Below are 72,089 nucleotides of genomic sequence, written 5' to 3'. Positions count from 1 at the left end.
CTGCTGCTACAGGTTAGGTTGGGTTAGTTGGGTCAGAGGGGATGGTTAATTTATGAACGGGTTGGGTGGTGGTTAGTTAATTTATGAACGGGTTGGTTTAGGTTAGTTGGTTAGTCTAGTTGGTTAGTTGGTTAGGTTAATTTATCCAGACCAAGTTAATTGCGATAGTCTATGCATTCAACTCGGTCTGAAATAAGGTAGTGGCCATGAGGCAGCACACTCACACCATTCTCGAGCACATAGACCTTTTCAGATATACATGACATTGCATTTTTTTCCACTCTCACAGTATAAATTCTATACTGTAGAGAGCGAATTGCAAGCACTTTTGCTCTCGGCACTAGGCTACTTTCTACACAGTCTCTGTACACGCTCATGTTGAAATTGCTCTTTACAAAGTGTGTAGGCACCCCTTTACACGCCTGTTTTTCATCCCCATTATGTGTTTTAACGCAATAAACTTTAGGACCCGGGAACACCCCCTGGATATCAAATTACTCCCCGTCTCTGATTTTAACATTAATAGATGGTTGGGAGCTTGACGTTTCACCAACTCGGGGTAGAGGGACGGATTCCAGTTGGTGAAATCCATCCGCGAGCTGATGTGTTCCCACTTTTCTAGATCACCCAATAAATCTTCAGTCCCATTTACCTTTAACAGCAGAGAATCTGTATCCCCATAGTAAACTTGAACCTCCCCCTCCCGTGGCCATCGCACCTTGCACACATTGTAGAAAAATGACAACTTGAGATTTTTGGAAATTTCTAGTACTGAACTACCTCCTGCTATATTCTTGTTCCGTACCACATTTTGCTTTTTCCTGTGTAGAAGAACCATGCTAGCCTCTATGATCGTGAACGATGTAAAATCGATAGATAATATTGATAGAGTAAACCAAATGCTAAGTGTGTTTTAAGCAATAATAGTCAAATTTTTTTTAAAATAGGGGGATTTGAACACTTTGAAAATAAGCTATTTTTCATTTATAGGTTGAACCATTGGTACCATATTCACCATCATCGGCTGGAGAAGGAGAGAAGCTCTCCAACAATTCACCATGGAGCGGCTCTGTACTGGAAATTCAAGTTAATATTGATGATTTTTTTGTTGATTTTTTAAATGTAGATTATAGCGCAGTTGGGCAGGGGGACTTGAGTCCAAACACTTTGCAACTTTTAAATGATTTCACAAATGAATTAATTTGGAACCCTCCCCCCACTGATAACCTAAAGAATCCACTTCAAACAAATGAAGTGGAGCATTCGCATACCCCAATTATGGAACAATGTGGGGGAGGGGGTGTTGATGATATACAAGAGGGGGAGGGGGGTAACAAGCAATTTACAACTTTTACAGACTTTCAGCTCTCAAACTCAATTTTAAATACAATAGCTGTCTACACTGCGACTTTTGGTGATCCTTTTAATTCACTTATGGAGGGAAATTTTGTGTTTGACCCCATAGAAATTGTGCATGACTATTTAGATAAAATTCGTGCACTGCTGGAGAACCAAATTCAGCTGTGGGGAGGTAGGGATTCAATTAAGGTTTCTATTGTTTTAAAGGTTTTCTATTTAAATGTGGGGAAAAGTGAAGTTTATTATCATTATATACATTCCGAGATGCGCGTGATTTATCCGAATTTAGAAAATTTTGAAAGTGTTTTTAGCGAGTGGGTAGGACAAATTATTGCGCATCGTGAGAACTATAATGAAAATGGGAGCGGGTCTGCAGTTTTATTTATTGAAAATTTAAGTGTGAATATTTGTAAATTAAAGAAAGATTTTATTTTAAGAGGTGGTGGGGAAAGGGCAATAGTTTTTAAAATATAATCCAGATCTAGAAAGTTGTAAAGGTGTCCAGCGGCTCTGTTTTGAAACAGATCCAAAATGTTTCAAGTATGCTTTCCTCATATCAGCATTCGAGCCTCTAGCACTTGACGCTACAAATACGAATTTAGATCACTGGGCTGTACATGGGAATGAAGGGTCTAATTTCCCTATTGTATATTTCTCTTGTTTAGAATGAAAATACCCAGTAACGCTAAGATCTATTGATATTTTTGAAAGAGCAAATGCCCATTTAAATATCGGCGTTACTGTGGTTCAGTATGAAACTGAATTTGAAGATGGGGTTCGTTCTAAAAAGAAGGGGGGTGGTTTTCCTTGTAAGAGGCCCGTCAATTGAATTGGTCAAACAGTGGTTTTGGTTGTTGTATACACCCCTATCTAGTGACCTTACCAATTAAATTGACCATTTCAATCCTATTACAAACATCAGTAGAGTTCCGGGGGAGGGTCAGAAAAGAGGGGTACGTTTCTGCTGTCCAACATGCCTATCTCGATTCCGTAGCGATATAAATCTACGGGATCACATGAAGCACTGTAGACGGCATGGCTATCAGATAGTGGAAACAGTATCAGGGGATAGGGCCATTTTACGTTTCAAAAATTTTCAAAACACCCTCCTCCAGTGCAACAAAATATCTTTAGACTGCGAAGCTAAGCTGGTGGAGGTGAACGATCCCCAATATCCAAACCGAATCAAAGAACATCAAGCTATTGCAGTGTCCTTTACCCATGCCCAAAGAGACAGTTTTAACACCATGCGGTTGTTAGAAATAGTAGAAACATTGGATGAGGAGGACGAATTCATAGTCAAGGCACTGACTAAACTAATTGGCACGGCTAATGGTGCTATTTCTCGTTTGAGTAATACCCATTATCCTATGGTGTTGTCTGCAGAGGATCGTCTCGCGATTAAAAATCAAAAAATATGTTGGGTTTGTAAGGAGGAGTTTGAAGAGAGGGATAAAGGGACTAAAGGGACTAGAGGGGGGAGGAGGAAAGTCAGAGACCATAATCACCAATGGCAGGAAATATCATCTGGGGGTATAATTTTAGAGGGGTAGCGCATCAATCGTGTAACTTAAATGTTAGCCAACAGTTTTTTATCCCTGTTTTTATCCACAATGCAAATTATGACTTAAAATTTATTTTACCAGCAATGGCACGTATGCATAGAGAGGGAGGAGGAGTAGATAGTCCATGGGTAAATAATTAATTTACCTATAACATTATTCCCAAATCAGCCGGAAAGTTGTTGCTTCTCAAACTGAAATGGCAGGTAGTGGATAATGGACATACGTGCTGGGATAAAATTAGGTTTTTAGATTCCTTTAGTTTTTTTTCCCAAGGCATTGAGTCATTTGATTCAAGTGCAGAAAAGCGACAATTTGTATAGCTTTCCTTTGCTCAAACAACGCTTTCCAGATAGTGAAATGTATGACTTGTTGACCAACAAAGACGTATACGCTTACGATCATTACTGTTCTGGCGCTCACTTAAGTGAGGTTAAACTACCGCCTATTTAATATTTTTACAATTCACTGACCAGCTGTGAATGCACAGCCGAGGAATATGAGTTTGCCAAGAAGGTGTGGTCTAAGGGGAATTGTAAAAATGGATGGGATTATTGTAGACTGTACTTGGCCAGTGACGTTTTAACTCTGTTGGATATAGTCTGTAAGAACACAGATCAAATTTATTCAGAGCTTGGGTTAGATATAGGATAATATTTTTCCACACCCCATTTAGTGATGGATTTGATTTTAAAAATTAGTAGGGAGGAATTAGGCCAAATCACAGACGTAGATCAGCACCTTTTTGTAGAGCGTTTAATGAGGATAGGGTATGTTTTTCATGGGGACCGCGTCTTGTCAACCGATCCGAGCGGACAAAGCACCGGTGCAATGTCAAATGCAGTGTTCTTGGACATGAGCTCATTTTACCCCTCGGCAATGTCCCACTGCTCTTTGCCGTGTGGGAACTATCAATGGCTTGAGAATCCTTGTGATTTCCCCGACAATACCACCGTCGAGGACAATGGGTCACAAGGATGGTTCTTTGAAATTGACGGGCATATTCCTCTGGCGCTTCACGACTCCGTCAAAGATTTTGTTTTTCCCTGTATCAATCGACCAGTGACCAGAGACTCGCTGAGCCCCTACAATTGATCATTGGTTCAGGATATGGGGATGAACTGGACCCCCTCTAAGCAAAAACTGATTGCTGATTTGGACCCTAAGGAGAATATCGTTGTTCACCATGTGCTTTTGCACTGGGTGGTGAACAATGGTTTCAAGATCACCAAAATACATAGGGTCCTGCAATTCAATCAGAAACCTTATTTGAAGACGTTTATCAATACTTTTGTCGATAAACACTCTAGGGAAAACTCCAAAGTAGAGAGGGAAATGTACAAACTCATCCTCAATTCAGCGTTTGGCAAAATGTGTGAAAACGTGGTTAATAGACCTTGCTGCGATGACGTGACTGACCCTCTAGAGTGTGCATAAATTATTGCCGATCCCAATTTTAATCGTTCACGAGCATAGAGGCTAGCATGGTTCTTCTACACAGGAAAAAGCGAAATGTGGTACTGAACAAGAATATAGCAGGAGGTAGTTCAGTACTAAAAATTTCCAAAAAACTCATGTTGTTATTTTTCTACAATGTGTGCAAGGTGCGATGGCCACGGGAGGGGGAGGTTCAAGTTTATTATGAGGATACAGATTCTCTGCTGTTAAAGGTAAATAGGACTGAAGATTTATTGGGTGATCTAGAAAAGGGGGAACACATCAGCTCACGGATGGATTTAACCAACTGGAATCTGTCCCTCTACCCCGAGTTGGTGAAACGTTAAGCTCCCAACCATCTATTAATGTTAAAATCAGAGACGGGGAGTAATTTGATATCCAGGGGGTATTCCCGGGTCCTAAAGTTTATTGCGTTAAAACACATAATGGGGATGAAAAGCAGGCGTGTAAAGGGGTGCCTACACACTTTGTAAAGAGCAATTTCAACATGAGCGTGTACAGAGACTGTGTAGAAAGTAGCCTAGTGCCGAGAGCAAAAGTGCTTGCAATTCGCTCTCTACAGTATAGAATTTATACTGTGAGAGTGGAAAAAAATGCAATGTCATGTATATCTGACAAAGTCTGTGTGCTCGAGAATGGTGTGAGTGTGCTGCCACATGGCCATTACCTTATTTCAGACCGGGTTGAATGCATAGACTATCGCAATCAACTTGGTCTGGATAAATTAACCTAACCAACTAACCAACTAGACTAACCAACTAACCTAAACCAACCCGTTCATAAATTAACTAACCACCACCCAACCCGTTCATAAATTAACAATCACCTCTGACCCAACTAACCCAACCTAACCTGTAGCAGCAGCAGTGACCGGACAACTATTGTACAATTTTTTTCCATCGCGGCTCCCGGGGTTGGGGGCCCTTCCCGCGGCCGGCCCGGGGGGGGGGGGTCCTGCCCGTGGCTGGCCTTCGGCCCCGCGGCCCCGGAGGGGGGGCCCCCATCTTTAAATTCATAATGTTCAACTGCGCTAGTTCATGTTCGAAGTGTTTTTTGTTGTTGTTGTTGTACAAAAAAGTGTTGATGTTGTTGTACAGAAAAGTGTTTAAAGACAATAAGTGTTCTTGCTGTTGATGGACAAAGGTGTTTTTATTTATATTGTACATAAAGTGTCATTTTTATCATTTTTCATGTTGAACAAATAGAGTTTTCATGTTGACCATGAAATTTTGTCAGGTTCTTGTTGAACAAGTTTTATTTTTACCGTTGTTGTTCATGTTGAACAAATAGAGTTTTCATGTTGCAAATAAATGACCATGAAATATCATGCTTGTTGTTCTTGTTAACGTAGATAGATCAATGGGAAAATTATAACTACTACTACTTATTCATTGGACACCTATGATTTACAGTTAGTCGTAGTCCGACTGCTGTCAACAGCATGTATCAATTTAAAACGCCCTTCAGATCGGTTCTGTGTGGACCGTCAATGTCGGGGAAAACAACACTTTTAGCTAAAATAGTTCAAAATTGTCAGAAAATGTTTTTGGAAAGACCGAAAAAATCTACTATTGCTATAGTATTTGGCAGGAGTCCTATGATTAAATATACAACCATACCAATACAAGTCATACAGAGAATCGATGTTTTCAATAGTATTGAACTGAACTCGTGGATGATTATCGATGATTTGGCTGAATCCATTGAACAGTTCGCACAGGAAATTCTACAACTGTTCACCGTTCGCTCCCACCATGAACACGTATCCATAACCCTCGTTCTACACAATCTGTTTCATCAGAGAAAATGCATGCGAACCCTTGCTTTGAATTGTATAATGTATATTATCCATTGAGACGTTCGTGATTCTACCTCGCTCATAACTCTCAATAAACTGATATACCCCGGCGCCCCAAACGGTCTGTTGTCAGCGTACACTCAGGCGACTAATAAACCCTATGGCTACATTTTTCTAGATCTTAATCAGAGCACGCCCGAGGATCTACGTGTAGTCACCGACATTTTCAACAAATATATTCCAGTATATCTTCCGGTGAACAGTAGAAAAGGCTATTAGTTGTCATTATGACACTGAAGAAACCACACGAACAACGGCATTTGTTTTCCGTTTTAAGCACTTCAACACCCTTGCTTAGGAAGGCCATACTCAAACATGGTGTTGACAATGATTTCATTAATCTAATATGTGAACTCTGTTTAAATTTAACTGAAGGCAATGTTCAACTTCCATATGGTTCTATACAACCTAAAACGAAACATCGTACCACTTTACCTGCCTGGGCTGTTAAAAAAAATGTAAAAATTTTAAAAAGAACACGGCTCCTTCAAGCGGGCGGTAGCTTTTTCACACTTTTACTGCCAATAATTGCAGGACTTGTAAACAGTTTTCTCTAGATGGCAAAACCCTATAAATTGACATCATTTGAACTTGTCCTCTCGCCCGTGGAGCATTTCGAAGACAATCTAAGCAAATTCATTAATGATGAGAATATTGCCGATGACAAAAAACTGCTTTTACTTCAAGATGCATTGCGACGTGTGGCCAAACATAGTCCTTATCGTGAGAGACCCATCGCCGCTGTTACTGATCCCTCTAAACAGGAATCATCTCCTCAAGATTCTGCACAATCAAAGGAGAAGGAATTGAATTCAATTTTATCAAAAATTGGAAACCTTTTGCCACTGACCTATCAAGAACAGTGTAAAAGAGTATTATCTAATCTCAAGCTGGAAGCTGGTGATGAGCATCAATTTCAAGTTGACAGAACCGGGAAACGAATTATAATTCAGGGAAAAAGTTATAATGTAGTTGATTTAATTTGTCATATGGTGACGACTCGTAAAGGACTTTTATCATTTGACAATAATCTATACATCTTTCTAACTGTATCGAACGTCCCCAGAAGTCTTATTGGCAATAAGCAAATTCTAAGGAAACTAAGAGAATATAGTCCTCCAACAACACCAGCGCCATTTAAAAAAGAAGAAGATTCAATATTTGAAAATACTAGCAGCAATGATTTTATAACACCTGTGGCTGCTAGTCAAAAGCGAAGACGAATTAATTCACCCTCCAGTCTGCAAAAGGGGAGTGGACATTACACTATGTGTTTGCGTTCAAAATGGATGAAATTATGAAAGGTGTCTGTGAAAATATTGGTGAAGCGGGAAGTTAAAGTTATCCCAAAACACTTTCTAAAGTTGTCTCTGGCACCTCATTGAAAAAGGCATAAGAGTAACTAGAAAATGAACTGAGTCACACATTGCACTGGAATCACAGGCTTCGTGGCAAACAATATCAACAAACTAAAGCCTTTTTTCCTCTGCATATAATGCAAACGGATCTTCTAACTCTAGATGCAATTCAACGACGTCACAATGCACCCTATAAATATATTCTGGTGGCAATCAGTGTCTTTAGTCGCTATGCCTATGCCATTCCATTACAGTCAAAGAGAGGTGTTGATGTTGCTTGGGCTATTGAAATTATTCTTGAACAGAATTCGTATAAAAAAATTCAATCGGATCGTAGTAGTGAATTTGTTAATCTCCATGTATAAGAGGTTCTATTGAAATATAATACAACACTTCATCATAGGCACAGTCCTATAAAGGCTGCATTGGCTGAAGGCTTAATAAGAACGATGCGTATATTAATTTCAAGATATTGTACACTGAAAAGTACATCTGCTTTTATTCATGATTTAGATAAAATCATGCAGATATACAACCATCGATATCATCGATCTCTATCCAACTCTAGCCCTCGGGATGTTCATTACAGTGAAAATACATTTGATGCTGTTCTAAAGCAATACTCCAATGTCAATGAGAAGAAAGAGAAAAAATGCAATGTTGGTGATACTGTTTTAATTAATAGAACCACCAATATTTTTGAAAAAGTGGATTATTTATGGAGCACCGAACTTTTTAAAGTGTCCAAAATCTTGTACACCGAACCCACGAAATATCGACTGCGAGACACCACAGATGATGAGATTCTCGGCTGTTTTTATGAAAATGAACTTCAAGAAATTAGAAACACTAGTGAAATTTATCAAATTGAAAAGATATTATATAGAAGTACTCGTAGGGGCAAGAAAAAGATGATTGTTCGCTGGCTAGGATACAACTCGTAGTTTGATTCTTGGGTCAGTGCTGAAGATATCAACAATGCCCAATGATTTTTATGGGAATTTCATGTCCAATATTTCTGATCCTTTTTACAATGATCTGAATAGAACAATTGATTTTCGGATGAAACTCTGCCCCACCTTTAAATTTGACGGAAAGTATGAAGTGGCTCTTGTCGAGTGTATTCTAATAAAAACCTATGACATCCTGAGAAGAGATCATGAATATGAACTAAAAATTATACCCCACGATTTGCCACTCATTAGCGATCGACATGATGATTGGCCACTCGTTAGCGATCCAGAAACAATTCAAAAGCTCAATTCATTTGAATATCCATATGTTGTATGACCTAAGGAGGAGCTCACCTGTATGAAGGATTGATGTCTTAATAGCAATAAAAGAATTTCCGCTCGTAAAAAAGGAGCTATTAATTTCAACTATTCAAAGGAGGAGGGCGAGATCTACATTAGTTCACCTATTGACAATGAAAAGATTATTCTCAATGATAACCTAAAGGATGTTCTTGGCTTTAAGCTCAATATAATCAACGGTCAAAGTGCTGGACATACTGATTTCATTTTTGCTGACTACCCGGCTGCCTTCTCCACGTACACTTGTATAAGCCTCTCCGCATCATTTGTGGAAACATCTCGTTTTGGGCATTCAAATGGTCCCCATCTACGACTTCTTGAACGAAAAACCACTCGAGAACATATTCACAACTACAATTCATAAAATCTTCATTATAGTCACTTAGACACTTCCTATGTGGAACTCTGTCAGTTAACACTAAGAACCGGATGAGGTGCTCCTCTAAAACTTTTAAGAGGTTGGTTGTGATTGCGTGTCATTTTTAGCCAATCGCTCAACAACAAGATGTCTAATAGAAAAGTGGTATTCACTACTCCTGATATTGACTGCTATATTAATACTCTTTGTCTAAGACAACTGTGCACTGGACTGGACTGTTAAAAGGGTCGCTCGTCAATGTCTGGCCATGGTTTTGGCAGCTAGTTTGCTAAGCTGTGTCGCTCTTCATTACCACTGTCTAGACAATATCTTGTACCTGCTGCGACAGATTTTGCATCCTCTACACTATACGAGTGGGGCTCTGACAAGGATTTTAAAAAAAGTGCTACGGACAATCTTAGGTCCAGCGCACGAACCCTTGGAAAGAAATTAAAACAAAATAGTAATGGTTTAAAAAGGTCCAGAAACACTGAATCGCTTATTAGTCTCTACTCAGGTCTGAAACGAAAGACATCACCAATCTTGACTAAGAAAATAAGGACAAAGCCGATAAGTAGTCTGGGCAGAAGCCCCTGGAAGAGACTTTTGAGATCAAGCTACATTTCTGCGCTGAAGGGGTCCTACCTACTGCATAATGATTCCCAACCCTCTCTCACCGTCTCATTAAATATATTCAATGCTGACAATGTTGAGGTCAGTGTCAAGCATGGATACTATGAACAATTTTATCCTCAACAATCCCTCTCCGATAATATCCACTTTCAAATTTATTAAAATTAAGACTACTTTATGGACATATCTTCTTATAGATTTACAAATGGAAGTCCTGAAATCCGATAATACAATGATAATTCTGGCCGATGGACTATCCTATGAAAATTGTATATTACATAATTTATTTCGTCAAATCATTGTTTACACAAATGGCACTCTGGTTAACACAAGCTACAATATCTCAAATTATACAAGTTACATATAATTCATGCTGATGACACCCAAGTCCTAAAAGGACTGGAGAGGCACCTACAATTGATATGAATAGATTAATAATACTGATAGTACAGATACATTTGAAAATGCTACAACTAGTGAATTACATCTAGTTGGAAAAATATATTATGAAATATTTAATATATCGCAATGGCTGCCACCCAATGTTATAATGGATAGAAGACTGACTCTTGCACCATCCAATTTCATATTGAGAAAAGAACTTGCTGCCAATCCCGATGTAAGTCTCTCTTACACCACATCACTACTCCATGTAGTCAAACAAAAGGTTATGAGTTTTGTTGCTTTGGCAGTGGACAAACTGAGAGCCATTGGACATAATATTAAACTACTAGTTCCTCATAAAATCACCCATCAAAGTCATAGTGCCATGAGCTCACGAACCTTCACCGACTCATCCATTATCAATGGCGAAATCCCCTGGAAACTTGCATTGGCATTTGTAAACAGCGCGAGTGCAATAGGATCATGGAATGGATGCCCACATAAATTCGAGATGTTTGGACTTTCCTCTCTTGTGTGCAAAGTAAACGGCATCTCACTGTAGAATCTATCTTTTGATAAATCCTATAGAACATTGCATGAGTTGACCATGCAAACAATAGATCCTGATTCGCAACTCCTTGAAAATGGTATAACCGAAGATATGTTTGCTAAAACACATGGTATCATTGCATTTGATTTGTCTGGGACACAGGATATGAGCATCGTACGTACGGGGACTGTGATTTTAGAGTGTACATTTGCCGATCCATTGGCTGAGATAATTGCATTAATCTCATTAAATAAATATGAAAACTATTGGGAAATCACTCCCGAAGGCGGTGTTCTACTATACTTGGCTCCAGGAACACCAGTCAAATAAGCTATGTATTTAATATGGACCCCTGTATGTCCCAGTGCAAATCCTATTGTCTGCTCTAAGACTATCTTGGAAAAATTCTAAGTGAGAACAAGAACTTGACTATTGTAAATAGCAGTCCGTTGACTGTGCCGACGGGTCATTGGCTTTGTATCTTTCAATCAATGAAAACGATTGAATTCTTTGATCCTCTTTGTCTACCATATACATTCTACACACCCCACATCAGCAACTATATTGAGAGCAGTGAGACAACTATTATTCAAAATCGAACGAATTTGCAGGATCTAACGACTAAAAGCTGTGGCTTCCCAACACTACTATAGTTTGTGTTCCGATGTCATGGCTATACTTACATGCAGTTTTTCCACATTTATGGTGACAATCCACGTCTGAACGACTTTCTAGTGGAAAATATCTCCTCAGACCTATACAGCAATGATTTCAGTGCCCTAAGAGAAAACTTTTTTAAAAATGTTTTTGAATTCATTTATTAATAAGATGTATATATACAACTATGTCTTTAAATCTTCACTATAGATTTCTTATTCGGTGTATAGGCAACTGTCGTGAACATCTAATGCTGGTATATCATCTTGATTCGCTATATATTGATCTTGATTGACTGCAAAGCCAGGATCACATTTTCTACAGTACAATGTAACTTCACTCTTGTCATATCTCTTTGTATAGTCAATGATACTATTTGCATTCATATTATGAAATTCACGATTGTCAATCGGTCTATTTCAAGCAATATCACATACAATGTTTTCAAGTGGTGAGTCACATTCGATAACTGCCAAATAAAATCACTTGGTTTTTAGTCAGAATAGGTATTGTCATTAAAGCGATGACAAAGGAACCAAATTGTTTTGTTGCCCAAGCAGTTGAATCGTAGACCTGGCTCCTCTTTCTAGAATAATTTAAATCCGTGACGATACCCTTTTCGTATAAATTAACTAAAATCACTTGTGGGACTATTTCTAATCATAGAAGGGCCAGTTTTTTCACACTCATCAGATTTATCATAGTGACAATTGGAGCACAGGTGCCCTCTAGGGTGATAGTCACAAATCTCTTCAAGATAAGAATTATCTCCTTTAATATGTACTGCATAGCCTCTATGTAATTTACAAGGATTACATAATTTACACTTTTCACTATAGTCATCAATAATTTTACAATTCTCACATTGAGTCCGACTGCCAAGAGTGTACATGCACAATGGACATGTATAGAGCATTATTGGTTTCCAATATCAACTCTCTCACGGCTAAAACGGAACTGATCGTCCTCGCTCGATAAATTCACGGAGGGGAATGGGGAGAGGAGTAACTCTGCGACGTTACCTCTTTCGAATGGCGGGGGGGGCCATCTACAGAGAACCCAGTGTCAATGTTTTCAAAATTATATATGATATAAGATTATTCTTTGTTCCAATTAATATATCAATAAATTGACTATAAGCACTTGAATCACATTTTAAAAGTTTCACACAATAGTCCAATGGGGGAGAATCAGTTTTCATTATATCGACAAGCATTCCTCGAGAAAATATCCTGCGTTGAAGAGACAACTCTAGAAAATCATCATCCAAAATCAAATATTTATCCATAAGCACTAGATTTGATCTAATTCTCTCTTTCATTTTTCAGTCCTTTCACTCTGACTGCTGACTCTAGACTGACCCTGATTCGTTAGCTCTAACCTAACCTGACCAGAAAGAGAACATTTTCGATTTCGAAACAATTTTATTGAACAATTACAACAACAATAATATTAAGCATTTACAATTAGCGATAGAGTTTATTGTCCTCGATATGTTTCACTAATGCACTTAAAGCACATTGAAGTCTATTCACATGTGCTATATCAACTTTTGCAGCGAAACATAATTAATCCTCCATTCTAAATTTGCTCAAGGATATCACATATCTTGCATATACTTCATCCCATTCCAGACAAAGCCGTGATCCTCTCGTGATTAACACCGCAATGTTTGGCGATCTTGTATTATTACCATCAACTCCACTATCAATTTCTAAGAGGGTAAACATTCCACTCGCCATCACAAATATATATCCAAATGAGTAAAGTCAAACTGTTCTTCTCACTCCTTTGAATTCTATTCACAGACTAATAAAAACTATAGCAAAAATCCTGTCCTCATATACCCTCCGCCGCTAATATGTAAACGACTCGCTGATTGGCTGAGAAGGAAACACGGGATCTAACTGTTTCCTAATTCCTGGATCATAACATTCGCCCCTAGCATGCACTTGGCCAAAACAACAACAAGATCTTGAAGGAAGTGTCATTGACCCTGTCCCCGTTAGACTCAATAATCCATCAAAGTGAGAAAAATACTGTTTTTCCATTCTCACTGACAAAAACCATAAAACGGACATAAATTACTGTTGACATCCGAGAAAAACATCAAATAAATTGACCAGCATACATAACCGTCCAAGAAACATCCATAAAAGTGAGAAAATTCCTGTTTTTCCATTCTTACTGACAAATACCATAAAACAGACATGAATTGCTGTTGACATCCATGAATAACCTCAAATAAATTGGCCAACACACATAACCCTCCAAGAAACATCCATAAAAGTGAGAAAATTCCTGTTTTTTCATTCTCACTGACAAAAACCATCTCCCTAGGGACTCTATGCCCATATATTGTGTGCTGTCACGAGTCAATAAGGCATCTCTACTTATATATATATATATATATATATATATATATATATATATATATATATATATATATATATATATATATATATATATATATATATATATATATATATATATATATATATATATATATATATATATATATATATATATATATATAAAGCATAAAAATATTAAAAGTTGATGTCTAATATGTTGTTACATCTATCTCTTTTTTCTTTTTGCAAGAAAACTCGGGTTCGCCTCATTTCATCCGGTTAAATTGTTGAACTAAACCTTTTCTGAAATTAAATGAAAGTTCAATATGTAATTTTGTTTTTCTAATGTGTTAGAACTCATGCAAAGTTCTCAGTCACACTCCTTACGAGTTTACTCGAATATTTTTAATCTACGGTTTTTTTTGTCGTTTCACAGCGTCCGAAACCAAACCCCTGATCCTGTGTTCCTAAGAAAAGATAAAACAACTCGTCGATTACTTTAAGTTTAAAATTGGGTATATCCTTAATAAAAAAGAAAATGTATTAATTGACCTTTACGAAAAACTGAACTTTATATTCTTATTTGTGCTTTTTTAACCTTTATTCGCAATGTTTGGGGATAGACCTTTCAAAGTGAAGGTTTAATATACATTTTTTTTTTAAATTAGAAGAGACGGAGCCTTAGTGGTGTTAGTCCTTTATGCTGAATTATGAAAATTTATAGAGGACTAGTAAAGTTAGAAAGATACTTATTGACAAATTGGTACTTATATAAGCTTTTGAAACTAAATTTTCAGGACTTTCAGGTTTTGTTTTTCCTTTTATAATTAAAGCGTGGCGTCACCAAGCAAAATTACGGCTCAATCATAACACTTTACTTTTATTGACAGTTATGACTGTACTTGGTGTGTATATTAGAGACAGATTTGTTTTTCCAAATTATAAATGAATACTTGAAAGAGTATTTAAAGGTGGCAAAAGATCCAGTAACAATGGAAGACTTGAAAAACCAAAGGCAAATATATTCTACAATGAAAGAAAAAAATCTCTACCCGTTCTCTATTTTCAAAAAAATGTAATCTATGAAATTTAAAACTTTGTGATTATTCTGAACTCATCTCCTTTGTTGGATACAGAAAGACTACATATTTTTACTAGTTGAAGTCAGTGTGTGTCTATATTACAAGGAGTCTCTTATATAATTCCTATAATTTTTATCCTGTATCTTACGGATATTCTCCTATGGTTATCGTGTTTTAATGTCAGCAATATTCTAAGCCCTTCGGTCAATGTGTTTACACTCATCAGTTTTCCTTAGATGGTGCTACTAATATATTTTTACCTGTATGCATTGGTCACCATTCATGAAAGAGGTCACAAACATTCACGAAAGTCACCACATGTCACCATTCACGAAAGTCACCACATGAAAGAGGTCACAAGGGAAAATATTATCTCTAAGAGTGGGGTAATTAACACTAACTTTATATCTTCTCAAACAGAGTTCAAAATTCTTTACTACCTCTTCAATCTGGCAGTACATATTTTCAAAGACTTCATATTGTCTTAATTTGTTTCAGATCTTGACGGCTCTCATTTGGGCCCCCAGAAAAAGACCTGAATGTTTGGAACGGATGTCATCCGTTTGTCATGCCATGTCAATCTTAAACTGACATGGCTGTTTTCTTTGTGAGAATACCCCATTGCACGCAACATACTAACCATGGGAACCAACCGTAGATATCAAAACTTTTTACAAAAAAAGGATTCATTCCTGTCCAAAATTTGACATTTCTGGCTCTGAGCTCTGCTCAAAATGTCAAATCTTTGAATTTTTTAGATCTCCTGTGGTTCACCCTCTTGGTATTCACCCTCTCTCGGTGTGTCAAACCCATCCCAGTTATTTTTGTCAGCATCCCACTCTGATTGCTGGTCTTTGCAAGTTCTACCACCCGAACTTGTTATTCTCTCTGCAAGTTACCCTTCTCGGCCTAGATCCGTGGGCGTTTTGGACCCAGCCCAATTACAGAGTGTGCCAATGACTCCTTTCATAGTCCTGGTCTTCACAAGTTCCACTACCAGAACTTGTCTTGCACCGGGTTCAATTTTAATCTCTTTTAAATTTGTCCTGCCTTCAGTTAAACACATGTTTTTACTGATTCTCTTTACACTGACCTTATGCAGTTTGCCATGAATAGACTCGAAGGTAAAGTATCTATACGTGTCAGGCCTGTTACCTCTCATTGAACGAAAATCCTGTTGAGTAATCTTATTGTTGAATTCCCCCCTTTATGATGTTTTCTTAGCTCCGAGAATGCTTGAGCTAACCATATTTGACTCACATCCCTTACAGGGCCTGGTCAAACAAGTCTGGCTAGACTAGTCATTTATACCCACCTTAACTTCTTATTTTTTCTATAAGCCTCTTGGTGAGATTTTGAGCTTAAGAGTGCATTATCTACTTCATTTATTTCCCTGATTTCCACCTTATTTTCAGGGTCTTATAGTTGGAATCTTTTCATTTCTTCTTTACTTATTCCAAAAAAAATCAATTGGAACTTTATTCCCAAACAGCTATAATTACTCCAATTTCTACTCGACAAGATCAATAGACCAATTTTTTACTCAGCAAAAAGCTTCGAGCCTGCTCCCAAACTACCTAGCGTAGTAAACACCTTAAGCTACAGACAAAGACTCGCAAGAAAAAAGAAAAAAAATCTATACTAATAAACACTGTCAATATTACTACTCAAATTAGAACTGTTTAAACTTATTACTAAAATGAAAACTGTTAAAACTTTTCCGGCACTGCTAGAACAGAAAACAACCACCAGACAACTGTTTCTCTAATAGTTGCAGGTGAAATTTTGGTTTTTTGTAAATGTTTTAAATTTTTCTCTTTATTAATTTTTTATTGGTGCCACTTAGAGGAGATGAGGTTTGATTAAAAAAAATATAAAAAAAAAAGAAAAAAAGAAATCAATTGAGACATTATTCCCCAATAGTTCTATTTACTCCAATTTCAACTCGTCAAGATTAATAGACCGATTTTTGCTCAGCAACAGCCTTCGAGCCTGCTCCCAAACTACCAAGCCTGAGACTTATCCCACAGAATTCAACTGTTAAATCTGATATATTATCAAATTCAAGTGAAGAGTGGAGAAAACACTTATGTGATTCTGAATTGTAAATGTAAATTTTTGTGAAAAAAAAATTGAGAAGGAGAGTTTGAGCTTTGTGAGTGGGAGAGTGTATGAATGGTTGAAAACAGCATTGCCAGTTTATGTAAAGGAATTTTTGAATTTTTTTTTATAAATAGCAGCTGAAAAAGCAGAATGGAGAAAATGGAAAGAAAAAGAAATAAATGAAATTTAAATTTGGGGTGGTGTCGTCATTTCAACTTAGTTGAATCGTTTAAAATAGTGTTTTTTATATATTGTGAAAATAAGTTTAAATATTACCGTAATGCTTTCTTTAATGTCTTTTTGCGTGGGAGAGGAATGTTTTTTTTAACGCCTCTTCGTAGGAATAGAACTTAAAATTTTTTTTTATTTTTAAATGGTGTAAAGTGGCCACCGTAGGCGGGAACTTCCTGTATTTTTTTTTGTAGTGGAAGCTGTAAAACAATGTGAAGACCACTCTTCGGTTGCTATTTTTATAAATTTTAGAGTTCTAGGTGGCATTTTAGTTTTTTTGTAAATTTTTAAATGTTTACTTTTTATTTTATATTTTGTTGGTGCAACTGAGAGGAGAGGACTTTGGATTTAAAAAAATATTAAGATAAAAATGAAAAAAAAAACAAATCAATTGAGACTTTCTTCCCCAATAGTGCTAATTACTCTACTTTAAACTCGCCAAGATTAATAGACCAATTTTTGCTCAGCAAAAATTTTCGAGCCTTCTCCGAAAATATCTCGCGTACTAAAAACCTTAAGCTGCAGACAAAGACTCGTAAGAAAAAATAAAAAAAATCTTTACTAATAACCAGTGTCCATATTCCTACTCAAATTAACACTGTTTAATCTAATTACTAAAATGAAAACTGTTAAAACCCATATGTCACTGGCAGACCAGAAAACAACCGCCAGACAATTTAACACACACCTTCTAGGGAGGAACAGAGGACTAAATTTGATCAAAATTAATTATTTTTATTAATCCCCCCTTAAATGAAAGTTGCACCGAACTTGAGTATAATTAATAAATAACAATTATATATAGTATAACATTAATATATTAATTAAAAACAAATCTATTGACAACCCTAAAAGGGGAAGCTACTAGTTTAAGTTAGTGTTTGGCTAAATTACAAGGGGTCTCTTATATAGAGTTCATAATTCTTTACTACCTCTTCAATCTGGCAGTATATATTTTCAAAAACTTTAAACTAGCCTAATTAACAATGAAATTCACCCTACTTAATTCTAGGTTATAGCCTTAATTCTGTTTAAAAAAATAATTTCTATAATATCTACAAGATTTTAATGCTATATTAATACTTCTTGTTTGTTTCATTCTGTTCTAAAGGCTTTTTCTGAATGAAATTAGGTACATATGTATTATATCCTACACACACAAGAAGTCAAATTTGGCGATTGAAATAATATAGGATGAAAATATAGTAGTTTAGAAACAAATTTGAGATTTATATTTGCACATTGTGGGATGGAAGGTAAAGCATCGTTAACGATCAATTCTGCATGTATTCAAATTCCATTGTTTCTAGATCGTATAACATGTTGAAGGTTATATGATTGGGTTTGTTGCCTACCTAGCTATCTAAATTTGACAATTCATCACTATTAATTCTGAATTTAGTATTTTTATTCTTTGAATTTCATGGGTAAAGGTTCTTAGAAACATGTTTGCTTGGTTTTTCACTAGACTATTTACACAACATGACAAACTATAATTTAAATTCTTTCAAGGAAAATTTTGTTGAATACGTTACTCCTGAAAAGAGGTCGAAGTTCGAGAATGCAATCCACTCACGAACTTTAGTTATTGTTTATGCCCCACCATCTGTACCAATGCACGATCCTCCATTCAGGAAAGTGAAGTGCTGATGAAGTCGACGACTTTGCAAGATACTGCTGCAGATCTTAATGTGAGTTTAAATTTTATTTAGATTTCTTGAAAATTGCTAGTTTAATCGTTAATAATTAATTCTTTCAAAGAAAATAAATCACTCTCCTATTGACACTAATACTTCAGACTGATTTAATCACAGCGGTAAACATGTTGTAATTATTGAATCCCTTGAAATGCACCCAACATTGCTAATTCCTTATGAATTAGGACAGCAAAGGTTTCGCAGAAAAAGATGCTTTTTTCCTAGTCAAATTAACACCATATTTTCTACAGTAAAACCTGTGAATTGCAAGATGGAGAATGGGGATAGGTGGTGCTTATGATAAATATTTTGAATATTTGTTTTCCATTTTGAGTATATTAAGATATAACTAGGATTTGATTTCCTTTATAGTCAGTGCTCGCGCTGCCTTCATTTATTATTATTTTTCTTTTTGCTAGAGCATATGCTAGGAAGACCATGAATATTACAAATTTATGTATATTATATTGCTAAATAGTGCGGCTATTAAGTATGTTGCATTTTGTGATTTTCACTATTTTTGCGTAAGCGGCGCATGCACTGCTTTTATTATTTTTCTTTCTAGTAGATAATTCGCCAAGAAAACTATGCATATTGCAAATTTATGACTATTATATTGCTAAGTAGTGCTGCTATTAAGTATGTTGCATGTTGTGATTTTCACTGTTTTAGTTTGAGCGGTGCATGAGCTGCTTTTATTATTTTTCTTTCTACTAGAGCATTTTCTACAAAACTTTTAAACTTATTGCAAATTCATAAGTATTTTAGTTCAATTTATGTTTGGAAGGGGTATTGGGGTTGACAGTGAACTATTTGTATACAAATGTTTTTTTTTAAACTAAATTGAAATCATCTAAGAATTGTTATTTTACTTATAGGATGTTGATTGTGTCTGGAAAGCATTTCCAATAAGTGAAAAAGATGCAGAATTACTTATAAAATGTTCCGTTAAAATTGAAAAATACGTATGTGAAAAGTTGGGACTATGAAGCTCAAAGCACATACATTGATTTAAAAATGTGGATTTCATTCTAAATACTTTTTTTTCATAAAGTGTTGATCAGAGTGAAAACGGTTTTCTTTTTTTACATTTTTCAACTCTTATAAGAAATAGGGTTAATTAGGCATTTTGAAAATAGGCTATTTTCTTTATAGGTTAGAACGGATGACATATTGTCAATATCTCCTCCTTCTCAAGTATCATGTCAAGAATTATATGATTTTATTGAGGAGACAACTTTAATTGAACCACCAAGAGATTTTCATGACAATAAATTCACTGAGATCAGCTGTTGACGATAATGAATGGCCTAGTAAATTTTTAGAGGTGTCTTTTGGTGGTAGTGAGAATTTTGACGATACACCATCTAACATTATTGATGACCCCGAATGGTCAGATAACTTTTTAAGACAATATTAAAGGGATATTGACAATTCGTTTGATGTAGTCTTTAGCACAGTGGAATATGGTATAGAAGTTAGTTCTGACAAACCAGATAAAAGTATGTCAGAGGGGTATTTCGGTTTGCTAAGCCCTAACAGTTCTTGAATTTTAGATAATTTTACCAGAGATTTAACTGAGTATCCTACCCTTACAAATTTAATGGACGTAACCCCATTTCAGCCGACTTTAATAAAAGAAGGAGAAAATAAATTTGCTTGGTCTGATTCACTTTGTCCTAACACTCTCGAGGGTATGTTAAGTGAACTAGGGTATTTCACTCCACTCACCAACAGTAATATTGAGGTCAAACTGAGTGGGAGTGGTGGTGATGAAGGTGACATGCAAATCTCACCAATACTACCAGACTTCTATTTAACAAATTCTGTATTGAATATAATAGATGTCTTAACAGCTATATTCGAAGATCCATTTAATACACTAATGGCGGGGAATATTATAACTAACCCAAAAAATATTGTCCATACATGTGCAGACAAGATTCGAGATCTTATTGAACACCAAATTCGGGCGTGGGGAGGTCGAGAAAGCTTAAAGACTTCAATAGCGCTAAAAATATTCTCTTTAAATAAAAATTCACTTTGAAATTTACTATCATGTTGTGCACACTGAAATGCTAGCACTTCACCCCCTTTGGGAAATTATTAGTGTTTTTATGGAATGGATAGACAATGTTGTCACTAAAATATATAATTATAATGAGAAGGGTTGTGAACCTTTGGTTTTATTTGTTGAAAATTTACGTGTGAATATATAGATTTCGTGTGAATATATATATATATATATAGATATATAGATATATATATCTATACCATATATAGAGATATATATATATACCATTCTATAATATATATATAGATTTAAAAAAGATTTTATTTTAAGAGGCGGGCATAGGGATGAGGGCATTGTTTTAAATTATAATTCCGATTTAGAAGGATGTCAGGAGTCAACAATCTGTTTTTGAGACAGGCCAACAGTGTTTCATGTACGCGTTTTTTATAATAGCTTCTCGACCTCTACAAAATAATGCTACTAAGAGAAAGTTGAACGATTGCGCTGTACATAAGAAAGAGGGATCCCATTACTCCCGAGTGGATTTCAGTTGTTTAACAGGTAAATTTCCTGTAACAATAAAAGGAATAGATATTTTTGAACGGGCAAACAACCATTAAAAGATTGGTATTACAGTGCTACAATATGAAAAGAAATTTGAAGAGAAAGTGCGTAGTAATAAAAAGGGAATAATATTTCCAGTAAGAGCTCCGTGGATTGAATCAGTGAAGCACTGGGTTTGGCTGTTTTACAGACCACCTACTGAACCTGACCCAATTCGACATTTTAATCCAATTCCAGATATTAGTAGAGTCCTGGGATGGGGTAAGAAGGGGCTTGGGGTATGCTACTATTTTCCAAAGTGTTTGTCTAGATTCCTTAGTGATTTACACCTACATAATCTCATTTTGTTCAACGTAGTTAAAAGTTCTGGAAATTATGTATTTAAGGATGACAAACCCCCATGAGCCCCAAGGGCAAAGGTTGTAAGTTATGCCCTGGGAGTATGTAAGGTTTTTATGGATAGAGTTGTCGTAAAACTTCAAAAGGGGCTCATTGAATTCAAAATTGAGAAGGCTAGTGCCCTTTGTAATAGTCGAAAGCGATTGGAGTGCAACTAACCCCCCCTCACGCCCACCATTCCTCCAGACGCATCCAATTAAAATTTTCAGATAGCCTTTTTGTTCAACGTAGTAAAAAGCTTTGTAAATTAGGTCCTTAAGAATTAAACATCCCCCCCCCCCCCAACAATCAGGGCAAGGGTTGTAAGTTATGCCCTGGGGGCATATAGGATTTAAAATTGAAAGTTTTGTCGTAGAAACTTCAAAAGGGCTCATTTGATTGGAAATTGAAACGGCTACGGTAATGTTTAATAGTTGAAAATGAATGGAGAGCGACTACCGAGCCTCTGACGCCCACCATTTTCCCAAACATATCCAATCACAATTTCGAGATAGCCATGTTGTTTACCGTAGTTGAAAGTTCAGGAAATTTGGTCTTAGAGGATGACAACCACCCTAACAGACCTTAGGATAAGGGTTGTAATTTATGCCCTGGGGGCATATAAGGGGCTTATAGAAAGCGTTGTCGTTTCCAAAAGGGCTCATTCGATTGAAAATCAAAAGTCCTTGTGCCCTTTTTAATAGTCAAAAGTGATTGGAAGGCTTGATACTCTTATAGTAAAGATCGAAGTGGGTATAATGTATTATTTTTTGTTGTTGTTTTTATTTAGACCGGGGCACTTCGTATCAAAGGAGTTGTCGTTGGAACTTCGAAAAGGGCTCATTCGATAGAAAATATAAAGGGCTACTAATCTCCCATCCACTTAACTCCTCCCACACCCACCCTCTCTGCCACCCCTCCCGTTTCTGCTCTTAAAATTTAACCAAATCAAATTAGCGTAAGTGTAACCAAGCTATCAAAGAAAGTAAACAGATTTTCTTGCGTATGGTGTCAAGTTTTCCATTTCAGGTCAACTAGAGGAGGTATGAAACTAAATTAAACAGTACTATTTGTGACCAGATATTTAAAAGGGTGTATGTTGTTAAGAAATGCTGAAAATTTTTCTCCAGCATACAAATAGCAGGCCAAACTATTAAGTCTTAAAAAACGAAAAGATTTAAAGTATTATTTTTTCCCCCTGAAAAGACTGTGTCAATACAAAACGAACAGAAATTAATTTAAAAAACTTTCCCCACAAAATAAGTTTTTCAAAGAAAAGTAAAGAACTCAATTAAACAAAAAATGAGCAAAAATAAAATCTAATAATCTACCTAGCGTGAAACTACCACAAATCAGCATCGATAAATTAATGAAACCCAAAACGAACAAAAATAACAATAATTAACCGGGTCAAACTCAAAACGAGCAGAAATTAACATAAGATGGGCGCAAAACCCCTATGCCTTCCCAAGGCCAGAACAAAATTTGCACTTCACTGAAAAAATACAAAATGAATGTGCAATGTCAGTTTAATATACATATACTAATATTTAGTAATCAAAATGTTAATATTATTTGACTTATTAAAGTAATAAAAGTAAAAACATTTACATTTTTGCAGTAAAGTAAAGTAAAGTGAAAAACTTGTCTTGTTGTTTTGTGAAAAACTGACAATGCATATTCATTTGTATCTTTTTCAGTAAAGTGTAAATGTTGTTCAGGCCTTGAGAAGGCATAGGGGTTTTGCGCTCAACTTATGTTAACTTCTGCTCTTTTCGAGTTTGACTTGGTTAATTATTGTAATTTCTGTTCGTTTTGGGTTTCGTTTATTGTTCGATGCTGATTTGTGGTAGTTTCACGCTAGGTAGATTATTTGATTTTATTTTTGCTCATTTTTTGTTTAATGGACTTCTTTACTCTTCTTTGAAAAACTTATTTTGTGGAAAAAGTTTTTAAAATTAATTAATAAAAAAAATGATGTTATACACAACAACGTCTTTATTCTCCACTTTAGATGTCTTCCTCTTCTGGTGCGTATAGGCAAGTGTCGAGAACAACTAATGCTGGTAGATCATTTGTATTCACTGTCTATTGATCTTGATTGACTGCAAAGTGAGGGTCATATTTTGTACAGTACAATGTAACTTCACTCTTATCATTTCTCTTTGTATAGTCAATGATGCTATTTGCATTCCTATTGTACAATTCACGTGTTTCAATTTTTCTATTTGAAGCAATATCACATACAGTGTTTTCAAATGGTGAATCACATTCTATAACATTCAAATAAAAATCAGTAAGCTTATAGTCGTAATAGCCAGTGTCTTCACAACGATGATTCTTCCTCCCAAATCAATGTAAAACCACGACGATACCAGTCTCTTACAGCCTTCAATTTGTACTGCATATCCTCTATGTACTTTACAGGGATTTCATACTTTACAATTTTCATCCTACTCATCAATAATTGCACAATTCTCACATGATGACCAACTGCCAAGGGTATAAACACATAGTGGACATACATAGAACATTTTTGTTACCAGTGTTAACTATCTCACAGCTAGAATGAAACTGATCTACGTTCACGGTTGCCACCCTTACCTGGAAGAATTTACTAAATCGGAGAGGAAAGATTTAATAGATCGCATCTGTTTTTACTAAATGCTGAAAATTTTTTTTTCCGCATGCGGCTACGCCACACGCGCACCATCATGCATCGATTTTTACTATAGGAGGATAATCAACATGATTTTCCCAATCTTTTTTCCTTTTTTCTTCTTTTTTTTCTCTTTTCCTTTTTCTTTCGTTTTCATAGTATGATTGAAAATTCAAGAAACCTACAAGCTCAAAAATACTTTTTTTGGATATATATATATATATATATATATATATATATATATATATATATATATATATATATATATATATATATATATATATATATATATATATATATATATATATATATATATATATATATATATATATATATATATATATATATATATATATATATATATATATATATATATATATATATATATATATATATATATATATATATATATATATATGTGTATATGTATGTGTGTATAGTGTATGTGTATGTGTATATATGTATGATGTGTATATATGTGTATAATAATATGATGTGTATGTGTGTGTGTGTGTGTGTGTGTGTATGTGTATGTGTAGGTGTCTGTGTATAGTATGATATAAAAATATGAAATATATAAGTGTGTGAAAAATATATATATAATATATATATATATATATATATATATATATATATATATATATATATATATATATATATATATATATATATATATATATATATATATATATATATATATATATATATATATATATATATATATATATATATATATATATATATATATATATATATATCACAAATCCAAGCGTCATTATAGCTTAGTTTTTAGTTGGTAAGATTTGATACACAGAAAGCTGATTTTGTCGACCTTTAGACGCCGGAAGTGAAGTGGTTGCTTATGAAAATAGGTGACTGCTTGTCTGTCTCTGAGACGGACAAGCAAAATTGTAAATTGTAAAATAAACAAGCAAAAATTGTAAATTGTCATATGTTTACGATAATTTTTTCCCCTGAATTCATGGAAAATAAAAAAAAAGTATTGTTTACTAATAAATCGTGACTTTTTACTAGTTTTTACTAGATTTCGGGAAATTTACTAGATCCTCTAAATTTACTAGTTTTTTTGCTAGATCTAGTAAAATCCTACTGACGATGAAAACCCTGTCTACGTTGAAAAAATTCAGACAGAGAGGGAAAAAAAGGAGTAACTATATGACGTTACATAACCTGTTTTGAAGAGAATATCATCTAGGTAGAATCTATGGCAATATATTCAAAAGTAAATCCATATATTATTTTGCTTTGTTTCAATAATATATCAATAAATTGGTAAATGTATTTGAGTCACGTTGTAAAAGTTGCATACAATAGTCCAATGACAGGGAATCATTTCCCTTTATATTGTCAAGTGTTCTTTGAGAAAATATTTTCCTTGGAAGAGATAACTCGAGAAAATCATCATCTAGAATCAAACGTATTTCCATAATCACTAGATTCGACATAATTCTCTCTTTCTCAAATTCATTCATTTTTCAATTGTAGCACTCTCACTGCTGACTTTTGGCTATCCACGATTCGTTCTACTTCAAAAATATTCGCTAACCTACTCAAAAATATAACATGAAGAAAGAGAACATTTTTGATTTTGAAACAATGCTATTGTATTTGAAGTCTATGTATATGCACTATATCGACTTTTGCAGCAAAGCATAATTGTTCCTCAAAATAAATTTTCTCAAAAATATAACTTTTATTCCATTCACTCATCCCAATCAAGACAAAGTCAAGATCCTCTCGTAATTTCTGCTGCATTGTTCAATACTCTTGTATCATTGCTGCTGCTGCTGCTGCCACTATCAACTTGTAAGTGTAAACATACCAGTCGCTATTGCAAATATATATATCTTGGCAAATAAAAAATGAGTATAGTCAAATTGTTCTGCTTAAATTCTATTCTCACAATAATATCAACTATACTGAAAATCCTTCCTTATATTAAATGTGGTTGCTATGAGCGGTTGGTAAGACCTCTTGGTTATTTTTAGTCTTTCCTATTTGGACTTCCGTTATCCTCATAAGGCTATTGTAAATCTAGGCAAGAATTCTCGAAAAAGTGGTCTGACCCGCTCGTATCTATTACTCGCCCTACACCTTTGGGCCTTTTAACTACATTGAAAAAAGGGCTGTCTTAAAATTTTGTTAAGACCCTTGTGGGAAAAAAGAGCACAAGAGAGGTCCTAGTAGCCCTCCAATTCTTTTTGGTCACTTAAAAAGGGCACTAGGGGTATTAATAGTAGCAGTAGAAATAGCAGTAGTAGTATGCATATATTACCTTTGGGTTGGTTCAACACATCCCTCAACATGCAGTAAAAGTCTCAGCTTAATACTCTAGGTTATTCCTCAGATATAGCTGTTACGCCCTTTTAGTAACGTGTATTGACATAGTACGTTTCGATTTAGTTCAATATCATCCTCAACATTCCCTGAATTATTCATCGTAATGGGCTTAGCTTCTTTAGTAGTAGCCAAGTAATAGTAGGAGTACCATCAGCAGTAATAATAGTAGCACGTGGAGAGCCTTTTTTTAGTTAGTTCAACATCCATCTCAACACGTCCTGAAAGTTTTGACTTAATAATCTAAGCTGTTCCTGATAAATTGCTCATACATCTTTTCGGCAACCTGAATGCACGCAGTATGTTTAATTTACATCCACATCCCCCCACATATTTTCTGTAAGTTTCACCTAACACCTTTAGCCTCAGTAAAAGTAGTAGTTCTAATAGTGGTAATACTAGTAACAGTGGTAACGTGTTCATAGTGCCAGTTGGTTACTTCAACACTCCCCTCATCATACCCTAAGAGTTTCAATTTAATGCTGTAAGTTGTTTCTAAATTATTGCTCAAATACCCTTTTGATAACATTCATGCTCTTTAGAGTGTTTCAGTTTACTTAAAACTCCCCAAAAAAGTCCCTGAAAATTTTACTTTACTACCATTAGCCTCATCGGTAACAGCAGTAGTATGCACATAGTGTCTATTGTTTTTTTTCAGAATTGGCTTCAACATACCCAGTAAGTTTCAACTTAATGATCTGAGCTGTTCCTGAGATATTGCTGGTACACTCTTCTGTCAATCTACATGCTCAAAATATGTTTTGATTTCGTTCCGCATCCCCCTAAACAATCCATGAAAGCTTCACCGTAATACCCTTGACTTCAGATGTACCTATAATTGTAGTAGTAGTATTAGTAGCAATATACACATAGTATATTTATTTTATTAATATTCTCCTCAACACGTGCTGAAAGTTTCAACTCAATACCGTAGTCGGGACCTTGGGCATTGTTGATACATCCTGTTGAAAACTTACATGGACATAGTGTTTTTTTCGTTCAGCAGCCTCGCAAAATTCCCTGAATCTTTCATCTTAATGCCCTTAGCTTTAGCAGCAGTAATAACAGTGTTAATAGTAGTAGAAGTAGTACTAGTATTAGCAGTAGCAATAGCTGTAGTAGAAGCAGTGACATGTTGTAAATATTGACTTTCGGTGGGCTCAACTTACCCGAAAACAAGTCCTATAAATTCCAACTCCGTGCTCTGAGCCATTCCTCTGATATATTGAAGTTCTGGGATCCCGGCGGGTTCACCGCCGGGCTCCGACACTTGGCATGTGGCAGGCTTCTATATATGGATTTTTATTGTTGTTTTTTTCTAATCTCAGGTGATTTGACCCGTGTCATGATCACACAACTTCACCTTTTCTTGATGTTATAAGCCCGTGTCTTTGCTCTTCATTGTAATTTTTGACTCGCTCAGATTCTCGGTGTCGCTTGTCTTCTAACCAGACGTGTCTTTGCTCTTCATTTTTGACACGTTCTAATTCTCATTTTTGCATATTTTTTAACCACCCATTTCTTTGCTCTTCATTTTTATTTTGACACCTTTTGATACTCGCTGTTGCACATCAACACATTTGTCTTTATTCTTTGTTTTGGATTTTGATTGCTTCAAACAATTTAGCGATGCCCTTTGATTTAAGTGATGGTATAGGTCTTATCTGATTTGATGGTCCATGCTGCTGATTTTATCATGTTTAATAGTTCAGATGGTTCCAAAGAATTATCATTCATAGTGATTGCAAATTTTTGTTTAATGGGTGCTCTTACCGAGATTATATAACTGGTTGCGTTCAAATCTGTAAGCTCAAGCTTGTAGCGAGTTGATTTTATATAACAAAATAATAAACTAATTTAAAAATTTTCTGGTATTTTTCAGGTTTGAATTAAAACGATAAAACTATTGCTCAGGCACCACAAATATTTTCCGTTCAAATAATAACTTCCGCGATTAAAAAGTTCAACGATTAAGTTTTTTTTTCATGTCTTAAAAAGACATTGCATGTACTTTTAACAAAAGAAATTGGGTAATAATGTTTTTGGACTATGAATTCTTCACCTTAACATCCTTAGCAAATTTTTGCAAATTTTCACCTTAATACCCTTAGCCTTATTAGTAATCATAATGAAAATAGTAGTGGCGTGCACAAAATGCAGTTTTGTCAATTGGTCATTTCCTAAATGTTCTGACTGAATTCCCTAAGCCATTACTTAGATACCCTCTTTTGAGAATCTACGTGCACAGAGTGTGGTTTGATTTAATTCAACTTTCCTCCAATACTCCCTAAAATTTTGACCTTCATACTTTTAGCCTTATTAGTAATAAGACTCATTATAGCTGTAGCAAGAGTAGTAGCAGCAGTTGTAAGATTAGCAGAATTAGAAGCATGCACAAATTGACTTTACATCAGTTGAACATCCCCCTCATCGTGCCCGAGATATTTCAACTTAACAAATTATAGCCGTTCTTAAGATACTGCCGATATGACCTTTTGACAACCGGCATGATTATAGAATACTTTCATTTAGTTCAAATTCTCCATTAAAATTTTCTGAAATTTACACCTTAATATCCAAAGTCCTTGTAGCAGTCAAAATACAAATATTAGTAGTAGTAGTAGAAGTAGTGGTGGGAGTAATAGTGGTAGTAGTAGGGTGTACATACAAGTTTCAACTAAATACTTTAAGTCACTCCTAATATACGCGCTTTTGACAACCCACATGCGCATAGTGTGTTTTTATTTTAAGATCATTTACTTATTGATAATGATTTGTGGGAGTTTAACGCTGGGAGAATTGTTTGATTCTATTTCTGCATATTTTTGGCTGAAAGAACTCTTTACTTTTCTTTCAGAAACTTATTTTGTGGAAAATGTCTTTTAATTTAATTTGTAGAAAGGTCACTAGAACTATCAATGTCCGACCGAGTGAACCCTTTGGAAGTTTTTACCACAAGTTCCATAGAAAGTACCTCAGTGAAAAAAGAATGTGCTTGCGTCACTCTTTACTAAGGCAGCGCTGTGCGCTGCCTATGATTTCTGTCCTGCTAGAACTTTTTTTTGTGTCAGCTACTTTCAGATTTGTTTTCTTTTATCCCTCTTTTATTTATTTTTTTCAATTGGTGACAACTGTTTCCATTTACACTAAGTCCTACTTTTAATGGGAATTTTGTATTTCGGTACACAAAATGTATTACGAGGAAACACAAAAACACCACAATATTGACCTTTAAGCACTAATGCAATCGCAAAATGTTCATATAAATAATTGCATATCAATTGATATCGTGTATCAATTCTGTAATATCAGTTATAACATCATACACAGATTGGAACTACAGAGGAATTCAATCCATCCTCCGCTGATAGTAGCGTTGTGCAAGAACACTCCATTGTAAAGCGCTATTGCATCTGGTTCTTCATATGGACATTGAAGCAAACGGTTAAAATATGTTGTCAGAAGAAATACGATTTGTAATTCTGAATAGCTGTTAACCACTTTTCTGTCAAATGTGATACTGACATTACATAAGTCTTCGAGTCGTCTCTTTGCAATAAGACAATCATTTCCCTCCATTTTCGGCCATAGAGATTTACCACCAGCTATGACTAGCATTGAAACTAGTGCATCAATATGGTCATGACTGACTTTACAGTGTTTGCGCCAATATAATATCGCACAAACAAATAGCTGAATTTTTCTAGGAAGTGAATTAACGATGTTTAATTCATTTTTGTTTAAGTTTAAAACTTTATTGAAAAATATTTGTCGATCTTTTGCTCGCAACTCTGGAATTTCTTTTAAATTAGGAACACTTCCCTCCTCTTCTTCGTAAAAGTGCATTAACATATCCTTGATTTCTTCTCCCTCTCTTACTTGCACAATAATTTCTGCACATTTACTACCCTTTTCCATCATTGATATAGTAGGATAATCATGGCTCAAGATGATTGCTGCAAAACCCCTAAGTATATCAAACGCTGCCAATAACGAACATGGCTCTTCCTTCTTTTCAACTACTGGTAAATACAAGAACTCATGCTTGAGAACAATCCGAAGGACCCAAGGAGGGAGCCAGTGTTGTCGACTAGCAGTCAAAAACCACTGGGGAAGTACCTCACCCCCTTTTGAACGAACCAAGAAAAGATGGTCAGTTTTATCAATAATATTTTTAAGGAGGGAAGTTTCAACGGGAATTGTTTTCCAATAGTAGTCAAGGAGCTTTGTTATATTGTCCTGCTTCTCTTCAACTACAGTTGATCTTATCTGTAATCAATAAAGCAAATGAATAGACAAGCAAATGAACAAAAGAACGAGCAATGAATACGAAGAGTTAGAATAAGAAACAGAGAGAGCAAAAATGCTAAAAATAAAAAAGGAATACCAAGGTATATCTTTTACTCTTTCTAAGGAGACGTTGATTGCAAATAGCTTATAAACAGAACAAAAATCTGATTATCAAAATACTGATATAAAATACAGAACATATAAAAAATGCTGAGTTGTTTTTCTTACTCTACCAAGAGATGTCCACTTCAACCGTAATCACACAATATATAAATAAGCAGTCTGAACAAATAAGCCTGGGCTTCCGCAAGACCCCTGACATAAAACAAATATTCGGGGATAATTCCCCTATGGACTCGTCAAAAAGAAAAACTTAAACATTTGGAATACATTCATGTGTTCTAAAATATTATTTCTCTTTTATTTTAACCCTTTCTGCATGAAAATTAACCATCCCTAAGGATTGGTCCGCAAGCGCAGGTAGCGTGTTTTAATATGCTGCTTCGCATTTTCAATCTCTCCCTCCACAGAAATATTTCCAAACCAATAACATTGGTCTTTCAATAATAATAATAAGAATTTATTTTCGCCGTCTAAACATGCTTGAATTTATGCAGAGGACTACAGAAAATGAACGAAAAAAAGTGAAAACTACAAAATAACACCCATTTGGAAAAGGACTATTATAAATAGCTCACTGAAAACTACACAATGATGCTCCTGAAGAAAAGGACGATGATAAATAGCTCACAATACTCATAGTAGCACAGAAAAAGATAATAAATAGCCCATAATAGCTCGATAACAAAAAGCTCGACCACTCTCATAATAAATAGCTGAGTATTAAGGATACGGTGACAGTAGTAGAAGCCCTTGCTATCTGAGACGAAGTGTATATTTGGGAGGCTATTGGACTCCGCCCAGAACTACAACAGAAGGTGTTTGACCTACTTTACAGATAGGCGTTAAAATTCTGTCAATTGACAGATTCCAAACTATTGACAGATTGAGTCTCCAGGAATTTGTCCCATAATTCTTGCATGAATATGGATATCCCGATAAATTCAAATGAGAATAACTATTCAAATTTCCCAAGAAACAAAGGGTTAAAACTTTAATCGCATACTAACAAAAGGTAAATCTGAAGAAATGGTGACTTCCTCAAGAAATACATATTTTTTAATTGGGTCGGATGAAATTGATTCTACATTTCTATAGAAAATCTGCATTAAGTGAGTTTAACGCGGAAATTTTAAATTTATGTGTGTGGTCGCTATAATACACAGCTATCAAGTGAGGAGTGCAGCTAATATAACATATTGTTTAGTATTGGGAATATGTATAAAGTCGAAATTAATAAACTCGTATACATTTTAGGCAATGATACGACAGTCATTAGTCATCCATACCCCAGCCACCAAGGACCCCAACCTCCAAGGGCTCCAAAAACCCCTCCCTCGACTTCTTAGCCCTTGCCCTCATTTATTAATGCTTTTTTTAAGTTATTTTTTTAACTTTTATTTTTATATTTTTTTAACATATAAATATTTGTCGACTTTCTTTACATGTCTTAGAATGGCATGAAATATACTTAAAAAAAAAACACACACACACAGTTAATATTTTCGAAATACAAAATGACCATTATATAGTTATATTACTCGTGATTTTTGCTATTAGAAAAATAATGTTTGAAGTAACACTTTTTATTCTTTAATTTGATTTTTTTACTTTTTTTAATGTTGTTTTATCGACGGTAATCTATGATTGCTCGTCAACACTACGTGGCTGTCACAGTGGTATTCTGTTATTGCTTATCGACACTACGTGGCTGTCCCAGTGGTACTCTATGGCTGGTTATCGACACCACCGTTTTAGTTTAAAGTTTCAGTTTAGAGCTTTAGTTTAGAGTTTTAGTTTAGATTTTTAATTTAGGCTATTAGTTTAGAGTATTAGTTTAGATTTTTTAGTTTAGAGTTTTATTTTAGAGTTTTAGTTTAGAGTTTTAGTTTTGATTTTCAGTTTAGAGTTTTAGTTTAGAGATTTAGTTTAGCTTTTAAAGTCTATTTTCTCATTTAAGCTTTACTAAAAATAAGAATACATTTGAAATTTAAATTCCGTCTTTGTAACATTGAAAAAATAAAAACATCTGTTAAGAAAATCTTCAATTGCTGAGACTTCTAGAAATTATTAATCATAACATATTAAATGTGTAGCCTACAGTTAACTTTTATTAATTTCTTCCAGTTACCTGGATTATTACAGTGATTTTACTTTTGTTTTTATGTTGATATATTGAAAAATTAAAGCCCACTGTTAAAATATATTTTTTTCAACATAACAAAAATGACAAAATGCTATTTCGAAGTCTTGCAGTTAGTGGAGGGGGAGTAGTCTGTTTGTCGTAATTTTTATTCAATTTAAGTTGGAATTGAGTAATTTGTCAATTTTAATCGTTTAAGAATTTAATTATTCATCTACATTAGTACCCGTTTCTATCATTCGTGGTGAGGTTATTTATATTTATTTCTGTTTGTCTTGGGTTTTAATTATACTTTTCAGCTATTACTGGTCATTTTAACATTTATTTATTATAGGACTTTATTTCTGCTCGTCTTCAGTTTAGTAACTCTTTAATTTTCATTGAAATACTTCTTTTATGGAGAGTTTCTTTAGTTAAAACCAAAAAAGATATAAATTTCTCTGCTTTGGATAATTTATCATTATTATTGATACACTTGAATCAGTAAGAAACAAGTAATTATTTTATAAAAATAAGAATCTAGCAACGAATATTATATTTGAATTTCTCTTGCTTTTCTTTTAAGAAACAAAAAAAGCTTTGATTTTTATTTGATTACTTTAGACTCTTAAGATTTCAGCAATGGAAGCGTTAGTTAGATATTTATATAGATTACTTTTCGGATTGCCGACTCGAGTGATTCCAGCTGCAACCACCTACTGACAGCATCTAGCTTTTTTTGGAAGCTCATATAGTTTACACGGCTCCTAGGTCTAACGAGGAGCTTATCGAAACACTCAAATCCACCGTAATCATCTCCGAGCAAGATGAGTAGTAAAGGCAGATGGTGACGATCCAAATTGAACTTGCTCAGGAGCTTGTCAATATCTAAAATCCTGCAGGCGATAAATTTCTGTCCCTTCACTTCAGTCGGGACGAATTGCAAGGAATTAAAGGTTATTAGCTTCAATCCATGAACAATAAAGTCTGAATCACTGCTTAGTACTGGACAATCCATCTCCCTGGCTAATGCAGCAATTTCATCATCAGCCTTATGATCATTCTGAATTATTTCAAAATTATACTTCCTGCAGCATTTTGCAAATATCTCCCGCGTAAATGGGGGATCCACACAGTCTTTAGACGCAGGGCTGCTGTTTATGACTGACTGTATTCTCTTCTCGGAACGTTGTGACCGTATCTTCTCCAATTTGCTTGTTTCAAGATCAATCCTACCATCAAAAACAATGATGGGTCTTATGCTACATTCTTGCATTGTTCTAGCAAATTTGTCACATTCCCGAAAAAATACACTATAATCCCCACCAAAGGCTTTATTGAGTTCTAGATTTTGTTGATTTGACAACCAGCCAATGATATTAAGAGCATCTACTATAATTGAGGTGGATGCTAGTTGATATTCGACCATAAATGCTCCATTGTTTCGTTCTATGTAAGACAGGAAGCCTCTAATACCCATTTTGGCAGCTGGGATATACAGAAGAACGAACTGAAATAAAAAACGTGGATTCATATTATTTATTTAAGAAAAGACTTTTAATTAGCCATTATAAGATTCAGTTATTGTTAAATATTCAGATAATTATAAGATTATGATAGTTTATCGTATCATATGCCAGAAAATTTCTGTCGATTTGAGTTTTATTGTCTAGGTCAATTTGAAGAAAAATTGCATATTTAAGTTTTGTTCAATCTTTTCGTAGCAAAAACTATTCTGACTTTCTATCTTAGACTTCGTTTTGTCACTACGGGACCCCAGGATAAAGAAAGAAGGAGAGGGCTGTAATAACTTCAAAAGAAAAAAAAATGATTTCTAAACCTTGCTGATTCATTTAAAAAAGGTCTTTTCTATTATTTTCCTGTAATCAGCTCGATTCCAACAGCCCTTGTTATCTTACTTTTAAGGGAATTAAATAAAAAGAACAAGTTTTTTCAACTGAAAATAAGGAGCAACATTAAAACTTAAAATGAACAGAAATCATTTCATACATAAGGGGGGGGGGGGTATTCCTCCGGAAACACATCGGTCTTGACGCTAAAGTTTTTAGCACTTAAAAAAAGCTTCTTACTGTTCTAGTTAAATGAACATAGTATTTCAGGAGTCGTTCTTACAGATTTGGGACTGAATTCAAACTTAAGCGTCTATTCTCTCTGACAGATTTGATACACTTGCACTCTTTTGATTTAGCTATATTCAAGGAGTGGAAGTAGCAATAGAAGTAGCCCCAAAAGTTTAAACATAATACCCTCAGTCGTTCTGGGGATACTGCTGAGATGTTTTATTAGCAGTCAGCTTACACACAGTGCTTTTTTCATATAATCTTAAGGCAAAATTTAGTTTTTCAACATAATAGGCGAATTGCATAACCGTGGGAGATTGACCAACGCAATAGCCCTAGAGATACAGTTACCACTTAATAATGTAAGCCTCTATATTGCTTTGTCACCCTATTGACAATCTATACATTCAGACTTTGTTTTGATTTAGTTTAAAATCTTCTTAAATTTTCCTTGAAAGCCTCGCCTTAATAGCCTTAGCTTGTGTAGTAGCATTTGCTGTAGTAGCAGGAGTAGAATTTGCTGCAGTGTGCAAACAGCACCCTTCTTTCGACATCCTCTTGAACACACGATGAGATTCTTAACTTAATACCATCAACTGGACCTGAAGCATTGCAGATACGTCCTCTTGACAACCTATGTGGGCATTGGGTTTTTCAATTTATTTTAATACAATTACAATAATGCCCCAAAATTTCCCCTTTACACCCTTAGGTTTATTAGTAGAAGCAGTAGCGCCAGTACTTAAAGTAGTAGCAGTAGGAGTAGAGTTAATTGTAGTAGTCTTAGCTCTAGTAGCAGCAGTAGTTTTAGCAGTAATAATAATAGTAGCAGTAGTAACAGTTGTAGGAGTTGAAGCAGAAGTATTATGATGCAAATATTGTCTTTTGGCTTGTTCAACATCCCCCACAACAAGCGTTGTTAGTTTTAATTTCATATACGAAACTGTTTTGAAGATATTACTGATACGCCCTTTTGATAACCTGCACACAGATGGCAGGTTATCATCCGTACAACAGAAATTTCCAGAAATATTCTCTGAAAATTTCACCTTCATACCCGTAGGTATAGCTGTAATAGTATCTACGGTAGTAGTATAACTACTCGACCTAATAAAATTAGCTAATACTATTATATTGTCAATTTGCTCTTTTTATAACCTTTATATTCATGTTTCTTGAAATTTTCATCTTAATGCTCATAACCTTACAAGTAGTTGCAATAGCAGTACTTGTTGGACCAATAGCAATAGTAGTGGTAGAATTGCAATAGCAGTAGTATTAGTAGTAGTGTGCACATTGTGTTTTGGTCAATTGATCTTTTTCTTTAAGTTTTCACTGAGAGTTGCAACTTAACACACAAATCAATTCTTAAGACACGCTATTTTGACAATCTAAATGCACATAGTGTCTTTTGCTAGTCCAAATTTGCCTTCAATATTCCCTCAAATTTACCTTTATAGACTTAGCATTAATAGTACTATTATCGCAGTAGTTTTGGTGGTAGTAGTGGTAGCAGAAGTATTAATAGCGGTAGTAGCATGTGCATAATGCCTTTTTGTCAGTTGAACATCGCTTTCATGATGAAAGTTTCGTTTTGACAAGTTAAGCTGTTCCAAAAATGATATTGATATGCGCTTTTGACACCCTTTCAACATCCTTTTCGCCTTAATACTCTAAGCCGTATAAGCTGGTGCAATTGAAGCAGTAGTTGGAGTAGTTTAGTTGCAGTAGTAGCATAAGGAAAAGTATGAGTGGTATTAATGTTAGTAATGGTATGCATATATTACCTTTTGTTCAATTGATCTTCCCGTTTAAGTATTTTCCGAAATTTTCAAATTAATGCTTAAGTCAGTTCTTGAGATACGCCCTTTCGACAATCTGCAAGCGCATAGTGGGTTTTGCTTTAGTTCAAATTCCATTCTGTTAAATTTTCACTTTCATATGCTTTCATTGTATAGCATCATAGTATTAGTCGTAGCAGTAGGAACGGTAGTAGCAGTAATAGTGTATATATATATATATATTAGCAGTAACAGTAGTAGTAGCAGCATTAATAGCAGTAGTTGCAGGTACACATCGCATTTTGGTCAACGGAACATCCCATTCATGGTGCCTTTGTAGTTTCCTCTTGATATGATAAGCCGTTTCAAAAATTTTGCTGATACGCCCGTATCAGCAATCTGTATACACATAGCATCTTTATTCTTCAAGTATCTTTATCACTATATTCAGCCTTAGTAGTACTCGCTACAGAAGCAGTAGTTTTAATGGTAGTGATAATGGTGCTGATGGTAGCAGTAGAAGCAGCAGCAATTGTAGTGGTAGTAGCGTGCAGATATTGGCTTTTTGGTCAATTGATCATCTCCCTTATAATTTTCTGAAAACTCCAAATTGATACACCCAGTCATTCCTGTGTTACAACCTTTTGATTATCCACATATACATAACATGTTATGATTTAGCTCAGCACTCCCCTCAACAGTCCTTGAAAGACTCATCTTAAAGTCCTTCGTCTTTAGGAAAGTAGAAGTCAATCTCTCATACCTTTTCTCAATAATATTTACTATATGTAAACAATGAGCAAATCGCATAACTAGCAGCCCTTGCCCTGAAGCCTCGTGGGAAGAGGGTTGATATCCCAAAACGTATCATTCCTGAACCTTTCAACAATACTGAAAAAAATGATTTGTCAAAACTTCGTTTGGATGTTTGTTTTGGGGAATGTTGGGCGTGGAGGGGGGTTTTCAAATTACTTTGACTCTTATAAACGGGACTATAACTTTCAATTTAAAATCAAATAAGACCCATCTAAATTTTATGCAACATTCCATTCCATAAGAACCTTATTTGCCACCACGGCATAACTGAGAACTCTTACCCAAGGCTCTTGGGTGTTGTGCCAATCCTGGAGGCATTGTTGTATGTTCTTTCTACTGTTTTAAACAAAACTACCATTGTAAAATTTCAGTAAGATGTGTTTGGAGAAAAGAGGGGTAATTGAGGGGAGAGGGCTAGTGGACCTCCATCGCTATTGACTCTTAAAAGGGAACTAGAACTTCCAATTTCTACCAAATAAGCCACCTAATAAAGTTTATACAACCATCCATTCCTTAAGAACCTTAAATGCCCCAGGGGCATAGCTTACAACTCAGTCCTCAGGCTCTGGTGGTTTCTATCAACCTCAAAAGCCTCGTTTTATGATCTTTGGTCCATTTTGAATAAAAGGACCGTCTCAAAATATTTATTGTAAGCATCTCGGGAAAACAAGGCGTGTTTTTGTGTGTTTAAGGGGGGGGGGGTGGAAGGCAGCTGTGCTCTGATCACTTTGGCTCTTAAAAATGACGTTAGAACTACTGATTTCCATTCCAATCAGTCCTCTCCAAAGCATATACGACCACCCTTTTATAAGAACCTTATATACCTTCAAGGCATAATTCGCAACCCTTGTCCTGAGAGCTGTAGTAATTCCGGACCTTCAACTACCATGCACCAAATTGTTATCTCTAAATTTTGTATGAAGGTGTTAAGGAAAATGATGAGCGTGGAGGGGGGAAGGCTGGTTGCCCTAAAATCACTTAACCCTAGAGGAATTAGTATTTATTATTTGGACTATTTTGAAAAAAATAACTATCCCAAAATTTCAATCAGATGCGGTTGGTGAAAAGAAGGGTTGTCAGGTAGGGGGGGACTAGATGCCCTCCATCACTTTTGATGGAGCTATTACATGGACTTACTATATGTTACAAAACTACTTACTTTCAATTGAAATAACTTTTTTTTTTAATTTATCTTACTAGGTTAAGAGTAAATGTACTTCTTGACACTTTCAAAAGAATTCGAAAGCTAGTAAATTGGCAAAGCTTGTAGTTCTTTTGTAGATAATAGCATGTTCATTGATTCATTCTTATGCAAGTCTAGCCCTTATCAGTCCTTTTTCCTGGCGATAAACCCATTTTTATTACTACTAATACTATTAACAACTCACTGCAGTACCAAACCACCTGAAGTTAACACAGCTGAACACGCTCTTTCTCCATCCCAATCTTTTAGAAGCCTTCCTCTTTACACCCTCCCAGGAAGTTTCCATTTCGCTTAAATCTTTCTTTATGACAACCTCCAACCCAAACCGTGGACGACCTGCTCTCCGTTTATCCCTTGATGGTTGGCCAAACAGAACAATTTTCGGCAATATGTCATTCTTCATCCGCAAAATCCACCCAAGCCATCTCAAACTTGCTTTCCTTATAGCGACGTATTATCCTAAAATGGATCAAAAAAAATGAATAGATATTTTATTCAATATACTCCAAATATCATATAACAAGGCCTTTGAGGTATAAACGAACCTCCAAAGCCTGGGAGCAAGGGTTGTAAGTTATAACCCAGGGGCATTAAATGTTTTAATGGAAGGGATGGTTGTATAAACCATAGAGGAGGCTCTTTTGGTTGAACATTGGAAGTTTTAGGTCCTTTTAAGAGTCATAAGTTCTGGAGGGAATCTAGCCCCTCCCTCCAACTATATCTCTTAGCCAAACGAATCTGATTAAAATGGTAAGATAGTAAAAAGCAATCCAAAGAACATATACAAATGCCTCTAGGGCTAATACAACCCCCAATGCCCTGGTGATAGGGGTTTAAGTCATACCCCGGGGGTATATATAACTCTCATAGAAAGGGTAGTCACATATATTTCCGATGAGGCTCATTTGATTTGAAATTGGAAGCTATAATGTCATTTTTAAGAGTTAAAAGTGATTTGAGAGTAACCAGATCCCCCCCCCCCCATCATCATCATCCCAAAAAGACATCCAGTCAAAATTTGGAGATACAAATTTTGTTCATTATAGTTGAAGGGTCCGGAAATTATGTCTTTGAGGAAGACATCCCCTCCCCCACGGCTCTCAGGGCAGGGGTTTTAGGTTATGCCTCGAGGGCATATAGCGTTTTTACAGAAAGGGTGGTCGCATATACTTAAGAAGGGACTCATTGGATTAGTAATCAAATATTCTAGGGCACATTTTAAAACTCAAATTGATTAGAAGGCTACTAGCACAAACACGTCGTGTTTCCCGAAATACATGGAATAAAAAATTTTGGACATTAATTTTGTCAAAATAGTCCAAAGATCATTTAACAAAGCTTATGGGTTTGGTACAAACAACCAGAGCCAGGGGGTACGGGCTGTAGGCTATGCCGCGGTCCATTTAAGGTTTTTTATAGTATAGATGGTTGCTTAACTTTAGAGGAGGCTCATTTGATTTAAAATTGGATGTTCTAGTTCCTTTTTAAGAGTCAAAAGTGATGGAGGACATTTTTAGTCCCCCCTCCCCTACCTGACAACCTTTCTTTTCACCAACCGCATCTGATTGAAATTATGGGATAGTGATTTTGTTCACAATAGTCAAATAGCATATATAAATTCCTCTAGGGTTGACACCCCCCAGCACCCTGGGGATAGGATTGCAAGTTATGCCGTAAGGACATATAAGGCTTTGTACGGAATGGGTGGTAATATAAATAGTTTTCACTTTTTTACATTAAAAAATAAAAAAAATTATCAAAACTTTAAGGAATAAATATCAGTATATGTCAATTAAGCTGACAAAACATGGTCATTTGTTTGTTTGCTTTTTTTTCAGTAAAGCGTGAATTATCTTCTGATCTGGAGAAGGCATCGGGGTTATAATCCCTACTCATATTAATTTTTACTTGTTTTAAGTTTGACTTTGCTATTATTGTAATGTCTGTTCATTTTTACTCTGCTTATTTTTGGCTTAATACTTTTCTACTACTTTTCTACAACTAATACTTTTCTTAATGCTTAATTACTTTTCTTTGAAGAACGTGTTTCGTTGAAGAACACTTTCTCATAATCTATAGAACTGATTTGAATGAATTGATGAATGAAAATGAATTGAATGAGAATGAGCTCTTTTTGAAGTTTTTACTTGCCCTGAGGTTAGGGGGCGGGGTTGTTATCCTCAACGACATAGCTTCCGGATTTTGCAACTCCGTTGAACAAAATGTCTACATAAAAATTTTGATTGGATGTGTTTGGGAAAATGAAGAGCTTAGGAGGGATTTTAGAAGCCCTCCAATCACTTTTGACTATTAAAAGAGGACTCGCCCTTTCAATTTTCAATCGAACGAGGCCTTTTTGAAATTTTTACAACTCCTGGGATACGAAGTGCCCTGGTCCAATAAACACACACACTCACAAACAAATAATAATACATTGTGCCAACAGCGCTATTGCGCTGCCTATGGTAAGAAAACTTCCTAAATACTTTTTTCCGCTTTGTTATCTAAAATTCTCATGAGTTTAGCAGTTTTAACTTTTTTTAAATTAAAATTCTCTGTGGGGCCTCCCCCAGGCCAGTTAACGTGTCTCCAGGTGGCGATAGGAGAACACCCTAGATATATTAAGAGTACCTCCATAGGAGACACAGACCAAGGGGGCCCTCTTTTCCCGAGGATCCATTATAGAAACCAGGGCACCCTTGCCCGGGGCCGTAAATGCAGGTAGAGAAGGGAAAGGGCCCCTCAAATGTTCACTTGGTAGGAGCCACCGGTGTGTGGACACGTTTGGTGGGGACAAAGCCTCTCCCAGTCATGGGTTAAATTGAACTGTACCTCAGAACACCATTGTTGGAGGATCTTCTATAGGAGGACAGCTATGGTAGGGCATAAGATCCAGATCTATGGACAATGACCTTTGCAAAGTGCTGCCTCGACCGTTCTGGAGTACCTGCAGTACTGGGCACCTTCCAGTTAACTCTATACCCAATTGAGGAGTGGCACCCCCGGTGAATTATAGCACAGTAAACGACACGGCACACGCACGGGATTCTGATTACTGGATAAATCTTCTGCTCTTCGTCTGTTTTGGCGCACGTTTTCGGACTTAAAAATCTCTTGCTAGCTAATTTATCTACTATAGCCTACCTCCCCGTAGTAAGATAATATTTGTATTCGCGAATATATAATGAGTTGCAGGTAATAGGCTTGAGATTGTCTGTGCAGGATTTCAACTATTGTTAATATTAAAAAAAAAAAGACAATTTTCTTAAACTGAAAATAAGGAGCAACACTAAAACTTAAAACGAACAGAAATTATTCCGTATATGAAAGGGGCTGTCCCCTCCTCAACGCCTCGCTCTTTACGCTAAATTTTTTTATTGTTTAAAAAAATAAAGTTATTTGACAGAGTCGAACTTTAGCGTAAAGAGCGAGGCGTTGAGGAGGGGACAGCCCCTTTCATATACGGAATAATTTCTGTTCGTTTTAAGTTTTAACGTCGCTCCTTACTTTCAGTTTAAAAAATTTGTTTTTTTTAATTTAATTTCTGATCGTTTTTTAGTTAATGCAGCTTTTATTTGCATAAAAATTTTAATTTTCTTTTGCTAAATGGATTTCTTTACAAATTAACTTACGTAACTAACTTCTATATTCGTATATTTTTCTTCTGGCAAAAAATACAAAGTTGCAGATTTTTGCAGATATGAGCTTGAAACCTATGTAATAGGGTTTTCTGATACGCTGAATCTGACGGTGTGATTTTCATTAAAATTCTTTCAGTTGTAGGGGATGTTTCCCCCCTCTTTAAAAAATCGAGTAAATTTTCTCAGGCTCGTAGCCTTTGATGAGTAATACTAAACTTAATAAAATTTATATATTTAGAATCAGCATTATAAACACATTCTTTTGATACATTTATTGACATCAAAATTCCGTTTTTACAAGTTTCGATTACTATTGAGCCGTATCGCTTTTTTTTTTATTGTTTTTTTTATTACGTATATGTTATTACGTATATGAGGGGCTTCTCCCCTTAGTCAATTACACGCTCTTTACGTTAAAATTTAAAAAATTTTCTTATTCACAAACCCCTGAATCACAAAGGCAGTTTAATTAGATTAGATAGCTCTTTTGAAAGCACTAAAAAAACTGTAGCGTAAAGAGCGAGGTATTGAATTGGAGGAGAACCCCCTCACATACTTTATAATTTATGTTAGTTTTAAGTTCTAATATTCCTTCTTACATTTCAGTTGAAAAAACTAGTTTTTTTTATTTAATTTCTGATCGTTTTTTAAATAATGCTTGGAAATCCGGCGCCCCCTTCATAGAAATGTCCCTTACCCCAAAGAAACATCCTCCACGGAAATATTCTCCAGAGTAACCCCCTCCTCTAGCCCCCTCCTCCAGAAAACATTCTTCCTGAAAATGGTTGAATACGTCCAAATACCCAAAACTAATGCGGGCAAGTCCGGTACCCTCTTCCTGAAAAATTCCCGTCCCCCATTAAAACTTACTTCCCGAACAGTTCTTCCAACATAACCCCTTCCCCACCCTTCCCTTCAACTACCATAAAAAAACCTCCTGAAAACTTCTGTATACTTCCGAATAACCAATACTATATGTTTACATTGGGCAAAGTTCATAACTTTTAGCCCTCCCTCTGGGTACTTCGGGGATTAAGTCATCCTAAAAGACATATTTATCATATTTTCGACCATGCTGAACAAAATGGCTATCTCAAAATTTTGATCGGGTGACTTTGGGAAAAAAATAAGCGTGGGAGGGGGCAAAGTTGCCCTCCATTTTTTTTGGTCACTTAAAAAGGGAGCTAGAAGTTTTAATTTGCGTTCCAATGAGTCCTCCTACGATATTCTAGGACCACTGGGTCGATACGATCACCCCTGGGAAAAAAACAAATAAACACGCATCCGTGATCTTTCTTCTGGCAAAAAATGTAAAATTCCACATTTTTGTAGATAGGAGCTTGAAGCCTCTACAGTAGGGTTCTCTGATACGCTGAATATGATGGTGTGATTTTCATTAAGGTTCTATAACTTTTAGGGGGTCTTCCCCCCTTTTTTTAAAAATCAGCCAAATTTTCTCAGGCACGTAACTTTTGATGGGTAGCACTAAACTTGATGAAAGTTATATATTTGAAATCAGCATTGAAATCTGATTCATTTGATATATCTATTGGTATCAAAAATCCGTTTTCTAGAGTTTTGGTTACCATTGAGCCGGGTCGCTCCTTACTTACAGTTCGTTACCACGAACTGTTTGAAAAGATATCGCCAAGTGTTGAAAACCATGTTGTGACCAGGATGGGCCCAGGATTGCACAAAGCCTCCATTCTCAAACAGTATGCTGTCCATAAAATGTGATTTTATCCCGCTTTCTAAGGCTACAAGGAGAGAAAGGTTGAGATGGCTTGGGTGTATTCTGCGGATGAAGAATGACATTTTGCCGAAGATTATTCTTTTTGGCCAACCATTAAGGGATAAACGGAGAGCAGGTCGTCCACGGTTTGGGTGGGAGGATGTCATAAAGAAAGATTTAAGCGAAATGGAAACTTCCTGGGAGGGCGTAAAGAGGGAGGCTTTGAAAAGATTGGGATGGAGAAAGAGCGTGTTCAGCTCTCTTATCCTCAGGTGACTTGGTGCTGCGGTGAGTTGTTAGCAGCAGTAGTAGTGATAATAAAAAGGGGTTTAACGCCAGAAAAAAGGACTGATAAGGGCTAGACTTGCATATGAATGAATCAATGAACATACTATTATCTCAAAACAACTAAAAACTTTGCAAATTTACAGACTTTTGAACTCTTTTGAAAGTGTCAAGAAGTACATTTACTCTTATCCTAGTAAGATTAATTTAAAAGAGATGTTATTTCAATTCAAAGTAAGTAGTAACATTAAAACGAAAACGTTGAGAAATTATACCGCATTTGATGGAGACTCCTCCTTCCTCAACACTCGCAACTTATACTGAAGTATCAAATTTCTTTAAATATACTTATCATTCAAATTCTGCGGCCTTTTTGTTTAGCAATATTAAAAAAAAAAAAAAAAAATAAGAAAAGGTGTAACTTTTAGCGTAAACAACAAGTTGTTAGTATTAGTAGTAATAAAAAAAGGGCTTATTGACAGAAAAACGGACTAATAAGGGCGATACTTATTTAAGACTAAATTAATGAAATTACTATTATCTACAAAACTACTAAAAACTTTGCAAATTTACAAGCTTTTGAATTCTTTTAAAAACATCAAGAATATATTTAATATTTACCTAGTGAGATTAAATTAAAAAAAAATTAAACTGAAAGCAAGTAGTAGCATTAAAACTTAAAACAAACAGAAATTAAACCGCATATGATGGGAACTGCCCCTTCCTCAATCCTCACTACTTATACAGAAGTCTCAAAGTTGTTTAAAAATACGTTTCATTCAAATTAAACGGTCTTTTTGTTCAGCAGTATTTCCATTAAAAAAAAAAAAATGACAAAAGGTCAAACTTTTAGCGTAAAGAACGAAAGTTGAATAAACGGGTATCAACGCTGCTGATGATGTGCATAGTGGCAACACTTAGCCGATTGATGTAAATAAGAAGGATGATATTAGAAAACGATTAATGAAACAGGAAAAGGGCTAATAAGGGATAATAGAAGGGATAATTACGTATATAAGAACCAATGAAAGAACTTACTATTATCTACGAGACTACTAAACACTTCGCAAATTAACTAGCTTTTGAATCCTTACGAATGTATGCAATTATATTTATACTATGAACCTAGCAAGATAAAAATAGTCAAAGTATGACATCAGCTACTAGAACAAAGTGATTGCAACAGATACAAAGTTCAGAAAAGTTTTATCTCTCACATATTTTTAGTCCAGTTAAATTACGGTTTACACCCGGCATTTAAGCAACAGAAATATTTTTGTCTCCAAAACGTTCAGAAAAAATCGCTTAACAACAAATCCAAAATCAGCCGAAATTGCCCCTGCAGAAACACCCTTTTTCAGGGAGAAGAGGGTGGAGGTAGGAATCTTGAATTTAAATTTATACGATCTTTTTAGATCAATGGGTCAGTTTCTATTAGCTTAAGTCCGGGAGGACCAAAACTGACAGCGTAAGTAAATTTTTTTTTACTTAGTACCCCATTTTCACCCTACCTAGGACAGATAGGGATAGAAAATCAGAATGTTAATTTATGCAGTATTTGGAGGATTGAAGGGTTGTTTAATTCTAGTCTGGAGACACCGAAAAGAATATTAGAATTGAAAAGCTGTATCATTTAGTGCCAAATTTCCAACCTAAGTGAGGTCAGAGAGGGTGTAAACACTTTTTTGCTATTGACCAACTTTTTGTTTTAACGGTATTTCATTGCAATTTCACGCCCATGAACTCTAATATGAAGTAATATTGGACTTTTCCTTTTGGTCTCAACCTAACTTCACACGTCAGGAGTGGTGGTAATTTTGCTTACAACAATATATCTTTTTTGCTGGAAGTTTCTTGCTTTTTTTCAAGATTAAAGAGTAAGATTCTGAATAAAAACTTTTCTTAGAATTATTTTAAGATCTGTCTGGACTCACCCACTCTCATTTCTACCCCCAACCCCATCCTTCAGGACTGTGGGTGCGATGAGAACATCCAATGCCATTTTCAAATTCGACCCTGGATTTCAAAAACTCAGTTGGTATTGTAAAACACAGCCTGAAAAATAAGAAACCAAATCTAAAAAGAACAAACACTTCAAATTTATTATCCCTTATTAGCCCTTTTCCTGTTTCATTAATCGTTTTTTAATAGCATTCTTCTTATTTAAATCAATCGGCTAAGCGTTGGTACTTTGCATATCATAAGCAGCGCTGATACATCTTTATTCAACTCTCGTTCTTTACGTTAATAGTTAGTAGAAAGGCCCTAATGAATACAAAACCCACACCGTGCTGCCATCTACAATTTAGTCTAACGCTGAACCTACATAATTTATGCATGTTTTTATGGTTTTTGTCACTGAGAATAAAAAAACAGGATTTTTCTCACCTTGATCTATTTTCATGGTTTATTGATTCTAATGGGGTCAATGACACCTCTTTCAAGGTCGATTTATTTGTTGTTTCCAAGTGTATTGTCTCAGGGGCGAAGTTTGCACATGCGCATTAACGATGGGGAAGAGATATATTGATCTAGGACAAGAGGGGGGAATGGATTTCCGAGAAATTGATTGCGTAATCGACTAGGACAAGTGAATTTATGAGAAATTGATTGCGTGATCGAAGGGAAGCTAAATTTCTGAGAAAATGATTGCGTAATCGAGGGGAAAATGGATTTCTGAGAAATTGATTGCGTAATCGAAGGGGAGAGGATTTCTGAGAAATTGATTGCGTAACCGAGGGGGGAAATGGATTTTTGAGAAATTGATTACGTAATCGACTAGGACAAGTGAATTTCTGAGAAATTGATTACAAAATATCCCGGGCCTAAATAATTTATGCATGTTGTTATGGTTTTTGTCACTGAGAATGAAAAAACAGGATTTTTCTCACTTTGATGTATTTTCACGGTTTGTTGATTCTAATGGGGTCAATGACACCTCTAAAATTGTTTCGAAATCGAAAATGTTCCCTTTCTTTTTGTTAGAATGTTAGGCTAACGATTCATGGTCAGTTTAGAGTCAGCAGTTAGAGTGACAGGATTGAAAAATGAATAAATTTGAGAAAGAGAGAATTAGATCGAATCTGGTGTTTATGGAAAAACATTTGATTTTGGATGATGATTTTCTCGAGTTATCTCTTCAACGCAGGATATTCTCTCGGGAAACACTTGACAATATAATGAAAACTGATTCTCCCCATTGGACTATTGTATGAAGCTTTGTCGATGTGACTCAAATGCTTATACTCAATTTATTGATATATTAATTGGAACAAAGCAGAATAATATCGTGGATATACTTTTGAAAACATTGCCATAAATTCAATGTAGATGGCACCCCCACCATTCGAAAGAGGTGACGTCACAGAAATACTCCTCTCCCATTCCTCCACCTTGAATTTATCGAGCGTTGACGATCAGTTTCGTTTTAGCCGTGAGAGAGAGTTGACATCGGAAACCAAAAAATGTTCTATACATGTCCACTATACATGTACACTCTTGGCAGTTGGACTCAATGTGAGAACTTCACAATTATTGATGACTGTAATAAAAAGTGCACATTATGTAATCCTTGTAAATTACATAGAGGCTATGCAGTACAAATTAAAGGATGTAATTCATGTCTTGAAGAGACTTGTGACTCTCATCCTAATGGATATCTATGCTCCAATTGTCATTTTGATAAGTGTGACCAGTGGGAGAATACTTTCCCCGCTATGATTGGAAAGAATCCTAGACGTGATTTTAGTTTATTTCTACGAGATTGGTATCGTTGTGGATTTAAATTATTCTGGGAAGAAGAATCTGGTCTACGATTCAACTGTTGGGGTAACGAGACAATTTGTTTTCTACGTCATTGTTTTGACGACACTGCCTATTATTACTATAAACCAAATGATTTTTATTTGGCAGTTACCGAATGTGATTCACCATTTGAAAACACTGTATGTGATATTGCTTCAAATAGACGGATTGAAACTCATGAATTTCATAATATGAATGCAAATAGTATCATTGACTATACAAAGAGATATGACAAGAGTGAAGTTACATTATGTTGTAGAAAGTCTGACCCTGACTTTGCTGCCGATTAAGATCAATATACAATGAATCCAAATGGTTTACCGGCATTAGTGGTACACGGCAATTGCCTATACATCGATAAAGAAATCTATAGTCATGAAAAGTTATGTTTATAATTTACAAAAAATATTTTTATTAATAAAAAAATTAACATGCATTTTTTAATCAATTTTATCTTATGGCACTGAAAACTATACTATAAAGGTCTGAGAGAATATTTCCTACTAGAAAGTCGTTCAGGCATGGATTATCTACTTAAATGTGGATAAACTGCTTGTAAGTATAGCCGCGACATCGGAATTTAAAATATAGTAGTGCGTGGAAGCCACAGCTTTTAGTCGTCGGATCCTGCACTTTCCTCCAATTTTGAATAATAGCTTTCCCACTGGTCTCAATATAGTTGCTGATGTGGGGTGTGTAGAATGTATAGGGCAGACCAAGATGATCAACAAAACCAATCGTCTTCATTGTTTGAAAGATGCACAGCCAATGACCCTTCAGCACAGTCGACGGACTGCTATTAATAATAATTAAGGTATTGTTCGCACTTTGAATTTTTCCAAGAAAGCCCGAGGGTAGACAATAGGATATGTACTGGGCCATGTAGGGATTCATATTAAATACATTGATTATTTGACTGGTGTTCATGGTGCCAAGTCTAGTAGAACACTACCTTCGGGAGTGATTTCCCAATAGGTTTCATATTGATTTAGTGAGATTAGGGCAATACTCTCAGCCAATGGGTCGGCAAATGTACACTCTAAACGCACACTCCCCGTACGTACTATACTCATATCCTGCGTGCGAGACAAATCCAGTACAATGATACCATGTGTTTTAGAAAACATTTCTTCGGTTATACCCTTTTCAAATAGTTGCGAATCATGATCTAGGGTTTGCATGGTCAATTCGTACAATGTTCTATAGGATCTATCAAAAGATAGATTGTAGAGTGGGATGCCGTTTACTTTGCATACAAGAGATGAAAGTCCAAACATCTCAAATTTATGTGGACATCCAGTCCACGATCCTATTGCACTAGCGCTTTTTACAAATGCCAAAGCGAGTTTTGATGGAATTTCGCAATTGATAAAGGATGAGTCGGTGAAGGTGCGTGACCCCATGGCAATATGACGTTGATTGGTGATTGTATGAGGAACAAGTATTTTAATATCATTTCCCCTGACTCTCAGTTTTTCCACTGCCAAAGCAACAGAACTCATAACTTGTTGTTTGTGTACATGAAGTATTGCCGAGGTGAGGGAGAGACTTACATCAGAATTGGCAGCAAGTTCTTTTCTCAATATGAAATAGGATGGTGCAAGCGTTAATTTTATATTCACTTTAACATTGGGTGGTAGCCTTTGGGGTTTATTAAATATTTCATGATATATTTTTGCAACCAGATGTAATTCATTAGTTTTAGCATTTTTAAGTGCATCAGTACTATTAATATCAGTAATATATTCATATCTATTGTAGGTGCCTTTCAATTCCTTGTATGACTTGGGTGTCATCAACATGAACTGCATATAGCTTGTATAATTTGAGAGATTGTTGCTTGTGCTCACCAGCGTGTCATTGATGTAGACACTGATTTGACGAAATAAATTATGTATTATATAATTTTCATAGGATATTCCATTGGCAAGAATTGGCAATTTAAATGTCGAAGACATGTCCATAAAGTAGTCTTCATTGGAATAAATTTGAAAGTGGATATTATCGGAGAGGGGTTGTTGAGGATAAAATTGTTCATAGTATCCATGCTTGACACTCACATCAATATTTTCAGCGTTGACTAGATTCAATGAGGCGGTGATTCGAAGGTTGAGAATCCTTATGCGGTAGGTAGGAAATCTTAGGAAAAGAAATCTAGTTTCGATCTGTCAATTCTCTTCCTGGGGCTTCTTCTTCTTCTACTACTGTTTACAGTACGTGTCAGCTTTTCCTTCTTTTCTTTGACAGGGGTGATGTCTTTCGTTTCTGACCTGAGTAGAGACTGATGAATGATGCATTACTTCTCGACCTTTTTAAACCATTTCAATTTAGTTTTAATCTCTCGCCAAGGGTTCGCGCACTGGACCTAAGATTTTCCGTAACACTTTTTTTTAAATCCTTGCCAGAGCCCCAATCGTGTAGTGCAGAGGATGCAAAATCTGTCACAGCCGGTACAATATACTTTCTATTCAGAGGTACAGCAGAGCGAAACAACATAGCAAACCGACTGCCAAGACCATAGCCAGACATTGTAGTACGCCCTTTGCAATAGTCCATTCCATTGCCCTGTAGTCTTGGGCCAAGAGTATTACCATAGCAGTGAATATCAGGACAAATGAATACCACTTTTTTATTGTTAGACACCTTGTTGTTGAACGATGGGACGAAAATGGCATGTAATCACAGCCAAACCTTCTGAAATTGCTAGGGGATCACCTAATTCAGTTCTTAGTGTTATCTGATAGAGTTCCAAATAGGAAGTGTTTACGGGAATATACTGAAGATGCTTTATATTATAGTGGTGAATATGTTCTTGATTGGTTTTTCGTTCAAGAACTCGTAGGAGAGGAACATTTGAATTACCAACCCGGGATGTTTCCACAAATGAAGTGTAGAGAAATATACATGTGTCCGTGGAGAAGGCAGGAGGGTAGTCTGCAAAAATAAAATTAGTGTTTCCGGCACTTTTACCGTTGATTATATTGAGCTTAAAGCCAAGAACGTCCTTTAGATTATTATTGAGAATAACCTTTTCATTGGCAATAGGTGAACTAATGTAGATCTTGCCCTCCTCCTTTGAATAGTTGAAATGAAAAGCTCCTTTTTTACGAGTGGGAATTCTTTTATTAATAGAACGACATAAATCATTCATACAGGTGAGTTCCTCGTAGGGTAATTCGATATATAGATAATCCATCCTATTGATACTTTGAATTTTTTCGTGATCCTTCGAGAGTGGGAGCGGGAAATCTCGGGGTAATCTAGATCGCAAAATTACGATACTTCCTCAGGATAGCATATTTATTATTGAGAAAACAGTCAACAAGAGCCATTTCATGCTTTTCATTGTTGTCGCACTTGATGGTGGGAGAGAGTTTTGTCAATAAATCACTTATTCTATTCAAGTCAATTGTAAAGAGGATCAGAAACATTGGACATGAAGGTCAAATAGAAATCATTGGGCATTGTTAATATCTTCAGCACTGACCCAAGAATCAAAATCAGAGTTGTATCCTAGCCAGCGAACAAGCAACTGTCTCTGGCCCCTACGAGTACGACTCTTTAATATCTTTTCAATTTGATAAATTTCGCTAGTGTTTCTAACTTTTTGCAGTTTATATTCATAAAAACCGCCGAGAATCTCATCATCTTTGGTGTCTCGCAGTCGATATGTCGTGGGATCGGTGTCCAGGATTTTAGACATTTTAAAATGTTCGGTGCTCCAGAAATAATTCCCTTTTTCAAAAATATTGGTGGTTCTATTAATTCGAGCAGTATCACCAGCATTGAATTTCTTCTTTTTCACATTTTTTTCTTTTTCGCCATTGGAATATTGCTTTAGAAAAGCATCAAATTTATTTTCACTGCAATGAACTTCCCGAGGGCTTGAGTTGGACAATGATCGATGAGGTCCCTAAGCCATTACTTTGATACCATCTTTTGAGAATCTACGTACACAGAGTGTGGTTTGATTTAATTCAGCTTTCCTCCAATACTCCCTAAAATTTTTACCTTCATACTTCTAGCCTTATTAGTAATAAAACTCATTATAGTTGTAGCAGGAGTAGTAGCAGCAGTTGTAAGATAAGCAGAGGTAGAAGCATGCACAAATTGACTTTTCATCAGTTGAACATCCCCCTCATCGTGCCCGAGAAATTTCAACTTAACAATTATAGCCGTTCTTAAGATACTGCCGATATGACCTTTTGACAACCGGCATGATTATAAAATACTTTCATTTAGTTCAAATTTTCCATCAAAATTTTCTGAAATTTACACCTTAATATCCAAAGTCCTTATAGCAGTCAAAATACAAATATTAGTAGTAGTAGTAGAAGTAGTGGTGGGAGTAATAGTGGTAGTAGTAGGGTGTACACACAAGTTTCAACTAAATACTTTAAGTCACTCCTAATATACGCGCTTTTGACAACCCACATGCGCATAGTGTGTTTTTATTTTAAGATCTTATTGATAATGATTACTTATTGATAACGTAATTACTTATTGATACTTATTGATATTACTTATTGATAATGATTTGGGGGAGTTTTACGCTGGGAGGATTGTTTGATTCTATTTCTACATATTTTTGGCTGAAAGAACTCTTTACTTTTCTTTCAGAAACTTATTTTGTGGAAAATATCTTTTAATTTAATTTGTAGAAAGGTCACTAGAACTATCAATGTCCGACCGAGTGGACCCTTTGGAAGCTTCTACCACAAGTTCCATAGAAAGTACCTCAGTGAAAAAAGAATGTGCTTGCGTCACTCTTTACTAAGGCAGCGCTCTGCGCTGCCTATGATTTCTGTCCTGCTAGAACTTTTTTTTGTGTCAGCTACTGTCAGATTTGTTTTCTTTTATCCCTCTTTTATTTATTTTTTTCAATTGGTGACAACTGCTTCCATTTACACTAAGTACTTTTAATGGGAATTTTTTATTTCGGTACACAAAATGTATCACGAGCAAACACAAAAACTCCACCATATTGACCTTTAAGCACTAATGCAATCGCAAAATGTTCATATAAATAATTGCATATCAATTGATATCGTGTATCAATTCTGTAATATCAGTTATGACATCATAAACAGATTGGAACTACGGAGGAATTCAATCCATCCTCCGCTGATAGTAGCGTTGTGCAAGAACACTCCATTGTAAAGCGCTATTGCATCTGGTTCTTCATATGGACATTGAAGCAAACGGTTAAAATATGTTGTCAGAAGAAATACGATTTGTAATTCTGAATAGCTGTTAACCACTTTTCTTTCAAATGTGATACTGACATTACATAAGTCTTCGAGTCGTCTCTTTGCAATAAGACAATCATTTCCCTCCATTTTCGGCCATAGAGATTTACCACCAGCTACGACTAGCATTGAAACCAGTGCATCAATATGGTCATGACTGACTTTACAGTGTTTGCGCCAATATAATATCGCACAAACAAATAGCTGAATTTTTCTAGGAAGTGAATTGACGATGTTTAATTCATTTTTGTTTAAGTTTAAAACTTTATTGAAAAATATTTGTCGATCTTTTGCTCGCAACTCTGGAATTTCTTTTAAATTAGAAACACTTCCCTCCTCTTCTTCGTAAAAGTGCATTAACATATCCTTGATTTCTTCTCCCTCTCTTACTTGTACAATAATTTCTGCACATTTACTACCCTTTTTCATCATTGATATAGTAGGATAATCATGGCTCAAGATGGTTGCTGCAAAACCCCTAAGTATATCAAACGCTGCCAATAACGAACATGGGTCTTCCTTCTTTTCAACTACTGGTAAATACAAGAACTCATGCTTGAGAACAATCCGAAGGACCCAAGGAGGGAGCCAGTATTGTCGACTAGCAGTCAAAAACCACTGGGGAAGTACCTCACCCCCTTTTGAACGAACCAAGAAAAGATGGTCAGTTTTATCAATAATATTTTTAAGGAGGGAAGTTTCAACGGGAATTGTTTTCCAATAGTAGTCAAGGAGCTTTGTTATATTGTCCTGCTTCTCTTCAACTACAGTTGATCTTATCTGTAATCAATAAGGCAAATGAATAGACAAACAAATGAACAAAAGAACGAGCAATGAATACAAAGAGTTAGAATAAGAAACAGAGAGAGCAAAAATGCTAAAAATAAAAAAGAAATACCAAGGTATATCTTTTACTCTTTCTAAGGAGACGTTGATTGCAAATAGCTTATAAACAGAACAAAAAATCTGATTATCAAAATACTGATATAAAATACAAAACATATAAAAAAATGCTGAGTTGTTTTTCTTACTCTACCAAGAGATGTCCACTTCAACCGTAATCACACAATATATAAATAAGCAGTCTGAACAAATAAGCCTGGGCTTCCGCAAGACCCCTGACATAAAACAAATATTCGGGGATAATTCCCCTATGGACTCGTCAAAAAGAAAAACTGAAACATTTGGAATACATTCATGTGTCCTAAAATATTATTTCACTTTTATTTTAACCCTTTCAGCATGAAAATTAACCATCCCTAAGGATTGGTCCGCAAGCGCAGGTAGTGTGTTTTAACATGCTGCTTCGCATTTTCAATCTCTCCCTGCGCAAAAATATATCCAAATCAAAAACATTGGTCTTTCAGTAATAATAATAAGAGTTTATTTTTGCCCTCTATGAATGCTTGAATTTATGCAGAGGACTACAGAAAATGAACGAAAAAAAGTGAAAACCACAAAATAACACCCATTTGGAAAAGGACTATTATAAATAGCTCACTGAAAACTACAAAATGATGCTCCTGAAGAAAAGGACGATGATAAATAGCTCACAATACTCATAGTAGCACAGAAAAAGATAATAAATAGCCCATAATAGCTCGATAACAAAAAGCTCGACCACTCTCATAATAAATAGCTGAGTATTAAGGATACGGTGACAGTAGTAGAAGCCCTTGCTATCTGAGACGAAGTGTATATTTGGGAGGCTATTGGACTCCGCCCAGAACTACAACAGAAGGTGTTTGACCTACTTTACAGATAGGTGTTAAAATTCTGTCTATAGACATATTACAGACTACTGACAGATTGAGTCTCCAGGAATTTGTCCCATAAATCTTGCATGAATATGGATATCCCGATAAATTCAAATGAGAATAACTATTCAAATTTCCCAAGAAACAAAGGGTTAAAACTTTAATCGCATACTAACAAAAGGTAAATCTGAAGAAATGGTGACTTCCTCAAGAAATACATATTTTTTAATTGGGTCGGATGAAATAGATTCTACATTTCTATAGAAAATCTACATTAAGTGAGTTTAACGAGGAAATTTTAAATTTATGTGTGTGGTCGCTATAGTACACAGCTATCAAGTGAGGAGTGCAGCTAATATAACATACTGTTTAGTATTGGGAATATATATAAAGTCGAAATTAATAAACTCGTACACATTTTAGGCAATAATACGACAGTCATTAGTCATCCATACCCCAGCCACCAAGGACCCCAACCTCCAAGGGCTCCAATAACCCCTCCCTCGAATTTTTAGCCCTTGCCTTCATTTATTAATACTTTTTTTAACTTTTATTTTTTATATTTTTTAACATATAAATTTTGGTCGATTTTTTTTTACATGTCTTAGAATGGCATTAAATATACTTAAAAAAAAACACACGCTCAGTTAATATTTTCGAAATACAAAATGACAATTATATAGTTATATTACTCGTGATTTTTGCTGTTAGAAAAATAATGTTTGAAGTAAAACTTTTTTTAATTTGATTTTTTTACTTTTTTTAATGTTGTTGTATCGACGGTAATCTATGATTGCTCGTCAACACTACGTGGCTGTCACAGTGGTATTCTGTTATTGCTTATCGACTTTACGTGGCTGTCCCAGTGGTACTCTATGGCTGGTTATCGACACCACCGTTTTAGTTTAAAGTTTCAGTTTAGAGTTTTAGTTTAGATTTTTAATTTAGGCTATTAGTTTAGAGTATTACTTTAGATTTTCGGTTTAGAGTTTGACTTTAGAGTTTTAGTTTAGAGCTTTGTTTTAGCTTAGAGTTTTTGTTCAGGGCTTTAGTTTAGAGTATTAGTTTAAAATTTGAGTTTAAAGTTATAGTTTAGAGTTTTAGTTTATTTTTAATTTAGAGTTTTAGTTTAAAGTTTTAGTTTAGTTTTAGTTTAGTTTTAGTTTAGAGTTTTATTTTAGAGTTTTAGTTTAGAGTTTTAGTTTTGATTTTCACTTTAGAGTTTTAGCTTAGAGATTTAGTTTAACTTTTAAAGTCTATTTTCTCATTTAAGCTTTACTAAAAATAAGAATAGATTTGAAATTTAAATTCCGTCTTTGTAACATTGAAAAAATAAAAACATCTGTTAAGAAAATCTTCAATTGCTGAGACTTCTAGAAATTATTAATCATAACGTATTAAATGTGTAGCCTACAGTTAATTTTTATTAATTTCTTCCAGTTACCTGGATTATTACAGTGATTTTACTTTTGTTTTTATGTTGATATCTTGAAAAATTAAAGCCCACTGTTAAAATATATTTTTTTAAATATAACAAAAATGACAAAATGCTATTTCGAAGTCTTGCAGTTAGTGGAGGGGGAGTAGTCTGTTTGTAGTAATTTTTATTCAATTTAAGTTGGAATTGAGTAATTTGTCAATTTTAACTCGTTTAAGAATTTAATTATTCATCTACATTAGTACCCGTTTCTATCATTCGTGGTGAGGTTGTTTATATTAATTTCTGTTTGTCTTGGGTTTTAATTATACTTTTACGGTTATTACTGGTCATTTTAACATTTATTTATTATAGGGTTTTATTTCTGCTCGTCTTCAGTTTAGTAACTCTTTAATTTTCATTGAAATACTTCTTTTATGGAGAGTTTCTTTAGTTAAAACCAAAAAAGATATAAATTTCTCTGCTTTGGATAATTTATCATTATTATTGATACACTTGAATCAGTAAGAAACAAGTAATTATTTTATAAAAATAAGAATCTAGCAACGAATATTATATTTGAATTTCCCTTGCTTTTCTTTTAAGAAACAAAAAAAGCTTTGATTTTTCTTTGATTACTTTAGACTCTTAAGATTTAACCAATGGAAGCGTTAGTTAGATATTTATATAGATTACTTTTCGGATTGCCGACTCGACTGATTCCAGCTGCAACCACCTACTGACAGCATCTAGTCTTTTTTGGAAGCTCGTATTTTTTACACTGCTCCTAGGTCGAACGAGGAGCTTATCGAAGCACTCAAATCCACCGTAATCATCACCGAGCAAGATGAGTAGTAAAGGCAGATGGTGACGATTCAAATTGAACTTGCCCAGGAGCTTGTCAATATCTAAAATCCTGCAGGCGATAGATTTCTGTCCCTTCACTACAGTCGGGACAAATTGCAAGGAATTAAAGGTTACTCGTATTACCTTCAATCCATGAATAATAAAGTCTGAATCACTGCTTAGTACTGGACAATCCATCTCCCTGGCTAATGCAGCAATTTCATCATCAGCCTTATGATCATTCTGAATTATTTCAAAATTATACTTCCTGCAGCATTTTGCAAAAATCTCCCGCGTAAATAGGGGATTCGGACTGCTGTTTATGACTGACTGTATTCTTTCGTTGGAACGTTGTGACCGTATCTTCTCCAATTTGTTCGTTTCCAGATCAATCCTACCATCAAAAACAATGATTGGTCTTATGCTATATTCTTGCATTGTTCTAGCAAATTTGTCACATTCCCGAAAAAAAACCACTATAATCTCCACCAAAGGCTTTATTGAGTTCTAGATTTTGTTGATTTGACAACCGGCCAATGATATTAAGGGCATCTACTATTATTGAGGTGGATGCTAGTTCATATTTGACCATAAATGCTCCACTGTTTTGTTCTATGTAAGACAGGAAGCCTTTAATACCCATTTTGGCAGCTGGGATATACAGAAGAACGAACTGAAATAAAAAACGTGGATTCATATTGTTTATTTAAAAAAAGGCTGTCAATCAGCCATTATAAGATTCAGTTATTGTTAAAATTCAGATAATTATAAGATTATGATAGTTTATCTTATCATATGCTAGAAAATCTCGGCCGATTTGAGTTTTATTTTCTACGTCAATTTGAAGAAAAATTGCATATTTAAGTTTTGTTCAATCTTTTCGTAGCAAAAACTATTCTGACTTTCAATCTTAGACTTCGTTTTGTCACTACGGGACCCCAGGATAAAGAAAGAAGGAGAGGGCTGCAATAACTTCCAAATCAAAAAAATGATTCCTAAACCTTGCTGATTCATTTAAAAAGGTCTTTTCTAATTTTTCCTGTAATCAGCTCGATTCCAACAGCCCTTGTTATCGTTCTTTTAAGGGAATTAAATAAAAAAAGTTTTTTTTAACTGAAAGTAAGGAGCGACATTAAAACTTAAAACGAACAGAAATAATTCTGTATATGAAAGGGGTTGTCCCCTCCTTAACTCCTTGCTCTTTACGCTAAAGTTTTTTATTGTTTAAAAAAATAGAGTTGTGAGAAAGTCAAACTTTAGCGTAAAGAGCAAGGCGTTGAGGAGGAGACGGCCCCTTTCATATACGGAATAATTTCTCTTCGTTTTAAGTTTTAATGTCGCTCCTTACTTTCAGTTAAAAAAACTTGTTTTTTTTATTTAATTTTTGAACGTTTTTGAATAAATGCAGGTTTTGATCTTGGCTCACAGTACATTAATAATTAAAAAAAAATTCATATTAATTTACTTTTATTTGGTTAAATGACTTTCTCGAAACTTGTTTCATATTATTTACGAACCTTTTTATTAGTAATAAATATACGTAACTTACGAATTAATTTACGTAACGAACTTCTATATTCATATATTTTTAATGCGTATATTAGGGGTTTCGCCCCCTAGTCAATACCTTGCTCTTTAAGTGAAAGTTCGAATTTTGTTCCAATTCTTTAAAACTGACCACTTAATCACAAAGGCCGTTAATTAGAATAAATAGCTCTTATGAAAGTACTAAAAAATCTCTGGCTTAAAGAGTGAGGTATTAACTAGGGGGTGAAACCAATCATATATATATAATATTTTCTGTTCGTTTAAAGTTTAGATGTTGCTGCTTTTGCAGTTGAAAAACTTGTTTTTTTATATTTAATTTCTGATCTTTTTTTTAAATAATGCTGGGACGTCCGGTGCTCCCTTCACAGCAATGCCTCTTCCCCCATGAAAACTTCCTTCATGGAAAGATCCTTCCAAAGACCACCCGACCCCCCCCCCCCCCTACCAGGAAAAATCTCCCCTGAAAACGTCTGTGCTGTATACTTCCCAATAACCAATACAATGTGTTAACATCGGGTAAAGTTCATAGCTTTCAGCCCTCCTCCCGGGAACTTCGGGGGATTAAGTCATCCTAAAAGACATACTTATAATATTTTCGAACATGCTGAAAAAAATGGCTATCTCAAAATTTTGATCAGGTGACTTTGGGAAAAAAATGAGTGTGGGAGGAGGCCTAGTTGCCCTCCATTTTTTGGTCACTTAAAAAGGGCATTAGAACTTTTAATTTCCATTCCAATGAACCCTCCCACGATATTCTAGGACCACTGGGTCGATACGATCACCCCTGGGGAAAAAAAACAAATAAACACGCATCCTTGATCTTTCTTCTGGCAAAAAATGCAAAATTCCACATTTTTGTAGATAGGAGCTTGAAACCTCTACAGTAGGGTTCTCTGATACGCGGAATATGATGGTATGGTCAATTTTGGAGGGAAAACCAAAAATACTCAGAATCGAAAATAAACCGGATCTGCCTCAAGGGGAAGGCTCAGAGGCCCTTCGTTCCCCCATTTCTGAGGGCAGGGGAGGGGGGGGGGGCGGTCAATTTTGGAGGGAAAACCAAAAATACTCAGACACTAATATCAATATTTGTAACGATTCTATTTGAACTTTCTCCAAGTTGATCAAATCGATCTCAAAAGGGTTCATGATAAAAAAAATAGTTTGGGGCAAGAAAAAAAAAACTAAAATAATGTCGTGAAATCAAGTTCAACACTCGGAGCAGGGGGACGTTGGGATTGAATCATAGAGAAACATCGAGTTTATTTAAAAAAAAAACTACCACTAATCAGCATCTATAAATAAATGAAACCCAAACCGAAAAGAAATTACAATAAATAATCGAGTCAAACTCAAAACGAGTAAAAATTAACATAAGTTGGGGGCAAAACCCCTATGTCTTCCCAAGGACAGTGTGGGGGTTGGGGGCTAGGTGGGAGGATCTTTCCATGGAAGGGGCTCTGGATTTCCCAGCATTATTTAAAAAGCTTCCTATGCTAATTAAACAAAAGTTTTGGATATTTTGTCAGTTTGTAGTTTACGCATTAATATCAATATCAGTAACCATTCTATTTGAACTTTCTCCAAGTTGATCAAATTAATCTCAAAAGGGTTCATGATAAAAAAAAAGTTTGGGGCAAGAAAGAAAAACTAAAATAATGTCGTGAAATCATTTTCAACGCTCAGAGCAGGGGGACGTTGGGATTGAATCATAGAGAAACATTGAGTTTACTTAAAAAAAAAACTACAACTAATCAGCATCTATAAATAAATTAAACCAAAACCGAAAAGAAATTACAATAAATAATCGAGTCAAACTCAAAACGAGCAAAAATTAACATAAGTTGGGGGGCAAAACCCCTATGCCTTCCCAAGACCATTGTGGGGGGTTGGGGGTTAGGTGGGAGGATATTTCCATGGAGGGGGCTCTGGATTTCCCAGCATAATTTAAGAAGCTTCCTATGCTAACTAAACAAAAGTTTTGGATATTTTTGTCAGTTTGTAGTTTACGCACTAATATCAATATCAGTAACGATTCTATTTGAACTTTCTCCAAGTTGATCAAATTGATCTTAAAAGGGTTAATGATAAAAAAAAAATTTGTAGTTGTTTTCGTTTTTGCTTTATTGTTCGACATGATAGGAATTCTGAAACTGGATGGTCGTTGAAATTTCTTAATAACTTGGATATTTTTGTCAGTTTGTAGTTTACGCACTAATATCAATATCAGTAACGATTATATTTGAACTTTCTCCAAGTTGATCAAATTGATCTTAAAAGGGTTCATGATAAAAAAAAAATTTTGTAGTTGTTTTCGTTTTTGCTTTATTGTTCGACTTGATAGGAATACTGAAACTGGATGGTCGTTGAAATTTCTTAATAACTAAAGATTTTGTTTTTCTTCTAAAGGGCTTAATATTCTCAAGGCTTTAGCTTTTGGCGAATAAAATTAAACCCATGAAAATTTATGTATTCGGAATAAGTATACAAAGTCTATAAATTTCAGGTATCTATAATTATGAAAAGTACGGTTTTAGAGTTATAGTTAATTTCGGACAAGTGGCACTTTAATTTCACATTGTTTCCCTAAAACCGTTTAAAATTAGGGATTTTTTGTAGTTGTTTTCGTTTTTGCTTTATTGTTCGACTTGATAGGAATTCTGAAACAGGATGGTCGGTGAAATATCTTAATGACTAAAGATTTTGTTTTTCTTCTAAAAGGCTTAATATTCTCAAGGTTTTAGGTTTTGACGGATAACATTAAACCTAAGGAAATTTATGTATTTGAAATCAGCGTATAAAGCCAATCATTTTCATGTATCGATAATTATTAAAATTCTGTTTTTAGAGTTATGGTTACTTTCGGACGAGTTGCACTTTACTTTCACCTTCTTTCCCAAAAACTGTTTAAAGTTAGGGTTTTTTTGTAGTTGTTTTCGTTTTTGCTTTATTGTTCGACTTGATAGGAATTCTGAAACAGGATGGTCGTTGAAATTTCTTAATGACTAAAGATTTTGTTTTTCTTCTAAAAGGCTTAATATTCTCAAGGTTTTAGCTTTTGACGGATAACATTAAGCCAAAGGAAATTTATGTATTTGGAATCAGCGTATAAAGCCAATCATTTAGAGTTATGGTTACTTTCGGACGAGTTGCACTTTCTTCTAAAAGGCTTAATATTCTCAAGGTTTTAGCTTTTGACGGATAACATTAAACCTAAGGAAATTTATGTATTTGGAATCAGCGTATAAAGCCAATCATTTTCATGTATCTATAATTATTAAAATTCTGTTTTTAGAGTTATGGCTACTTTTGGGGCGAGTTACACTTTACTTTAAATAAGTAGTTCTTGTATCTTTTAAAAGAGCTTTACAGGGTTTGAGATACTCAGTTGCCTGATTCCATGTGGTTTTTCTTTACTTGATGCCCATTAAAAACCGAAATTTTTGCGTTAAAAAAGTAGTTTTTGTATCTTTTAAAAGAGCTTTAAGGGGTTTGAAAGACTCAGTTGCCTGATAATCAGTATACAAAGCCAATCATTTTCATTTATCTTTAATTATTAAAATTCTGTTTTTAGAGTTACAGTTTCTTTCGGAGCGAGTTACACTTTATTTTAAATAAGTAGTTGTTGCATCTTTTAAAAGAGCTTTACGGGGTTTGAGAGACTCAGTTGCTGATTCCATGTGGTTTTTCTTTACTTGGTGCCCATTAAAAACGAAATTTTTGTGTTAAATAAGTAGTTCCTGTATCTTTTAAAAGAGCTTTAAGGGGTTTGAGAGACTCACTTGCCTGATTCCGTGAGTAGTATGTACATATGGAATTCTGACGGAGGTATAGCAATTTCTACATTATTCTATCGCGCCTCTACACCTTTTCAAAGAGATTCAGAACATGGCCTCTGGGCCAACCAGACAAGTTTCTGGGCCAACCAGACAGGTTTCTGGGCTAATAGGTGTATGGAAATACTGTGGGTACATCTGGAATCCGGTTAATAGCCTGTAGCTTAAAGGTATCTGAGATCTCGCCCCAGTATCGCATGCACTATTAGAGATATCAAAATGATATCTCATTTGCATTAAGCTAACTCAATTTGCGATAAGAATTTCCATCTACACAACTCTGCTCTGATTGAATTGTCGCCAGCAATGGGTCGAAAATGATGCGTAATCACTGCTAAGCCTTTTGTTATTGCTAGAAGATTACCCAATTCACTTCTTAGTGTTAACTGACAGAGTTCCAAATACGAATATTTTGAAAAGCAGACTTTTTTTGTTATTAAAAAATTGGACACTATAATCAGAATTATTTTATTGACATTTAAAAAGGGATAATGAGATTTGCAAATTGGAGTGTAGGATTTGTCAATTTTGGAGGAAAAACCAAAAAAATACTCAGAACCGAAAATAAATGGAATCTGCCTCAAGGGGAAGACTCAGAGGCCCTTCGTTCCCCAATTTCTGAGGGCAAGGGAGGGGAGGGGGTTTGAGGGACTCTGCTGTTTTATTCCATGTGAATAAAAGGATTTCCCAGCATTATTTAAAAAGCTTCCTATGCTAATTAAACAAAAGTTTTGGATATTTTTGTCAGTTTGTAGTTTACGCACTAATATCAATATCAGTAACGATTCTATTTTAACTTTCTCCAAGTTCATAAAATTTATCTCTAAAGGGTTCATGATAAAAAAAAAGTTTGGGGCAAGAAAAAAAAAAAACTAAAATAATGTCGTGAAATCATTTTCAACACTCAGAGCAGGGGGACGTTGGGATTGAATCATATAGAAACATCGAGTTTACTTAAAAAAAACTACAATTAATCAGCTCTATAAATAAATGAAACCCAAACCGAAAAAAAATTACAATAAATAATCGAGTCAAACTCTAAACGAGCAGAAATTAACATAAGTTGGGGGCAAAACCCCTATGTGTTCCCAAGGCCATTGTTGGGGGTTGGGGGCTAGGTGGGAGGATCTTTCCATGGAAGGGCTCTGGATTTCCCAGGATTATTTAAAAAGCTTCCTATGCTAATTAAACAAAAGTTTTGGATATTTTTGTCAGTTTGTAGTTTACGCACTAATATCAATATCAGTAACGATTCTATTTAAACTTTCTCCAAGTTGATAAAATTGATCTCAAAAGGGTTCATGATAAAAAAAAAGTTTGGGGCAAGAAAAAAAACTAAAATAATGTCGCGAAATCATTTTCAACACTCAGAGCAGGAGGACGTTGGGATTGAATCATATAGAAACATCGAGTTTATTTAAAAAAAAAACTACCACTAATCAGCATCTATAAATAAATAAAACCCAAACCGAAAAGAAATTACAATAAATAATCGAGTCAAACTCAAAACGAGCAAAAATTAACATAAGTTGGCGGCAAAACCCCTATGTCTTCCAGAGGCCAGTGTGGGGAGTTGGGGGTTAGGTGGGAAGATCTTTCCATGGAGGGGGCTTTGGATTTCCCGGCATTATTTAAAAAGCTTCCTATGCTAATTAAACAAAAGTTTTGGATATTTCTGTCAGTTTGTAGTTTACGCACTAATATCAATATCAGTAACGATTCTATTTGAACTTTCTCCAAGTTGATCCAAAAGGGTTCATGATAAAAAAAAAGTTTGGGGCAAGAAAAAAAAACTAAAATAATGTTGCGAAATCATTTTCAACACTCAGCGCAGGGGGACGTTGGGATTGAATCATATAGAAACATCGAGTTTATTTAAAAAAAAAAACTACCACTAAAAAGCATCTATAAATAAATAAAACCCAAACCGAAAAGAAATTACAATAAATAATCGAGTCAAACTCAAAACGAGCAAAAATTAACATAAGTTGGTGGCAAAACCCCTATGTCTTCCAGAGGCCAGTGTGGGGAGTTGGGGGTTAGGTGCGAAGATCTTTCCATGGAGGGGGCTTTGGATTTCCCAGCATTATTTAAAAAGCTTCCTATGCTAATTAAACAAAAGTTTTGGATATTTCTGTCAGTTTGTAGTTTACGCACTAATATCAATATCAGTAACGATTCTATTTGAACTATCTCCAAGTTGATCCAAAAGGGTTCATGATAAAAAAAAAGTTTGGGGCAAGAAAAAAAAACTAAAATAATGTTGCGAAATCATTTTCAACACTCAGCGCAGGGGGACGTTGGGATTGAATCATATAGAAACATCGAGTTTATTTTAAAAAAAAAACTACCACTAAAAAGCATCTATAAATAAATAAAACCCAAACCGAAAAGAAATTACAATAAATAATCGAGTCAAACTCAAAACGAGCAAAAATTAACATAAGTTGGTGGCAAAACCCCTATGTCTTCCAGAGGCCAGTGTGGGGAGTTGGGGGTTAGGTGCGAAGATCTTTCCATGGAGGGGGCTTTGGATTTCCCAGCATTATTTAAAAAGCTTCCTATGCTAATTAAACAAAAGTTTTGGATATTTCTGTCAGTTTGTAGTTTACGCACTAATATCAATATCAGTAACGATTCTATTTGAACTATCTCCAAGTTGATCCAAAAGGGTTCATGATAAAAAAAAAGTTTGGTGCAAGAAAAAAAAACTAAAATAATGTCGTGAAATCATTTTCAACACTCAGAGCAGGGGGACGTTGGGATTGAATCATAGAGAAACATCGAGTTTATTAAAAAAAAAAACTACCACTAATCAGCATCTATAAATAAATGAAACCCAAACCGAAAAGAAATTAGAATAAATAATCGAGTCAAACTCAAAACGAGCAGAAATTAACATAAGTTGGGGGCAAAACCCCTATGTCTTCCCAAGGACAGTGTGGGGGTTGGGGGTTAGGTGGGAGGATCTTTCCATGGAAGGGGCTCTGGATTTCCCAGCATTATTTAAAAAGTTTCCTATGCTAATTAAACAAAAGTTTTGGATATTTTGTCAGTTTGTAGTTTACGAATTAATATCAATATCAGTAACGATTCTATTTGAACTTTCTCCAAGTTGATCAAATTGATCTCAAAAGGGTTCATGATAAAAAAAAAGTTTGGGGCAAGAAAAAAAACTAAAATAATGTCGTGAAATCATTTTCAACACTCAGAGCAGGGGGACGTTGGGAATGAATCATATAGAAACATCGAGTTTATTTAAAAAAAAAACTACCACTAATCAGCATCTATAAATAAATGAAACCCAAACCGAAAAGAAATTACAATAAATAATCGAGTCAAACTCAAAACGAGCAGAAATTAACACAAGTTGGGGGCGAAACCCCTATGTCTTCCCAAGGCCATTGTGGGGGGATGGGGGTTAGGTGGGAGGATCTTTCCATGGAGGGTGCTCTATATTTCCCAGCATTATTTAAGAAGCTTCCTATGCTAATTAAACAAAGGTTTTGGATATTTTTGTCAGTTTGTAGTTTACGCACTAATATCAATATCAGTAACGATTCTATTTGAACTTTCTCCAAGTTGATCAAATTGATCTCAAAAGGGTTAATGATAAAAAAAAAAATTGTAGTTGTTTTCGTTTTTGCTTTATTGTTCGACATGATAGGAATTCTGAAACTGGATGGTCGTTGAAATTTCTTAATAACTTGGATATTTTTGTCAGTTTGGATATTTTTGATCAAATTGATCTCAAAAGGGTTCATGATAAAAAAAAATTGTAGTTGTTTTCGTTTTTGCTTTATTGTTCGACTTGATAGGAATACTGAAACTGGATGGTCGTTGAAATCTCTTAATAACTAAAGATTTTGTTTTTCTTCTAAAGGGCTTAATATTCTCAAGGTTTTAGCTTTTGGCGGATAAAATTAAACCTAAGGAAATTTATGTATTTGGAATCAGCATATAAAGCCAATCATTTTCATGTATCTATAATTATTAAAATTCTGTTTTTAGAGCTATGGTTACTTTCGGACGAGTTGCACTTTATTTTCACCTTGTTTCCCAAAAACTGTTAAAAGTAAGGGTTTTTTTTGTAGTTGTTTTCGTTTTTGCTTTATTGTTCGACTTGATAGGAATTCTGAAACAGAATGGTCGTTGAAATTACTTAATGACTAAAGATTTTGCTTTTCTTCTAAAAGGCTTAATATTCTCAAGGTTTTAGCTTTTGACGGATAACATTAAACCTAAGGAAATTTATATATTTGGAATCAGCATATAAAGCCAATCATTTTCATGTATCTATAATTATTAAAATTCTGTTTTTAGAGTTATGGTTACTTTCGGACGAGTTGCACTTTACTTTCACCTTGTTTCCCAAAAACTGTTTAAAATTAAGGATTTTTTTGTAGTTGTTTTCGTTTTTGCTTTATTGTTCCACTTGATAGGAATGCTGAAACAGGATGGTCGTTGAAATTTCTTAATGACTAAAGATTTTGTTTTTCTTCTAAAAGGCATAATATTCTCAAGGTTTTAGGTTTTGACGGATAACATTAAACCTAAGGAAATTTATGTATTTTGAATCAGCATATAAAGCCAATCATTTTCATGTGTCTATAATTATTAAAATTCTGTTTTTAGAGTTATGGTTACTTTCGGACGAGTTGCACTTTACTTTCACCTTCTTTCCCAAAAACTGTTTCAAGCTAGGGTTTTTTTTGTAGTTGTTTTCGTTTTTGCTTTATTGTTCGACTTGCTAGGAATTCTGAAACAGGATGGTCGTTGAAATTACTTAATGACTAAAGATTTTGTTTTTCTGCTAAAAGGCTTAATATTCTCAAGGTTTTAGCTTTTGATGGATAACATTAAACCTAAGGAAATTTATATATTTGGAATCAGCATATAAAGCCAATCATTTTCATGTATCTATAATTGTTAAAATTCTGTTTTTAGAGTTATGGTTACTTTCGGACGAGTTGCACTTTACTTTCACCTTGTTTCCCAAAAACTGTTTAAAATTAGGGTTTTTTTTGTAGTTGTTTTCGTTTTTGCTTTATTGTTCGACTTGATAGGAATTCTGAAACAGGATGCTCGTTGAAATTTCTTAATGACTAAAGATTTTGTTTTTCTTCTAAAAGACTTAATATTCTCAAGGTTTTAGCTTTTGACGGATAACATTAAACTTAAGGAAATTTATATATTTGGAATCAGTGTACAAAGCCAATCATTTTCAGGTGTCTATAATTATTAAAAGTCTGTTTTTAGAGTTATGGTTACTTTCGGACGAGTTGCACTTTACTTTCACCTTGTTTCCCAAAAACTGTTTAAAATTAAGGATTTTTTTGTAGTTGTTTTCGTTTTTGCTTTATTGTTCGACTTGATAGGAATTCTGAAACAGGTTGGTCGTTGAAGTTTCTTAATGATTAAAGATTTTGTTTTTCTTCTAAAAGGCATAATATTCTCAAGGTTTTAGCTTTTGACGGATAACATTAAACCTAAGGAAATTTATGTATTTGGAATCAGTCTATAAAGCCAATCATTTTCATGTATCTATAATTATTAAAATTCTGTTTTTAGAATTATGGTTACTTTCGGACAAGTTGCACTTTACTTTCACCTTCTTTCCCAAAAAACTGTTTAAAGTTAGGGTTTTTTTGTAGTTGTTTTCGTTTTTGCCTTATTGTTCGACTTGATAGGAATTCTGAAACAGGATGGTCGTTGAAATTTCTTAATGACTAAAGATTTTGTTTTTCTTCTAAAAGGCTTAATATTCTCAAGGTTTTAGCTTTTGACGGATAACATTAAGCCAAAGGAAATTTATGTATTTGGAATCAGCGTATAAAGCCAATCATTTAGAGTTATGGTTACTTTCGGACGAGTTGCACTTTCTTCTAAAAGGCTTAATATTCTCAAGGTTTTAGCTTTTGACGGATAACATTAAACCTAAGGAAATTTATGTATTTGGTATCAGCGTATAAAGCCAATCATTTTCATGTATGTAATGGGATCAATTTTCAAAGGCCTCAGAATTTTCCAATTAAAGTTACCCAAATAAAAATAAAAACAACCGAAATATAAACCCAAAATATGAACCTGAAAAATTTAAGTAGCCTATAGATCGAGCAAGACTCAAGTTTTCAATTTAACATAGTGAAACAAATGTATCTAATTATATATTGTAATTATACTTTGTAACAAACATCGTAAAAATCTTTCCCACAGAAAATCCAATAAATAAATCCGCCCTTGTGTCGCCAATGAATGCAATAAATATCAGTTTGACCAAATCTTATATGACAGCCAACGAACAATGTAATTTGAATCTTAAGAGCTCGAAATACCAAACTATCAAGAGAGTAAGATTTATAATACAAAAAAGTAGTCACTCGAGATGCAAAATATCTTTGTATAATCTAATTGCATTGTTCTGGAGACTAAGTTTAAAACTGGGTATCTCAATGCAATTAATTTGTATTATCCTTTACCAACTTTCACAGAAATAAATTATAAGTCTTCTTAAAATTAAGCGACACCCTACTTGCTAAATGTTACAGTGTAAAACTTTGTTCGTTCCGAAAAAATTCAAAGTATTATTATAAAAAGTTATAAATTGTTATTAAAGTTACAATGTAGAACTTCGCATTATTAGAAAAATTCCAAAGTGATATCTTAAAAGTCATAAACTTTAATTAAACCCAAGTAGCCCATTGGTGCAAGCCCGTCCAATAGTAATGTAGGACAAATAGTGCAGCCAATAGGGACTGCAAAATATACTTGTGAGTAACGCCCGAATGTAACCTCTGGCGAAATTAGGAAGAGTAGATAGTTAGGACTTAGCAATTTTTGCGCCAGTCTTAGACGAGTCTTAGAGGAGTTTTACACCAGTCTAACCCAGGAATTTCTTATGATTTATGTTATGTGAGTCTATTCAAGATAAACTTTCGAGAAAACTTTTTGTCAGTGCATTAACTTTTGCGTTGCATCGCTCCAGATGACAATTTTGTATTAGTGTCTCGTATTACAAGTGTGTTGATATAACCGAAGCTCTGCGACAATTATGTGAGTAACAATAAATGCATTACTTTCTTATTTTATTCTCTCTATGTTAATATTTCTCAAGTTTGTTAGTCCTTGTGGCTCCACTCGCTCCTAAGGGAAACTGAAATTTTTCAATCTGATTTCGATTCCATATGGCCGTTGACATAAGCTCCCTATATATACTCCTAGATTAAGCTCCCCACTCTAGAAGTTCAGCCTCCACTCAGGTAAGCCACACGCGAACCGTCGGCTAAGAGCTTGACTATTTCCCCATTGAATTAATTAATTGGAATCTCCGTATTAGGAAACATCCCAAGATATAAGAACAATTTATTTTCCAAAAAAACCCCCCCATTAGAATTGGCAAGGCCTGTTTAAAGGAGCAAAACATAAGGACAAAAAAAAACAAAAAAAAAGATTATTGAGAAATATTACGCATAGGAAAAAGAGTGATATCTTAGACTTATAATTTACTTGTGTATGCTTTGAAAGTGCCATTTATTGTGCATGCTTCGTAGTGCAATATTTTATTAAGCCTAGGTCCCCTCAAAATAATAAAAAAAATATAATTTAGACGTGCTAAATTTAAGTTATAAAAAAAAAACAGTGCCGAATTTTAATTTATTTTGAAGAAAAAAAAACCAAAATGTCTTTGGATCAAAACAAACAATTATTAAAGCAAAAACTCATTGCCAAAACAGTGGAAATTTCAAAATCGCTTCCTTCATATAACGGTGATGCAGACATGGACGAATTTGTTATTCAACTACATCAATTCGTGAAAGTAACTCAAACTGACTTAAAATCATTAGTAGGCATGTTGTTAATGAGATTTAAAGGACAGGCATTAACATTCCTGAAACAAATAGAAAATACGATAGGGGAAGATAACAATCTTCCTATAAACCCAATAGAAAAATTGCTAAAAGCGTTCCGAGAAAGATTTGTTGAAACTAGTTCAACACACAAATTAAAGCATGGTACGGTATGTTTCGATGAAACACAAAATGTTAGGGAATACCTACACAAGGTAATGGTATCCATTGAGGCAAAATATGGAAAAGAATCGGGCCCTTTATACGATAAAATCGTACTTAATGCTTTCATGCAAGGATTAAGCCCCAAACTATACCGAATGTTAATATCAAAAAATATTCAAACATTAGAGCTAGCAGTTCAGGAAGTAGAGAGAATGATTGAAATTGACTCGATTGTGGCAAATCACAATAATTCAATAATAAATAATGTAGAAAGTTCAACTCCGGGACGATCACAAGTGATTTCCCTAGGATTTTTTTCGAGAGATAATTCCCCCAAACCGAACCAAAATAGGTCTCCATCCCCTACGAGGCAAAGAACGGTACGTTTTGCACCCACGAATACAACAAACTACGTACAGAACCCCCCAATTATATGCTATGCATGTAATAAACAAGGACATATCGCCAGGGAATGCCGTACTAAAAACAAATATACACCTGTAACCCCAAGTTTTAATAAACGTTTATTCGGGAGAAGAAACTTAAGCGCCAATGGGGTAGGACACTATAGAAATGACCCCCCATGCCTCCACTCACACCGCAACTCTTACCAACAAG

The 72,089-nt window shown here is 34.9% G+C and overlaps 2 protein-coding genes across 6 annotated transcripts; both read right to left on the bottom strand.

Moving 5' to 3' along the window:
* Positions 1–30,074: 30,074 nt before the first annotated feature.
* On the bottom strand, positions 30,075–58,319 carry LOC148949927 (single-strand DNA endonuclease ASTE1-like). 5 transcript variants are annotated; one of them, XM_089092006.1, is made up of 5 exons: positions 58,220–58,319; positions 46,937–47,057; positions 39,529–39,803; positions 34,139–34,972; positions 30,075–31,199 (listed from the first exon to the last, which is right to left on the bottom strand). In XM_089092006.1, the coding sequence occupies exons 3-5, from the start codon at positions 39,745–39,747 to the stop codon at positions 30,243–30,245; spliced, it is 2,010 nt and encodes a 669-aa protein (XP_088948132.1). In that variant the 5' UTR covers positions 39,748–39,803; positions 46,937–47,057; positions 58,220–58,319; the 3' UTR covers positions 30,075–30,242. The 5 variants fall into 5 exon arrangements, with proteins under 5 accessions (XP_088948132.1, XP_088948131.1, XP_088948133.1 ...); XM_089092005.1 differs by lacking the exons at positions 46,937–47,057; positions 58,220–58,319 and adding an exon at positions 46,041–46,085; XM_089092007.1 differs by lacking the exons at positions 39,529–39,803; positions 46,937–47,057; positions 58,220–58,319 and adding an exon at positions 46,041–46,086 and having other exon boundaries at positions 30,076–31,199.
* Positions 53,715–58,742, bottom strand: LOC148949926 (single-strand DNA endonuclease ASTE1-like). The gene is made up of 2 exons (XM_089092010.1): positions 57,926–58,742; positions 53,715–54,835 (listed from the first exon to the last, which is right to left on the bottom strand). Exons 1-2 carry the CDS (start codon positions 58,511–58,513, stop codon positions 53,879–53,881), a joined length of 1,545 nt encoding a protein of 514 aa, XP_088948136.1. The 5' UTR covers positions 58,514–58,742; the 3' UTR covers positions 53,715–53,878.
* Positions 58,743–72,089: the final 13,347 nt, after the last annotated feature.

The sequence above is a fragment of the Artemia sp. Qi Xiang Cuo genome, chromosome 7 (assembly GCF_049724085.1).
Source record: "Artemia sp. Qi Xiang Cuo chromosome 7, ASM4972408v1, whole genome shotgun sequence".
Classification (NCBI taxonomy): domain Eukaryota; kingdom Metazoa; phylum Arthropoda; class Branchiopoda; order Anostraca; family Artemiidae; genus Artemia; species Artemia sp. Qi Xiang Cuo.
This window is presented reverse-complemented; position numbering and strand designations above follow the sequence as displayed.

Excerpts from the sequence above, each read along its gene's own strand:
- LOC148949926 (XM_089092010.1), bottom strand. The coding sequence starts at position 58,513 with ATGCAAGAATATAGCATAAGACCAATCATTGTTTTTGATGGTAGGATT. Across the intron at positions 54,836-57,925 it reads TCGAGTCGGCAATCCGAAAA|ATAAGATCAACTGTAGTTGA; the intron begins GTAATCTATATA and ends TATTGATTACAG.
- LOC148949927 (XM_089092006.1), bottom strand. The coding sequence starts at position 39,747 with ATGAAGAATGACATATTGCCGAAAATTGTTCTGTTTGGCCAACCATCA. Across the intron at positions 34,973-39,528 it reads TCAGGTGGTTTGGTACTGCA|TTCGTTCTTCTGTATATCCC; the intron begins GTGAGTTGTTAA and ends TTTTTATTTCAG. Across the intron at positions 31,200-34,138 it reads TCGAGTCGGCAATCCGAAAA|ATAAGATCAACTGTAGTTGA; the intron begins GTAATCTATATA and ends TATTGATTACAG.